The sequence below is a fragment of the Amblyomma mixtum genome, chromosome 10, assembly GCF_055824585.1.
Source record: "Amblyomma mixtum isolate Tamu chromosome 10, ASM5582458v1, whole genome shotgun sequence".
NCBI lineage: Eukaryota > Metazoa > Arthropoda > Arachnida > Ixodida > Ixodidae > Amblyomma > Amblyomma mixtum.
Window position 1 is genome coordinate 161,171,180 of NC_143021.1, and position 72,089 is coordinate 161,243,268.

Genomic DNA, 72,089 nt, shown 5'->3' on the forward strand with positions numbered 1-72,089 from the left:
GCGTTCAATGGTTCACGCCTCGTAGCATTCATTGGTGCCAGGACCCATTGATAAGGCATCAAACTGTGCATTCTCGTCATGGACGGGAGGCGGCCGCTTGTAGCAGCGACGCTGCGCGGTCGAGAATACTGAGGCACTCGGTGTGCAGCAGAGCCCGTTGCGTTGATTGAAAACCTCTCTGTCGGCCACTGCACAGAAGTGAACGTGTGGTCACAAGGCGATGCCTGCCAGCAGGAAAATTTCTCTCGAACTAACTAGCGGATAGTGGAGACAAGATCCATCGCGGTAGGAGTATCAGTTGCAGCGACTGCTGTGACTGTGTCAAAGCGCCCGAAATTCTGTGCTATTTGCCGCATCTTGAAGTTCTAAAATGTTCGGCAGAGCTGTGCATTATCGGCGAGAGAGTTCAGGCTGTATTTTCCTGTAAAAAATACATAGGAGTCTTCAGCGAAGCCCTAAGCAAATGGTCAAATTTATCCGCGTCGTGCATACGAGGCGAGGCTACTTTGCAGACTTGGAGTATTGCTTCAATATACCGTGTGCAAATCTCACCGGGAAACTCGACCCGTTGAGCCAGTGTCTTCTCGGCCCTCTTTTTCTTCGCGGAAGAATCATCAAAGCACTTAGTGAGTTCTTCCATAGAGCGTGGACAGGATGTCAAGTTCTTCATGATTTTTGTACTATAGAAGGGCCATCATGTCCGTGAGCGAGAAAACGACGTTCGTTAGCTGGTCGTTTGCATCCCACTTGTTACAGCTACTCACTCGCTGGTAATGCGTGAGCCACTAGTCCACGTCATCACCGGCTGCGCCCGCGAAGGTGCCGGGTTAACAGTAATACTGCCGGGAGCTGCTAGCTACAGGTCTGGGGGTGGCTTCTCCATCTAAGGACATCTCGGGCACGGGAGGCGGCTGGCCGTCAAGTCGTCGACTTCGGCGAGGCTCAGGCGGATGTGCGTTGTTAGTTAGGGCTTACCCAGCAAGACTCCACCAAGTTTTTACAGGCGTAAAAGCTTTGCTCAAGGTCGGCTCACGCCAGGCGTATTAGGCGTATAAAGTCAGTTCCTGATCGCGTCCAACCTACCTCGTATCCTCCACTTTCGCACTTCTGCTCCTTCGTCTTCGCTCGTCCGTGGCAAGATGTTATCTGGGCATTGCTGGACGACAACGATAGCCATGTAAATACGACCTAGAAAAGTAATATTGGTACAACATTCCAGCAGAAGTTTTTACTAAGTCACACAGAAAGAATCAATGGCCTGAGAAACAGCTCTCGGGTTCCACGTGCTTCGGCGCGTATAGCTAGAAGTGCAATCACAACAGCTGGTCCGCCGCCAGGTAAAGGCGTGAAAAGGACTTACAGCTCGTCCGGGTATCCTGAAGAGGTCGCATCAGCTGGGCAGGTCCCCTGGTTTCTGTGTGATACAGGGGCCGGTATCTGCAGGCCAAGGGTGTAAGGTAAGGAATTAGTTATCCAGTCGGCACAGTGCCCCTAAGGCGGCAAGATAAAGCCACTGCCCATACCCGAGTTGTGCCAGGCAAATGGAGGCCATAGGCTGCGCTGCAAAAGTATTCCCTTTTTCGCCCGCCCCTCAAGCTGTCCGGAAGGGTCAGCTGCGGACGAAATCTATGCGGACGATTTATTCACACTGCATCCTGTAGTTTTAAATCATCTTTCATGTCAAAGAAACTATACAGCTGTCAATGCATTCCACAGACAGACGGCCGATAGATGAGTTGCGAATACAATTAAACACACACAAAAAATATCCATAACATTAACTGAAACGCTTAAAGGCTGTCTTCAAAGAAAAAAAAGTTTTAAGAGATAAAGGTACACAAAATTAACTCCCTTGATAACGGAAGATACGCCTAGAGGAGAGCCTGAGAGCTTCATCTAGCGGACAAAGACGGTACACCGACCATCAACATTCCATTTTTTCTTTCTCTTCCGATTGTGCACTTCAAAATTATGCTCCTGTATGGCGAAACTTAAGCCCAGCAAACGCCCGTCGTTCAGGCGCACGTTCCGGAGCCATGTCAATGGACATGTGATGGCCCTCCATGACGAATCGTGAGCCAGCCTAGCAGTATCAATATTTTTAAATAGCCCGCCGTAAACCAAAACAATTTTTCCTCGGGGCATTGTACAGTCGCTATTAAAAATTATTAGCGCAGTGACGCCACCGCAGCGGTGAAAATTGCACCGCGCGCTGGCCCGGCGCTCCGCTTTGCAAACACACCTAACACTCATCGTATCGGCGTCTTCGCAACCGCAGCGCCGAGCGTTGCTATCTGCCGCTGCGGTGGTAATGTACCAGTGCTAATCATTTTTAGTCGCGAATATACACTTAGGCGTCGTGAATTTCTTGCTTATGTGCTTCTCTTCACTCTTGTCGCGCTGGCCTAGAAAAGAGTTCACAATCATCTTTTTTTTGCATAAAAACCTTCAAAGCACCAGCAACCACTTCTCCTCTAAACTATGCGGCTTTTTTTTTCCATTCGTGTCCATGACTGAATCCACGATCGGCTATTGCAACAATATGACAATAAATCCGAATGAACAACTCAATCTGTTTTGAGGAAAAAATGATCCCACTTAACATGACCACGCAATGAAACTTCACACCTAGATAGGGCGAGAATCTCTGCGGCAGAGTTGAAGAAAAACTTGGATTTAAGGCAGAAATCTGGGCTAGTTGGTGTTTGGATTGAGAGGAAATAGTAGTAGCGCTAAAAAACAGAGACGACAGGTTAGAAGAAGAGAACACAGGCGCTAGACATCAACTCACTTTATTCCCGAAAAAATACCACGAATATATAGCTGACAATAAGGAGCAAAAAAAAATTCAGCAATGAAATCGCATGCGTGACGGCAGTTCCTGAAACAGGAACTTGAATTCTTTAGTACAAAGATAAAAATCTTCTTTCCTCGCACACGATTGCCTTTCCATGTGAATAAGAAAGGCTTCCAATACCTCCCACTCCTTCTGGTCTGCACTTAGATATATCACACGGGAAAATGCTACATCGGCCAAACTGGCCGCTGTATCAACGTTCGCCTCATGGAGCACAAGAATCTGGCAGCTGCTATATCAGGCCCTGGAGACTTGGCGGCACATTGCAAACGATGTAAACATAATGAAAAAACTTGTACCCCTTTTTTTGAGCGCACACGAGTGATATATGTAAGTGCAGACCAGAAGGAGCGGGAGGTATTGGAAGCCTTTCTTATTCCCATGGAAAGGAAATCGTGCTTGAGCAAACCAAACAATCTTTGTACTAAAGAATTGAAGTTCCTGTATCGGGAAGTGCCGTCACGCATGCGATTTCATAGTTGGTTTTTATTTTTGCTCGTGATTGTCACCAATAAATTCGTTGTATCTTTTCAGGAATAAAGTCCGTTGATGTCTAGCGCCTTTGTTGCCTTCTTCTACCCTGTCGTCCCTGTTTTATAGCGCTACTACTATGTCCTCTCAAGAAAAACTGGGAAGCTTAGCCTCATTTATATTCTTTCAGCACCTTTGCATAATCCCAGACTAACAACACAAAACCGAAATGCACTCCTTACTTTGCTTTGACCTGTAAACAGCAAATACAAATGCAAGACCGGATGATCTTAACTGCCCTGCTACTTTGACCGTCTCTCACAGTAAGCATTGCAACCCTCGTGGACTTCGCCGCACACTTAATAAGCCTTAGCATTCTTTGAGCCTCACCCGTTCGGGTCGCGACCTGACTGTTTCTGCTGCGGTACTTAGGCGGCAAAAGGCAGCAGAGGCAATCCTGCCTCGGCCATTGTTCGCTCCTTTACGCCCAGCCGAAATGATGCGACAGCCAAGGCGGGGATAGCGCGGAGAGCTTCTGTCACCTGAGAATGAGCCGTGACTAAACTATTCAGTGGCTTTCAGCACTGGCACCATACGCGTGGTTTTGCCAGCCTTCCGCAGCGAGCGCTTCCCGCAAGGGAACTTCGACAGTGGCAGGCGCACCTTTCTTATCCGGAGCCTGTGACAAATACGCCTATATGGCGGGTCTTTACTGGAGCCCGGTGCATGCGCACGTGAAGTGCCGGGTGATCATGCATGTGATCTCCGGCGCATCCGTGCCCTTTTTCTTTCCGATATTGTGAGAGGACGGCGTTGTCTGACCCTTACCTCAAGCCGATATTCTTTTGAGCACTTCGTATTTATTTTCTTGCAGAGTGGATTTTTTCGTGCGCTCAATAGATTAGTCATCTGCGTCCTTCCCTATATCATAAATTGCATTCTAAGGTTTTCGCACTGCTCCGCGTCAAGAATTTACTTTAGGCGCCAAATTCGCGTTCTGTGAGTTCCGTTCAAACAACCTCGGCTCTTTATCATTGGCTGGCTGAAATTCGGTATCTGCCGACTCAGTCACCGCAAGAGTTTGGCGCTTATCCTCAAGCGTTTCTATTAGAGCATCTTTTGCTTCAATTGGTTGCTATGGCTCGTGTCGGTCTATGGCCCGTGGATTAATGCTTTCCGCATCCGCACAGTTCAGAAGCAACGCGCAGTTACCTCTTCTTCCTCGGCAGCCTCACTACGCGTCGTTTCGGCTACTTCGGCTGTTATCTCATCAGTGCCTCAGCACTCCCGAATCGACCGATTTAGCTTCTGACGACTCACTTCGGAGACTGTGCCCATACATGATATAAGTGAAACAGCGCAAGGCTCCAGGCCTAAGGAGAGAGGGCAGAGACCATAGGCCTTGGGCCTCGCGCTGTTTCACTTATATCATGCATAACCAAATTGCCGATCAGTTTGTGCTTTGATGCCCATACATGTTCTCAGCCGTTTACGACCGGTCTTATTCCTTCATAATACATTGCTCCAGTTAGGGTTGACCAGTAGTTTCTGCGCCCGTGTGGCTCAGAAACAACGCGCCATTAGTGTCTATATCATTAACAGTCTCACATACTGCATCGCTACAGACAACAAAGCGACAGACTCTCGTGCCTTTTTGGCATCTCTTTCCACGATTAGATTTTCTCTTTCTCCTCCGTACCAGTGAGGTGCCCTCTTTGAGGCCTTCACGGCGTTACGATATTCCAACTCTCCCACGATCTTTTTATCATGTCAGGTTCTCCTTCTGGGGTTAGCTGGGTCCCTTTTTCCCAAGCACCGCTTCTTAAATTGACTACTGCTTCTAGCAACTCAAGCTGGAGTCGCTTTTCTCTAACTTCTTTTCCGCTTTTCTCAAGCATTTCTCCTTTCCACTTCCCTAAGGCGTTCCTTCACTTCAGCTTTCCTAAGGCTTTCTTTCTCTTCAGCATTCCTCGTTATGTCCTCCCAACTGTCCACTGTCTCCTCGTCCTCAAAGCCACTGTCCTCGATCGTGTTCACAACTCTCCGTTTCTTCATCATTTTCCCTATATCACTCCCCAATTCTTGAGATATAAAGGTTAGGTCTCTCTTGCGCAGATTTCACGAGTTCATTACTGCCCACAATTGTGACAGCTAGTCTCTAATGGATGTTGGTGCAAAAGCAAGGTTGATTTCAAACAAGCTACTGCAATCATCCTTCACCACCAGGAAGCACAGCACACATTATGCTCAGTCTGCCAATACTCAAGGAAAGAAAGCGATGCACTCGCCAAAACTGGGGCCAGGACACCGCGCAGACCAACTCACAGCTGCCAACCAGCTGCTGTCGCCCAGGTTGCGTGTCGTGCTTAGTCTTGCGTGGAGGATGTCGGTAAAGAACGAGGCCACCGATAATGGACTAGAGAGAGCCGAGAGCGCCAAAGAGGACATTATGCACGTTTATTTTACATAATTACAGTTCTCAGAGAAGCATCGCACCGCATAGTTATGCGGCGGGTTTTATACCCTTCTATGTCCCTAGCTCCCCAATTATGGAACCTTGGCACTGGGATAGTGTTCAATCAAGCCCCGGCCGGCACCTTAGGAAGCACAACAGTGGGCCGCACAACTTTCGATACATACATTTTAAACAATACCACACACGATCGCGACTGGTGTTTGCCGTAAAAAAAGATAAAATCACAAACATGAAGCGAACAAGCCAAATGATATATTTAATTTTTCTTTTGAAACGCAATGAAGAGTCAGTAAAAAGTTTTCTAACAAATTCTTGTACTATGTGGTTATGAGAGGAACACTTAAAACAAAGGGCATTTGGCAGACGATCAAGTATTTTGTAGGGTTTGAAGGTGATATGTCGCTCTGTATGTTTTAATATGTCACTGATCGACGTTTCTTGCGCAGTGTACTTGCATATTGGCTGAGTGCTAGCCAGTTCATGCAGAAATGACGTCATTGCTAATTTCACGTTTTAAAATGTGGCAGAAGCGATAACGATACAGCATGGTGTTCGGAAGTACTTTCTATTTAGGAAAAGGTGCTTGCATGTGGAATTTTCTAGGAACTTATTCCAGCTATTCTTAAAGAGGTTTTTGCAAGATGTGCAATTTTGTTTTGTTTTCTTCTGATGTCTTACACGATACTAAATTACTGTAATTGAGGCGAGAGCTAAAAAACGAATGCTGTGCTGCTGAGATGTGTTTTGGTGGCGATAGCTGACGATTTCGATGAATGAGACCAATAATTTGCGACACTTTATTGGAAATAAATTGGACATGATTGTCCCGCTAATGAACACTATGAAGCAAGCGCTTCATAGTGTTGGTGTAACTTTGCTTTTTTATTTACAATTAAGCGCTTTTGAATTCGCCACAATAGTCTCTGAGCCATTTTTGCGACCATTCGTATAAATCAGAAACCGCGGAATTCAATGTATCAGATGATAACTTATTTATCTCGGCTCCTGAGAAAAAGTCACTCGTATTGTCAGCATATATTATGTACATTGCAGGGTAAACATGTGCACTATATCATTAATAAAAATGTTAAGAAGAAAAGGGCCCAGTATGCTTCCCTGAGGAACACCTTTTCAAAGCAGTTTCATTTCTCGTAAATACCCTTTGTTACTGACAGCTTGTCTCCGATTAATCAAATAAGATAGTATGAGAGATCCTTCGCAACTGCGAAAACCAACAATCAAGCTTTCGGATTAGTAGATCATGATTCAATTCGTAGATTAGTAGACTATGAATAGTAGGTCATGAATCAGCATAAGACGAGGCATTTGTAAAATCTGTGAAAATGCCGGTAACTATTTCATACTGATCAAGGCGCTGCATGCAAGTTCAGGCATTGCAAGTTCAGGCATTGCAAATTCAGGCATTGCAAGACCTTGTAAGTTCAGACTTTCAGCCCTGAACGTGTTCAGGCGTTCTGTCAGTTCGTTGGCCTGCGGATGGCATACAGTTGCCCTGGTGGGAATCCTGGCTTTCCGCCGTTGCCTTTGCGTGGCTGTTGCCGGTTTCCCGCCTTGTTCTTCTCTTTCCCTTGCTCCCGCCTCAGGCGGCGGTGAGGCGGCTAAGCGACTAATCACTGTCATTTGGCCACAGCTCAGCCCCGGCTCCCCAAGGGCCTTTGCCATTGGCGCCTTTTGGCGGAATCTCGGGACCCACTTGGGCGGCCACGCGCCGCGCGACCGTCCGAGCGGAGCCCAGAGAGAGATCTCTCCGAGAGACTTTATATACTCTGCGTCGGAGTGGGTGGCCGCCAGTGCAATCGCCACTTCCTCCAACATTAGCGCGTCGCTACTTTCGCCTCGCAAAATATGATGTTTTTGTGCCTACCAATGGTAGCACATTTTAAACGGGTTTATGGCGGATTTCATTGCTTTATTTTTGTAAAGCTTCTACAACTGCGACAAATTTTTTCTTTCAGCACCCGGAGGAGCTTTCTGTACAGTGCTTCGAATTCCCATGATTATCAGCTGCATTTATTAGGTTTTAATGCCTTTTGTAATTACTAGAACAGGTTATGCACAAAAATGTAAAGGGTGCCCTGCGCACTTTCGTTGTGTCATCTATTGAGAGTATCTGCAAAGATAAATCAAAGCTCAAGAGTGTCATCTACTAACGAGCCCTGTTTATAGCCTTAATAATGAAAGGGTGTCCCGTCGCATCTTTCTCCTGCGTTGTTTCCCGCGCTATGATTACGCTGTCGCAATGGAAAGGGTGTCGGCCGGCTTAAGCATTTCAAACGTAATTTTGTACTAGTGTTAATATAATCTTGAGATTGCTGCTTGTATGTCAATCACTGGTGGTCATCCACACATGTATAATGATTTCCCACGATGCATATGCAAATTCAGACGCTTATCAGTCACTCGCAATTCCACAGGACTTCAGAACAAAGAAGGAATGTCTCTTTGAGCTACTGCTAGCTAAGCCCTTCTTTCGCCCCCTTCCACCCCCCCCCCCCCCCTGATCCCAGCTGACTAATACTGGCAGTCATATTCAAACTGCAATAGCCGCTTTGTCATAAGAAAGTATCTTAATAAGCTTCTTACAGTGTAGATGCGCAAGCAAAGAGCTAAATAGGTTTGTAAAGGCCGCAAGTCCATTCTACATTCCTTGGCCAGGATCCGTCATCTTAGGGCAGCGTTTTCGTGCGGGCAAGGTCCTTTCTTTTCTTTCGCCCGGGGGCGCCACGCTCCGAGCATTTTTTACCTCATTGCAAGGTACACATTACTCATCAAAAATCGGAAATGCCGTGGCGCTGTATATTGTCACGTTGTAGTGACCGCAGTCCAGCGGTAAGGAACACACCAACAAGACTTGGAAACGAAGCTGTTTATTTGGGCTGACTTGCGCCCGCAAAAGAACTGGATCACTCGGCGAAGGCGTAAGCAACAAACATGCTGTTCAGTCGTCGAACTACGAATGCCCGCCGCTCGCGGAAACGCACAATTTAAAGCCAGCAAGGAAAATTCGTGATAACAGGACAAGATCATCCACAGTAATCTGGAAAAACGTAGGTGCAGCTCTTCATGGCTGCGATCAATCGAGATTAGTCAGGTCGCTTCTCGAGTCACGAACAGAAATGATAACACCCCTTTTCTGCGGCCTTGAGCGCGAACGAACGGACACTACAATGATACGTGGCATTACCCCCTTCCCAAAGAAGCACCGCCTCGATGCTTAAAAAAAAATGAAAATCAACCCAGAGAATGCGAACTTCGAGTCCTTCAGCGTTCATAATATAGTTTAAGCCGTACGGTGTGTACGACTTCCGGGCGTGTGCGTCGTCGTTGACATGATGTCGTGCCGGCGGGGAAGACTTCATAGTCGAGGTCACAGATGCGACGGAAAACCCTGTCTGCGGCGGAATGCTTGCGGCCAGATTTGTAGCCTACAGTTATGTCGAATTCTTCAAGGCGCAGGCTCCTACGAGCAAGGCGGCCGGAGGGATCTTTCAAATTGGCTAGCCAGCACAGAGCATGGTGATTGCTCACAACCTTGAATGGTCGTCTGTACAGGTAAGGGAGAAATTTCGACGTCGCCCAAATAATGGCGAGACATTCTTTCTCAATAGTCGAATAGTTGACGGCTTTCGACTGTGAACGGCTAGCGGACGCGATAACTTTCTCCTGTCTTCCATTTTTCTGAACGAGGACCGCTCCTAAGCCGACACTGCTTGCATCTGTATAGATTTCGGTTTCGGCGTTTTCATCAAAGTGCCCGAGTGCAGGATGGGGACTGTAAGCGGCGCTTCAGCTCTTTTAAAGCTTCCTCTTGCGGCCTTTTCCATTTTAAAGGCACATCAGCCTTGGTAAGTGTGTCATAGGTTCAGCGATACGCGAAACGTTCTTGACGAATCGCCCGTAATAAGAGCACAATCCAAGGAATCTGCGTATAGCTTTCTTATCATTAGGCTGTGGAAACTCTGCGATAGCAGCCGTCTTCTCAGGGTCTGGGCGAACTCCATCCTTGCTTACGACGTGACCAAGGAACAGCAGCTCCTCGTAGGCGAAGTGGCACTTCTCTGGTTTCAGTGTTAGGCCGAAGAATTTATAGTTTCAAGCACTATCCGGAGAATTCTGAGGTGGCCTTCAAAGCTTCAGGCAAATTTGCCACTTGAAGCAAGCGAGCACCGTATCGGTTACTCGTTGGAATGTCGCTGAGGCAGAGCAGTGGCCGAATGGCATCACCTTGAACTCGAAGAGTCCATCTGGTGTGATGAATGCTGTCTTTTCGCGATCTCTTTCCTCGGCTTCAATTTGCCAGTAGCCGCTCTTCAGGTCCATCGATGAGAAGTACTTAGCTTTGCACAGCCGATCCAATGTGTCATTGATGCGGGGGAGGGGGTTGACATCCTTCTTCGGAACGCTGTTCAGGCGGCGGTAATCAACGCAGAAGCGAAGGGTGGTTTCTTTCTTTTTCACTGGGACGACTGGTGCGGCCCACGGGTACCTCGATGGTTGGATGACGCCGTCACGTAGCATTTCCTCTACTTGCTTGCGGATAGCATGGCGTTCCAGCGCCGATACGCGGTAGGGGCGCTGCCGAAGTCGTCGGGCGTGTTCGTCTGTTACAATGCGGTGCTTGGCAAGCTGGGTTCCTCGCACATTCGACGCCGATGAGAAGCAATCGCGGTACCTTTGAAGAAGACTGTATTTGGTCTTGTGTGCTCCGGGGTGATGCTCGGTTGATATCAAACGTGGGTTGCTGGCCTTGGTCCGATGGTTCTATGGGTTGGTCGGGGAGGGCAAATATGTATCTGATGTCTGCCAGCTCGTCGAGAAAAGCCATCGTCATACCTTCGTTTAGATGCCGGTATTCTTCGGTAAAGTTAGCAGCACCTGGTCGTGGCCATTCCGGATTTGGGCGACTCCCCTTGCGACGCCCAGTCCTCGATGCAGGAGTATAACTGGGTATTCCCCTCGACGACGCCTTCGGCAGTTTCGATGTCTCCAGTACCTATGCAGGCGACGACACTTGATCGGGGCGGCACGCTCACTGCTGCGTCGAGGACGATTAAGGCAACGTGATGAGCCGCTGTCGTCGCTGCAGTAATGGCTTTGTCCGTGTAAAGCTTGACCGACTTGGATCGAAGGTCGATTATTGCCCGATGTTCATTCAGGAAGTGCATTCCCAAAATCACGTCTCGCGAAAATTTCTGTAGGACCAGGAAGGTTTTAGCATAGGTTCGCCCATTTACTGTAACTCTCGCGGTGCAGCGTCCTCACGGCGTAGTAAGGTTACCGCCTGCGATACGGATCAGCGGGGCATCCCAAGTTGTCACTTTCCTGAGTCGGACAGCGAGTGGCCCGCTCATGACGGAGTAGTCAGCTCTTGTGCGGACCAATGCAGTAACCACGCGGCCGTCGATCGTTACTTCAAGGTCCCTTGTTCGCGTTTTCGTATTACACATTGTCTTCGGTGTACGATCTCGGCTTCATCGAGTAGTGAGGCTGCGGTGGGCGCACTCCAAAGTTACTTCTCTGGGCGGTGGTAAAAGCTCCAAGTCCGGCCGCGTCGTCGTCGTCGTCGATGTTGTCGTTGTTGAGGCATGATCTTGCGTTTTCGTCGATGGAGGATCTTTGTTCTTTTGCTCAGAAGCAACCTCACCTCCAGAGGCTGCTTTATTCATTTAACCTTCGGGTGCTGGGGGAGCTCGACGCACGGCGTAGCCTCGGGTAGGAGATACAAAGCGCGGTGACGATGGCGACGGGGAACATGATAGGTGGCCTGTCGATGAGTATTCTTACCGACGCAAAAACTCCTCTATTTCGGCTGGTCGCTGGCCGGGTCGGGTCCTGGGGCGTCGTAGGAAATCCCTCGGATGCCCATTCTCCTTTATGGGCAGTACCGGAGAATGTGACCGGCTTCGCCGCAGTGCAAGCATAGTGGGCGGCTCTGGTCGGGTGCTCTCCACTCGTCGTATTTCCTCGGCCCTGTGCGGCGCTCGGAGGACGGGCGGGTTGGGGCGAGAGGGCGGCGGTCCAGCGCAGCTGGCTAAGGGCGATAGGGGCTTGGGTCCCGTCGTCGAGGTGCAGGGACGGCGCATTGCTGCAGCGTAAGTCATGACTGGGGGCTCCATGGGCTGCTTGGTGGTTGGTGTCACACCCAAGGCCTGTTGAACTTCGCCCCGGATGACGTCAGTGAGCGATGTAAGCTGCGGCTGCGTTCCCGTTGGCAGAAATCGTCGGAGCTCTTTTCGCACAACTTACGTATAACCTCCCGCAGGTCATTGTTGTTAGCGGTGTCCAGGCAGCTCGCAGAGAAAACGCGCTGCTGGTGGTCATACTGGCGGGCTCGGGCATCAAGAGTTCTTTCCATCGTGGATGCCTCTTCTACGAATTCCGCGACGGTTTTCGGTGGTTTGCGGACGAGGCCGGCAAAGAGTTGCTCTTTAACTACTCGCACAAGCAACTTCACCTGCTCTTCTACCTTCATGTTCGTGTCGGCACGCCGGAAGAGGCGCTTCATCTCTTCAGTATACACTGCAACGGTCTCGTTTTGGTGTTGTATGCGAGACTGTAGCAGCTTCTGGGCTCTCTCCTTCCTCACGACGTTTCTAAAAGTGGCTCCTTGGAGTTTTCCCAGTTCGCAATGCTGGATTCCTCATTCTCAAACCAGATTCTTTCTGGTCCCTCCAGGGCGAAGAAGACGTACAGCGTTGGTCAAAAGTTCCAAGGCCACATGGTCCGGTCTTCATTGATATATCCTGGCACTTAAGATTCCGATAAAGCTACAGAGGTTCTCAAATGGTAGAACGGTCCTTCTTCAATTCTTGACAGACATTTTGAGCTTCGAGGATATCTCAACTTCCCGACTATGCTGCTCAAAAGCAAACCCTGTGGTCTTGGACCTTTTGACTGACCCTGTACCTAAATTTCATGGCATCGTTCCAGTTGTTGAAGACAGCCACGCGGTCAAACTGTTCCAGTCATTCATCGGGGTCGGCGCCAGGCGAAGCGTCGAAGGTTGGTGGCACCCGGGGCTCCTGCAGAATGAATAGAGTCGTCGTCTGGGGCAAGCTCATGGTGGACATTGCTACTTGCTTTCGCTTCCGGGTAGGGTCCGGCAGAGTCCCAAACTCAGGTGCGCTCCCTAGCAGACGTCGGCTTGCGCGGTGGACTGGACTCAGGTCCTGCGGTGGATGACTCAGAGGGCTGGAGGCACGACTTATAGGGTGTGTCCGGTACATGGAAGACTACCGAGCACCTCCATCAGATGTCACGTTGTAGTGACGGAAGTCCAGCGGTCGGGAAGACACCAACAAAACTTGGAAACGAAGCTCTTTATTTGGGCTGACTTGCGCCCGCAAAAGAACTGAATCACTCGGTAGCAGCTTAAGCAACAAACCTGATCGTCATTCGTCGAGCTACGAATGCACCCCGCTCGCGGCATCGCAACATTTAAAGCCGGCAAGGAAACTTCGAGATAACAGGTCAAGATCGTCTTCAGTAATCTGGAAACATGTAGATGCCGCTCTCCATGGGTGCGATCAGTCGAGAGTAGTCGTGTCGCTTCTCACGTCATGAACAAAAACGATAACACCCCTTTTCTGCGGCATTGAGCGCGAACGAACGGACACTACAATGATACGTGGCAATATGATAAGTGAAAACAACCCTTGAGGCCGGAGGGCGTTCTATATTTATTCGGCAATTAACAGCCCCTTTCGGAGAACTACCAGAATTGAATGCCGCGGGGGAGGAATTTCGATGAAGGCCAAATTCCAGAGCACGATGTACAGCGCGACGTGAGTGCACATTCAAGAACCCCAGATGTTTCGAATTTCCGGAGCCCTTCAGTATGTCGTCCTTCATAACCTTAGTCGCTTTGGCACATCAAACCACCATGAACCATAAAGAAGCACTAATGAATTAACCAGGATGGCACGGCGAATTCATAATGCATCAAAACGCGCTTGATGTCAGCGCACCAGCGCTCTGATTTTACGTGCAAGAGCAAACAGTGTCAGCCGAAGGAGTCATTAACTACAGCTAAAATCCGAGACGAAAACCTTTATAACTGCCTCCGCAAAATTATCAGCCCGGTTACCCAGCTATTAGTGGATGTGTCATCATCATCATCAGCCTGTCTACGCCCACTGCAAGGCAAAGGGCTCTCCATACCCTTACAAAAATGGATATCAACTTTCTTTAGCATTTCTATTAACATTCTATTGACTCTACTAACCTTGTAGTAACTTTTACATTTCATCAACAATTGTTCATACAACGTTGGTAGACGTTACTTCCTTGTATGTACTCCTGTCAATAGAAAGTTACTAGAAAATAATTTTTACATTCTATGCACCTTTGACAATACAAAGTTGGTAGACTGTTACTTCTTTGTATTTACTCTTGTCAATAGAAAGTTACTAGAAAATCTGGGTGCAGTTTGACACGTTGAGAGACATAAATGAACAAACTGCATGGTGTTCGAGGTGATTAACACTATCTTGTTCGCATAATCGTGACGACATCTTACCTGATTGCATGGTGGAATGTGTTGCAGCTAGTCAACAACTTCACTATATCGAAAAGCGACCAACATTATTCGCAGCAAATGCGTTTGAATGTAATCAGGATATGGGAAAACGTTTTAAAACAGAAGATATATTCCATTTTAATACTTTATGTACTTTACGTACTGTTGTGAGCAGAAATACTCTAGAAAGTGACAAAACATTTTTGGTCATGCGAATAGATGCCTCAAATCATGCTCTGTAGGCGAACACTTCAAAGCTATTAAAACAACCTTAAACACGAAACAAACATTACGCTCACATTCTCTTAGCCGAACATATTCTATTAACATTCGTTGATAGGAAGTTCATACAATTTCCTTACTGCTTTCTATGTAGTGCTGTCATTAGAAACATACTAGACACCGACAGAACGTTTTATAATGAGATAAATGCCTAAATTAATTAAGTACTCTAGCCTAACACGTCAATGCAACTAAAGCAACCTTGAACACGAAACAAACATTTGCAGTCACATTTTCTTAGGGCATATTTTATCAACATTTGTTTATAGAAAGTTCGTACAATTTTCTTACTGCTTATATACTGCTGTCAATAGAAATATACTACGAACCGGGAAATCATTTTGGTGATGCGAATAAACAAATAAAAGCCTAAAATAATCAAGTACTGTAGCCGACAACTTCAAAGCGGCAACTTAACTAACCTTGAAGACGAAACAAAAATTTGCAATCACATTCCCATAGCCGAGCACACTGTGGTTTTTTAGAAATTTCAGTTCAGTTTTCTCAATGCTAGCTTTACTGCTTTCGCATTTTCGAGTGCGGGGAAAAGGGCAAAGTTAATAACAGAACATTTATCCCGAAATTCAGAAACGTGCCTTGAATTGAAGACATTTAGTGACAATTTTTGATTGTATGAAGTGTACGAAAAAAGTTACCAGCAAACGAAATAATTTTGGTACAAAGTGAATGAATCCATAGAATACTCAAGTTATATAGCCTCGCACTTCAAGGAAATTAAAAAAACTTTCTAAGAAAAAATAGGAGTTAGTGACATATTGTGTTAAATAAGTGCAATGATGACTTCGTTACAGCGAATCAGTTTCACTGATGACTCATTCTACACGAAAACAATGCTTTCTGCTGCGTATTCGGCCTTAAATTCTGTACTCGGGCAGTCATTAAACAGATTTAACATTTCAGAACTAACAAAGAATTTCAGCAGAGCTGTACAACAACTCTGCCAATTCGAAACACGTTGGTGTTGCTTGTTGTAATTCTTGATAGGTCATATTTTAACGTGCAGTTGAACAGTGATGTACCGTACGACGGTGCTAAAACACACTAGCGTTAAGAGCGTTTCGCTCTGAGGTTTCAGAGGGATTATTGTTACGAGCTACAAAAAAATTCAAGTTTAGCATTGCACCGATGTGTTTCCACACTCATTGAATGACATGTTCTCGCTAGCTCAAAAGGCGCCCAAATTATATCACCAGCTTCCTGAACCTCCACCGCAAGCACACTTTCCCTGCACACTGCCCGCCATGCAAAAGTGCCCGGTACACTTTATGCCACTCCACGTGGGAGCGCCCAATTTAAACCCTCGCACTACCCTCCTCCTCGAGCGACCAGCAATGGCTGATAGCACGGGACTGAAAACCCCGCGCGAAAAGGGCCGCACCGCTTCGCGCTCTGAGTAAATTCTGTGTAACGTGTGCAGGCTTACAGCTTCGAGAACTCAAGTTGCTTGGTTCCTCAGCGACTGTACATGCGAAATTTCAGGCAAGGCAATATTAATTTTTATTCATGTTCGGCGGCCGATACTATAAAGAGAAGTATAGAAAAAGAAAACAGGTAACAGCGGCCCGCTGTACTCAACTGCGGTAACAAGGGCTTTGCATGAGGAAGGTGCACGCCAATAGACGATATGCGAAATTGCTTTGCGGTCTGGCAACACCGCGCCCACAACTTCCGGTTTCCATCTTGGCGCTGTCGAGCTCGTCGAGCTGGTGCATCGTTTGCTATGCGTACTTTCTTCTTGCGAGTGGAATTTCAACAGGCAAGCTTCAGCTGCTGCGTTGTTTTCACAGCTGATCTTCGACCAAATGTAGGTGCTTTCAATAAGCGCCAGCTTACTCCTGCCGCATCCTTAGCTTCGCTTGAAGTCTGGCGCTGATGATCGCAATAATCCGCACTCGAAAGTGGGTTGGAAAGTCGAACCGTGACCGTGTGCTGTTGTCGTTTTAATGCTCGCATTAAAGCACCAGTTCAAGCATCACGCATTATCATGGCTATTTTATTCCCAAGTGGACGCGAATTCATCTGGTAGGGTAGCGAGCGGTTATTTTGCGGTGAGTGCGCACGTGTGTTGACAAACTTCTGTGACAGTGCGAACTTTCGTTCGCGCCGATGCCAGGAGCTTCGTGCATTGCAGTATAATCACACAAGACCCTCGACCAGCTGCGTAATTCGATTCCTTTACTGTAATGTGCAATGCGCATCCGCGGTTTTCAACGTCACCGTTTCAGAGCCCGGCGTCGGTTGATTTTCGCCACAATTCGTTGAAACCGCGTCCTGCTCGCAGTCAGTCGACATTAACAAGAGGAAAGTGGGCATGTACATATAATTCAAAATATTGTAAGCAAAGACGCAGCTTTTTTTTTTTTCAGATAAGCACTGAGCCACCGCGGCGGCTTGATTAGAGAAAGATGTCACAGCTGTAGGTGCATGCACGGACTCGATACGCTGGTCAGGCTGTGTGTGCAGGGGCGAAATTAGCATGTTCGGTTGCTTCCGAAACTTAATTAGCTTACTCCCAAACTTGGACAAATGGCTTTGTTGCGAAGCAAGCTGTTGGAGCTTGCCACAATGATAATAAAATCTGATGGCCTGAAGCGTTTTCAGAACACTGTTGCATTTACGTTCTAGCTTTGACATGCGTCCCTCCTTCATAATAAAGTAGCTATATTATTCGCTCCTTTTTTTTAGATTTTGGTCGCCGCAGATATCGAAGGTATAGGAATCCTCAAGAAATAAACCATTCGCACCTCAGTTTTTATACGTAGGGTGTATTGCTTCACAAAGACTCCTTAACGCGCATAACATATGCGTATATGGTCCAGAGAGTTTGCTCGCCCTTCTAAAACTAACTGAACACGGGAAAAACTTAACTGAACACGTAGCAAACTAAGCAGTAATGGGCATATGGTTCTTCGAGTGAACTTATTTCGCCACGGCACAAGCGATTGGCCCGCTCAAAAAAATTACCTTCTCTATAGACCTTTGCAGTATGGGCTCCCTGGGCGCTGCCATATTGTTCACTGGACTGTCGTGAGCACCCCTCGCTAGCACGGTGGAAGCGGCGGCGGAACCGGTTTCCGACAGTCCAGAGAGGAGGCTTTTCGACAACTCCCTCGCCCGATGCAAAGGTCTATTACGTTGTTCAAGTATGCGTCTATATATATTCACGCCCGACCGGAGAGTTGATAAATGCACGAAATCGGCTTCTAATTTTGATCAGAGACAACAAAGGCTGTGGTCCTTATCTTAATTTAAACGCAAATCACCTCGAGAGATTTGTCAAAAATCAGCGCAGAAAGCGAAAGCTGCGCACTGATCCGCGTGCTGACACATGATACCTCGCATGGCGTTTTGTGTTACTAAAACGTTGGGACTGATATATTTGTCGATGCTAGAAGCGTATCCCACCAGGCATCGGGTCCAGGAGCACCGCCGCAGTGCCGAAGGAGGAAGGAAACGTGGGCCGGAGACGGGGAGTAGGGGAAGTGAAGGAAAAACTGTATTTACATTATTTACATAGAGCGGGACTGAGAATGGCTCTCAGTGGAAGGGGAACGTCTTCGTCAACCGTAGTCGACTGGAGCTAGCAGGCTTCTCGGCCACACTCACGGCCGAGTTAAATATCGTCCGGTTTCCCCAGATTCCTGGCTGGGGAATAATGGTCGACGAGCACTGTCCAATCCGATGGACCGAAGGGGACGTTCTTGTTACCACCCACGGCTGGGCAGGTGCGGGTTTTTCCACTCTAACGCAGCTGGGTCGATGAGAGGGGGAGAATGCTGACTCAACCAGCCCAGCGGGAAAGGAACCTCCCGAAGTCTTCCAGCAGGGGAATGAACTTGCCTCCCCGCCGATTTCCCAGAACGCGAGTCGGGGACACAGAATTCTTCAATTATCCGCCAGCGTGACCGGCGCCGCCAAGTCGCCTCCGCATTCACGGTGGTTGCTCGGACAAAAGCTCCTGGGCCTCGCCTGCCTTCGTCGCCGCTATAGTGGTCATCTCCGCTGTGGTCGCTGGGGTTTCTGCTGACAATGGCCCTCAACATTCTTGCTACACTAATCCGCTGAGGCTCGGAGGGGCATTCCAAACATCCCACTTCCCATGGTCGTCGCGGGGTTGTCGACCTTGGTGATTGTTCACGGTAGCTGTTTGATCGGGCCACGTGGTCCGAAGTACGGCTACAACAGCAGGCCTCGATAAATGTTCACGATAGCGGCTTGATCGGGCCCACGTGGTCCGAATTACGGTTACAACAGCAGGCCTCGATGAATGTTCACGGTAGCGGCTTGATCGGGCCCACGTGGTCCGAAGTACGGTTACAACAGCACGTCCGCCGCCCGAAGAGGTCTCGTAGTGGTTGCAGCCAACGCTGCTGCGCGCAGAGACCTGGAGTTGTGTCCGTTCGGCTTTTGGTCACAGCTGAGCCCATAGGTTCTTCTTGCTTCGTTGACAGCTGTAACGAGCTCAACCAGCAAAGTCCAAAGCCCAACAAGCAGAAAGCGCCAAACCGACTTCAAGAACTGCCAAGCTGTTTTCGGTCAACAAAACCTCTTTAGAGAAAATGAGCTGTAGCGTGAAATTTACGTCCTCCTCCGAAAGTTGACATGTTTGACCAAACCAGAATACACAGAGCTTGATTAGTCAAAAGGGAAAAATTTCCTAAAATTTTGGGGGGGCGCCGTAGCACGGTTTATGTCACAGAAAGCCACCGCCCGTGAGAGCACAAAGGGAAGGTGGAGCTGCTGAACATACATACAAAACAGAGAAAAAAAAAATGATTCCCGCTAAAGCAAAAACAAAATACAAATTTGCATAGCGGAATAACGTCTGGGGAGTCAGGAAAGGGCATTACACGGGAAAGCTTCGGCTGAGGCCATCAGCGTTTCCATTACCTCGCACTTTACTGCAACGCATGTAAACTGAGTCCGGCAATGCCAATCTCCAAATTTTCGCTCTCATTTCGCATAGGAGAGTGATATGAACAAAAGACAAAAAAACAAGCATTAAACTCAATATGAGATTATGCGTCATATCTGCTCCTTGCGCGGCCGCGATCCGACAGCTGCTTTAGCAGATGAGACATTGCATAATGCTAGGAATTTCAGCTTGCATTTCTGTACAGGAGAGTTAAATGAACAAAAAGAAACAAGCAATAAACTGAACAAGATTATTCCTCGAAACCGTCCAGAAACAGCGTTACGATTAGGGGAATTTACTGGTTCCTATTCTTCAGCCGCCCTCTGCGCGGCCGCGATCCGATAGCTACTCTAGCAGGTGCAAAATTACACAAGGCTAGAAACTTCCGCTTGGGACCCTGCACTGTTCTTCGTCCAAGTCTCGCGGTTCTGAAGTTTAGCTGACGCTCAGAAAGCAGAATGCGAGAAGGGAGCGAACGAGTGCGAATGCCGTGCCAGCGAATCTGCCTTTCTCGGATTGGGTTCGCGCGTTGCGTCCCCTTAGCTTGTGTTCCCTTCAAGCGGCGCGTGCGAACTCTGGAGCGCTGAGGTGCCAAATTGGGGCGGGTAACCGGTTGTCCGGTTTTCTGTGCAGCAGTCAACATGAGGCGCACTTTCCCCTTAATTAACTCTTCCCGTTTGGCCCCCTCTTTACGCTGCCGCTCCGTGGAAACCCTCGCTGTTGGTTTGCGGGGCGCGTCACTAGCCATCGCGGAACCGTCACAGGTTAAGTCGTCGGCGTTCGCCTCATTTCCAATTTGTGATCCAGCCTGTTTTGGCTCACTACCGTGAGAATTTATAAGGCTTACAGGGCCAAGTTTGCCCTCTTCACCCGCGTGCTCTGCTGGCGCTGCGAATTCTGGAGCCCCCGAACTGGTGAGGACCTGCGCAGCGTTATCTCCAAAACTAAGGCCCTTTTCTTTCGGCAGCATATCCAAGCGATTTGATAAAATCGAGGGATACTGCATAGGCAGGTTTTGGGAGACGGCTGCCTTGGTCAGACGCAGCTCGAGCGGGCTCTCGATCGCGACGCGGGCAGTAAGTTGGTCGTGTTGGATACCTTTCCTATCCTTATACTGGCGGTACAGCAGGCCAGAACGGAGCTGGAAAGGTATGTTCTTCCGTAACACACCTATGTCACTTTGGTGACTCAAGTTGCGTAGAGATTGGTCTTTCTCTTGCTCAGCGGTGAACGTTTCTCTGTCCACACGAAGGAGTTCGAGAAAGCCATCTGAGTGGGGCAGCACTAGATTCGTATTCAGTTCCTCACCTAGCCCCAGCTCATCACTTGCGCCTGCTTCGGAAGACTCACTATAGCTTGCACTACTATCGGTGCTCTTTACCCCTGTGCTACTAGTGAGTAAGTCCTGGGCTGGCTCGTCATGTGGTAACGCGGAGCCGTCACAGCTTAAGTCGCCGGTGTTCGTCTCATCCACAGTTTGCAATAAAGCCTGCTCTAGCTCATCACCGCGAGAATTTACAGGCCTCGGGCTTACAGGTTGAGGTTTGCCCTCTTCAACCACGTGCTCTGCTAGCGCCGCGACCTCACGAGCCTTCGAAATGGTAAGGACCTGCGCAGCGCTATCTCCAAAACAAAGGCCTTTTTCTTGGGGCAGCATATCCAAGCGATTCGAGAAAATCGAGGGATGCTGCTTAGGCAGGTTTTGGGAGACGGCTGCCTCGGTCAGACGCACCTCGAGCGGGCTCTCGATCGTGACGCAGGCAATGGGCAAAGATACGCAGTTTTCATTGCCGACTTTAATCTCTTTTCGCGCCGAAACCTCCTGATTTAATGTCGAATTCCTCTCGGCGCGCTTCGCCAGTAAAATTTGCAACTCCAAACGCATTAAAGCAAGTTGCTTTTCATCGGCTTCCTTAAGACGAAGACGTTCTTTTTCTATCCTGACGGCCTTCTCCTTGCGTTCCCTTTCAACCCTGTCGGCCTCCTCCTTAGCGTTCCTGATTCCCTCCTGAATGAGTTCCCAGGTCTCCCAAATTTTGTCACCCTCCTTAGCACCACATTCCCTAATAGCCTCAATCAGCTGCGGCTTTCTGTGACTCTTCCTGGCCTCAATACCCAGCTTTTCACACAGCAACATCAACTCTGGCTTCTTTAGCTTGCTCAAATCCATGGCAACTTCCGAACGAGGACTTTCATAAAATAAGCTGCTACGTGAAATGCTTAAGCGAGCACGTGCAGAAAAACAATCTACAGGAAGTGATAAATTTCCAGAGTTATCAAGCCTGGTAGATTCTTAAAGAAAGTCAAGCGCTCACCACTGCTGAAGCCAGGACCAAGCGTGGAAGATCCCGCCGCTGCCAACCAGTTGATATATTTGTCGATGCTAGAAGCGCGTCCCACCAGGCATCGGGTCCAGGAGCACCGCCGCAATGCCGAAGGAGGAAGGAACGTGGGCCGGAGACGGGGAGTAGGGGAAGAGAAGGAAAACTGTATTCACATAATTACATTAGAGCGGGACTGAGAATGGCTCTCAGTGGAAGGGGAACGTCTTCGTCAACCGTAGTCGACTGGAGCTAGCAGGCTTCTCGGCCACACTCACGGCCGAGTTAAATATCGTCCGGTTTCCCCAGATTCCTGGCTGGGGAATAATGGTCGACGAGCACTGTCCAATCCGATGGACCGAAGGGGACGTTCTTGTTACCACCCACGGCTGGGCAGGTGCGGGTTTTTCCACTCTAACGCAGCTGGGTCGATGAGAGGGGGAGAATGCTGACTCAACCAGCCCAGCGGGAAAGGAACCTCCCGAAGTCTTCCAGCAGGGGAATGAACTTGCCTCCCCGCCGATTTCCCAGAACGCGAGTCGGGGACACAGAATTCTTCAATTATCCGCCAGCGTGACCGGCGCCGCCAAGTCGCCTCCGCATTCACGGTGGTTGCTCGGACAAAAGCTCCTGGGCCTCGCCTGCCTTCGTCGCCGCTATAGTGGTCATCTCCGCTGTGGTCGCTGGGGTTTCTGCTGACAATGGCCCTCGACATTCTTGCTACACTAATCCGCTGAGGCTCGGAGGGGCATTCCAAACATCCCACTTCCCATGGTCGTCGCGGGGTTGTCGACCTTGGTGATTGTTCACGGTAGCTGTTTGATCGGGCCACGTGGTCCGAAGTACGGCTACAACAGCAGGCCTCGATAAATGTTCACGATAGCGGCTTGATCGGGCCCACGTGGTCCGAATTACGGTTACAACAGCAGGCCTCGATGAATGTTCACGGTAGCGGCTTGATCGGGCCCACGTGGTCCGAAGTACGGTTACAACAGGACGGAGTAAAAAAATAGAAAAGTGAAAAGCTTGAACGCACCTAGTTCTGGCACGCATCGTAGTATCTTTTGACAGTGGAGAGGGTAGCGCAACACTGCATCGGCATTTTACTTTTCAAACGAAGCGGGTGTCCAATGACGTGATAAAAACACACACAAAACCACAAAACAGAGGCGATGCTGCAGCGCGGCCTTGAAAGTTTCGCGCGTCACGCTAGAGCGGCGTGCGAACGCTCGTGTTCCCTAGGTACACACACGTACACTAAATCGCATGAGCCAAGCTGTGTAGAGTACGCTAAGCCACAAAATATGCGAAAATAAAAACCGAAACCAGTAGCGTTTGGCAACATCATCATTATTCCTTATTCTGCGACGCAGTTACGGGGAGCTGAGTTATAGCCTTAGAACAAGGCAGACAGTGCAGCCGTGCAGCGGCTGCGGCTTTCCTGGCCCCAGATGCGTTCCCTGTAGCTGCCCGGTTTTCCAAGCTTTCGTTCGCAGCGCCGCCAGAAACAGATGGTTGTGAGTAGTCGCATTTTTTCACCTCAATCATTCCAATTTGCTGACTTTGTAATTGAAACGAAATATTTTGTCATTTAATGCAACAAGTTTGCGGCAAAAAGGGCTTTATCAATTCTTTTTTTAACGCGTGTAAAGTTAGGCGACATTAGCGCCATCTTTCCGTTCGCTGGCGGCGGATTGCGAGTCTCATGTTGGCCGCGCGCTACACTACCTACTTTAGGACGCTGAAACGACTCTTTGTTGACGGGGTTCGACGGTTGTGAAGTTGTGGGTGCGCTTCTTCAGTTTGTTTGTGTTAAATGTGCGGCCTCGTTAGTGTTGTGGTAGTGTGACTGAACTCGGAAGGTGACAGATGGCTCTAGTGCTGCGGAAGACGTTCTTACGCGCACGCAGTGCTCAAAAACTGCTCTGACGTACTGCACGCAACCACGCCGAGAGCGGCCGGCGCCCGATGCCCGATAGAAGAAACGGCTTGCCGTGAACGTTGACAAATGTAAGTACAGAACTGGAAAGTGACTTCTGCGATGTATCGGGGGTATGATTGAGGGCTGCGAATGCATTTCGCTTGGTCTTCACGTCTTGTTCGCAGTGAGGTGCAAAATGCGGGCACCACGCGATCGTTTTCAGAGAGAAGGTGTTCTGACACGCTCGCTTGCCAACTATGCAACTTTTTAACCCGCCGCCTCACACTCTTTGCGTCAGTTCCTCGGCGCAGGAGTTATGTGATAGAATTTGGTTGCACGCCGAGAACTATGGGGTGCTGCTTGATTCGTTATTCCGACTGAACAGGAGCAGCGCGTGAGAAGGAGACCATAAGAACGAAAAGTGCTTGTAGCGGCGTGCGTCTTTTGATTCTGCTGCCTGAGTGTTGACTGGATAAGGAGCATTGCCCGTTCTACGTCGCAGTCACATCAAGTGCTGTGTTTCTTGATAGTTCTGGTCAACGAAACGACGATTAAAAATAGCAGAACCATTCCATTGCAGTGCAGCTGAGGTAATCGCACAGGTTTGTTTTCATTTTATTTTCTTACGTTCACTACATTTATGTCATTCCCCCATTTTCAGTCTGAAGCGATAAAAGTATAACGTGATTCGCGAATAATAGCTTTAAGAAAAGTATGACAAGCTTTGTAAACCATTTTTTTGCTAACTATTGGAGGCATAGGTAATTAATCATTAGCCTCCACTCATGAACACATTGGACTAAACAGCTAGAGGTTGTAATGGGATGTGGCTTCTGTGATGATGTTTATGAAAGTATGGCTCTAATGCAGCCTTTCTTCAAATGCACCCGCAGTCAAGCCCTGTACAGCTGCTCCACCGGTATCATCACGCTACTTTTGCACCAGCTTTCATCTGTCATCGAGCCAATGCTACCTCAACCAGAGGCCAATGACATCAAGACCTGCTGGTTCAGCCTCTCAGCCATTGACACTGGATATCAAGCATGTGCCACTTGTAAAAGGATAGGTAGACAAGTGGGTATTTTTTCCTTGTCTTTTTAGCCTGCGAAAAATATTCTGGTCCAAGCTCCCTCTCTCTTTCGTTTTTTTTCTTTTAAAAGAGGACCAAGAGAAAGGGAAAAGATATTGCGGGCATCATGAAAGCACTCCCCTAGTCAAGTACATTGTGTTATAGTGTGAAATGCTTTTTATAGTTTTTTCCCTCATGCCTCTCGTGCTTGGAAATCTTGACCACAGTATAGACCAAATTAAAACAATTATCTGCTTCATGACCTTTATACAGCAGTCTAAAAGCAGCAAATAAATTTTATAGGTTTACTTCAGCAGTACCTACCTCTTACAAGGTATGGCATGCTTGAAGTGAACCAGTGATGCGATAGGCATGGCCTAACGGGCAATGCATAATTGAATATTGGCGTTCAAGTGGAGCACTGTGCTTTAGAAGCATAGGTGTTGCTAGCATCAATAATTGATACCTTACCAGGTTATCCTTGCATTACATGAAACCCTGTAAAGCTTATATTTTAGCTGTACAGAAGAAAGGTGCTTATTCGATGTCATGAGCATTGCTGAGGTTTTCTTTCACACTCCCTTTGTCACAACTGATTGCACTGTACAGTTGAAATGCATTTGGAATTGAGTATTGGTGCATTGTTATTTTTATTCATGCCGACGTTCAGTTACTGATTGCATTACACTAGCTGAGCCTAAGTCAACAAATATTGCTGTGACCTTAACAAGACCCCTGGCTTTACTTGAACCGATGCATTTGATGTTACATTTCTCCCGTGCCATCAAGGTTTGTAATAAGCCTTAAGTAACTTAATTTACTTTCTTGAGGTATTTATTGCTGCAATTAGTGACAGGTAATTTCCTAAACAACAACCTAAGTACACATTTTTGTCTTCTTTGGAACACTTGTTTGCTTGTTTCCCTTCTATTCTTAACTTAAACAGATATGAGCAGGCCTCAGCACTTGAGGGATGTGCTGCGGGACAAATAAAAAACTACCAGTCCAGCTGCTCCCTTAGGGGCACGTTTCTGAGGCTTTTATCGCTTGTAGTTCTATGCAGCTTTACTTACAAGTATTGTATCTGACGCAGTGTGTGCCTTAATATTTTGATTCAATTGCTTTAGAGTGTGCCACTCTTGCCCTGACGAACTTGCTCACCTTTGTACTCTTTGTTCATACATTTTCCCCTAACACCTGGTATAGCTCCAAATGATACATTATCTACAGCAACATGTGCATTATATTGCGATGTGTTTGTGCCATCACTTTTGAAAACAAAAGCTGCCTCAATTTTTGTGCAGACAAATCAGAAATATAAAATAATTTTCATATTTGCTGGCCTGCATGTTATGTTCATATGACTGGAATGGCAAAATATCTCTTTGTGGTAGCCTAATTAGGTGTAACACGTTAATGTCAGTTCCTGTGAATATTGTTGCATTAGGCTAGGCGGTGCATGCACTGATATGCGCATCAGGAAAGAGGAAGACGAAGCTCGTGAGTTTTGAAGAAGACGACGGTCGAGCAGTGTCGGCTGGTGCCTGCAGTAAACGCCTGTCGTTTGAAAGCCCTGTCTTTCGTGTCCACCCTGTCTGCAATCCCAAGCGGAACTACCCCGTAACATCTTGGTGGAGGTCCTTTCGATTCCTCTGGCCACAGCTCCTCGTATTCCGCGCCAGAAACCTGGATTTGCGCAGTGGACGCCATCTCCCCGAGCTCACCCCACCGACTGCCACAGTAAACTTGGCATCCCAGGATGCATCACCCGCTCCGGAAACTCCAGCTCCCCACATGGTCTTAACCAAAATCCGCCATCCTCCTATTTTTAACGGCGAAGACAACACGGATGTTGAAGATTGGCTCGATGAATATGAAAGGTGCAGCAAGAATAACCTGTGGGATGCTAGCATAATGCTAGCAAACATCATCTTCTATCTAGCGGGAACGGCGAAGACCTGGTTTACCAACCACGAACAGGAAATGCCTACTTGGGACATCTGCAAACAAAAACTTCAGGACTTGTTCGGCGAGCCAATTGGGCGAGCTCTAGCAGCCAAAAACGACCTGGCTACTCGCGCCCAATCGTCGACTGAATCATACCTTGCCTACATACAAGACATCCTCGCCCTTTGTCGGAAGGTGAACGCCTCCGTGACCGAAGCTGATAAAGTGGGCCATATACTTAAGGGTATCGCCGATGACGCCTTCAATATACTTCTCTGCAAAGATTGCTCTACGGTGGACACAGTCCTGCAAGTGTGTCGCCGTTTCGAACAGGCGAAGCAACGCCGTATCGTCCATCGATTTATGCGCCTTCCCAACACGGCAACTACATCCTCATGTGATGATCCGCCCACTTTGCAGCAGCCTTCAAGTCAGAACAACCTCACTACCATCGTCCGCAGGGAAATCGTGGCCTTAACTCCTGTTACCCTTCCATCCCCTCCTGCAGAGGCCACAATAGCTATGATACAGGCTGTTGTCCGCCAAGAATTCGCGAATGTGGGCCTCGTCTCCAATCCTACCACGCCACCCCCTGCACCACAGCCAATACCAGTGGTTGCTGCTGCTACCACAACCCCGTCCTACACACCGCGCTACCCTACCCGCAATCCTGCGGAGTGGCGCACATCTGACAACCGGCCTATTTGCTTCGTCTGCTGTCGGGCTGGCCATACGTCCCGCTATTGCCGCAGCCGCCCGGTTCCCCCCTCTAACCCCTACAACAGACCCCTCCGCCACGACTATTATGCACCACGGCCCGTTTCTGTGCCCCCGGCACAGCTTCGTACCGAGAACATTGCGCAAGTCCATCGTCCTAGCCGTTCGCCATCGCCCCAAGCCCACCGTTCTCGATCACCTACTCCTCGCCGCAGCTTCTCCCCAACGTACCAAGACCCCTACTCGGGAAACTAGGCGACGCAGCGCCCGGACGTGACGCTGCGTTATCCACCCGGACTGCCAACTGTGTTTCGACCATCGCACCACGCCGCAACCTGATCAATGTTCTCGTGGATAGAGTCCCTGTGCTCGCTCTCATTGACACTGGAGCCCATATTTCAGTTTTTAGTTCGTCGTTCCGCCAGCGCCTCAAGAAAGTTCTTACGCCCGCTGACACCTCGACAGTTCGTGTTGCTGATGGAAGCACTACTACCCTCATCGGAATGTGCACTGCGCGCGTTAGTATTGCCGGCCACCACGTCCCTGTGCTATTCGCCGTCCTTACTACTTGTCCTCAAGACGTCATTTTAGGGCTAGACTTTTTAACAGCCCATTCCGCTCTCATCGACTGTTCTTCCGGACTTCTGCGCCTAGCCCTGCCCCATTGTGTTCCCGACCCTAGTGCTGACCATTCCCAGCCTCGCCTCCGCTCCAGTACATTTACTCGCCTACCTCCCGAGGCGGCAGTATACGTGCCCATGTCACCTTTTCCCTCCCTCCCTGACGGCAACTACGTTGTCAACCCCCTCACCGACGTCACTCTACAACACAACATCGCCCTACCTCATAACATTGTACACCTCGAGAACAACCTCACCTACATCCCCGTACTCAACTTCAGCATATCTTCGCAAGTTCTCCCGGAGGGCATATTCCTTGCCGAGCTGTCACCTTTGTCCAGCTTTACTATTTCTGCAGTGCTGACCGACCGTCACGCCGAGGTACCTGCACAACCTGTCCCGTCACTTAGTCCGGAGGACCGCATCTCTGCCATGGTTGCCTCTGACCTGCGTCCAGATTATGCTAGTGCCCTTGCCGACCTTCTGCGGTCGTACAGCGACATTTTTGATTTCGGCCACGACTCCTGGGCCAAACGTCCGTCGTCACACATCGCATCGATGCTGGAGATGCCCGCCCCCTTCACCGACGGCCTTACAGAGTTGCTCTTTCAGAACGCCAGATCATTCAGGCAGAAGTGGACAAAATGTTGGCCAGCAACATTATTGAGCCGTCGAGCAGCCCCTGGGCGTCTCCGGTAGTACTTGTCAAAAAGAAAGACGACAGCTGGCGGTTTTGCGTAGATTATCGACACCTAAACAAGATCACAAAGAAAGACGTGTACCTTCTTCCTAGGATCGATGACGCCCTCGACTGTGTGCATGGTGCCAACTACTTCTCCTCCATAGATCTCCGTTCTGGATATTGGCAGATCTCTGTTGCCGAAAGAGATCGTGAGAAGACGGCTTTTGTCACCCGGGATGGACTCTACCCATTCAAGGTGATGCCTTTCGGCTTATGTAATGCCCCTGCGACCTTCGAGCGCATGATGGACTCCTTACTACGCGGGTTCAAATGGACCACATGTCTGTGCTACATCGATGACGTCATAGTATTTTCATCAACCTTTGAGGGCCACCTCCATCGTCTTTCGGCTATTCTTGGCGTCTTCCGACGAGCTGGCCTTCAGTTGAACTCCAAGAAGTGTAGCTTTGGTCGCCGGGAACTCAAGATCCTAGGGCATTTGGTCAACACCGATGGCATTCAGCCGGACCCCGACAAAATTCGCGCTGTAAGTGGTTTTCCTATACCGCAATCTAGCGGCGACGTGCGTAGCTTCCTCGGACTTTGCTCATACTTCCGGCGATTTGTCCCGAACTTCGCGGAAATCGCCCGTCCGCTCACGCAGCTTCTGAAAAAAGACGTCTCCTTTTCCTGGGGCCACGAACAATCAGCCGCCTTCGCCGCTCTTATTGCCCACCTCAGCCGTCCGCCACTGTTGGCTCACTTCAATCCATCCGCCCCCACAGAAGTACGTACCGACGCAAGTGGTCATGGCATTGGTGCCGTTCTCGCACAACGTCAGCTCGGCTCCCCTCGCGTCATCGCCTATGCCAGCTGACTCCTCTCTACGGCCGAACAGAATTATTCCATCACTGAACGTGAGTGCTTAGCCCTAGTTTGGGCCATTACGAAGTTCCGCCCCTACTTGTATGGGCGGCCATTCACCGTAGTCACTGACCACCACGCCTTGTGTTGGCTTTCTACACTCAAAGACCCTACTGGCCGCCTTGGACGTTGGGCCTTGCGCCTTCAGGAGTACAATTTTTCAGTAGTTTATAAGTCTGGCCAGTTGCATCGAGACGCCGATTGCCTGTCCCGTCATCCAGTCGACCCTCCAAGCCAACCTGAATGTGACAGTGAAGATTGCGTGTTCTCTATTTCTGACTTTTCCAACATTCGCCGAGAGCAACGCCAGGACCCTCAGCTTCGCGAAATTATCAATCGCCTCTGCGCCGATCGCCATCACCCTTCCCTTCATTTGTTTGTGCTCCACGACGGCACCTTATACCGACACAATATGCGACCTGATGGCACCGACCTTCTAGTCGTCCCTCAGCACCTACGCACAGCCGTCCTTGAACAGCTTCACGACGTTCCTACTGCGGTTCATCTCGGCGTCTCTCGCACATACGACAGTGTGCGCCGTCGGTTCTTTTGGCCAGGCCTATACCGCGCCGTCCGCCGCTACGTGGCTGCTTGTGACCGCTGTCAACGCCGGAAAAAGCCATCAGTTTTACCAGCTGGACTTCTGCAGCCGATCGATATCTCCATAGACCCATTTTCTCGTGTGGGTCTGGATCTTCTAGGGCCTTTTCCGCTGTCCGCATCGGGGAACAAATGGATTGCGGTGGCCACTGATTACACCACACGCTACGCGGTCACACGAGCAATACCAACCAGTTGTGCAACTGATGCTGCTGCTTTCCTCCTCAACGACGTTATACTCGTGCATGGAGCTCCCCGCCAACTGCTCACCGACCGTGGCCGTTGCTTTCTTGCGCGTATAGTCGACGAGATCCTGCGGTTGTGCAACGTTCGTCATTCTTTCACGACTGCCTACCATCCACAGACGAACGGGCTTACCGAACGCCTTAACCGGACATTGACTGACATGCTGTCCATGTACGTTTCTGATGACCACCGCGACTGGGACATCACGCTGCCATTTGTGACATTTGCATACAATTCTTCGCGTCAAACCACTACCGGCTACTCCCCCTTCTATCTTCTATACGGCCGTGACCCTCTGCTTCCTTTTGACAGCCTGCTCCCTTCAGTCGCCACTGCCAGCTCATATGCTCATGACGCCATAGCCCGAGCTGATGCTGCCCGCGTTGTTGCACGCAACCGACTCACAGCCTCCCAGCACTCCCAGAAACGTCGCTATGATTCCTGTCATCGCAACCCCCAGTATTCTTGCGGCTCTCTCGTGCTGCTTTGGACCCCAGCTCGCCGCGTGGGCCTCTCGGAAAAGCTTTTGCCCCGTTATACAGGACCCTACCGTATTCTACGACAAGTGACTCCAGTGACATACGAAATTGCACCCTTGAATCCCGCACGCCATACCTCTACACCTCGCACCGAGACAGTCCATGTTGCACGCCTCAAGCCGTACTACACGGACCCTGGTTTGGGCTAGTTCGCACCGGGACGGTGCTTTTCAGCCGGCGGGGTAGTGTTGCATTAGGCGGTGCATGCACTGATATGCGCATCAGGAAAGACGAAGACGAAGCTCGTGAGTTTTGAAGAAGACGACGGTCGAGCAGTGTCGGCTGGTGCCTGCAGTAAACGCCTGTCGTTTGAAAGCCCTGTCTTTCGTGTCCACCCTGTCTGCAATCCCAAGCGGAACTACCCCGTAACAATATCATTCAGTCTTCGAATGTGGGGGCAGAATTGAACACAACAGCATGTTATAGCTTTTTCTTGTTCAAGGATGCATTACATTTAGTTGTAGTCTTGTGACTGCTGCTTATGCTATTACTCAGCAGCCTTATCAAACTCACTCGGAGTGCTGCATTTTAGTGCACATTTAACTGATTGTTGCTTCTCCGTGTTTGATTCTATTAGAAGTTACTATAACTGTATACTTTGAATGTTATCTTGTGCAGTTCTCTTGCTGCTGCATTCTGCCATGGAGGAGGCTACCTGTTCGTGCACACGTCTCATCACTAGGACGCTACCTCTTCCGCTGGTGATGCAGACAAGTAACGACCGGGTTAATTGGAGAGGCATTGGAGAGGCCTTTGCCCTGCAGTGGGCATAGTCAGGCTGATGATGATGATGATGGACAACAAGCAGGCTGCCTGATATTGAGGACAAGTGTCAGGATAGTGCACCAACAAAGTCGCTTAAGCATTTCTGTGCTGATGTATGTTTATTAAAATCAGCTCATAGCTTGATATCTACATCCATGCGGACATTTAGCATATGTTTGGAATCTGTTTGAATTTTAATTCGTGAGTGTTTGCAGGCTTTAATGTTGGTCTTAAGACAGTGTAAGCATTGTTTCACTGTGTGGAATTTTTTAGCTGTTTTGGAGAGATGTGTGTGTATGCATGCAGTTTTTTTTCCACGGGTTTGTTATGTGGCTCATGGAACCTTCATGTTACAGAAGAAATTATTTCATTTCTGTGTTGTACAGGAAAGTGAGCAGTATTTATATGCACCAGGTGTTTCAGGGAAGAATAAGTAGTTTTCAAAAATATGGCTTTTGCTGCATAATATAACCAGTGTTAGCAGACACCAGAAAGCTGGTGAGGTGCATTTAGTAAGCTGGTTAACTAATTTCTGATAATTAACTTTTTAACTAACGCAGGTTTGCAACTGGTTGCAGTTAGAGACTTTTAGCCAGTTGTTCGTAGTAGCCATATCAGTTTTTAGAATGTACAAAACATGACTACTTTCGCCGCTGTGGCTCGACAAAATTTGGCTGCATCGTGCGAAAATACATGCGCTTATGAAAGCACACAGGGAAAGAAACCCCTCCAGTGCATGTAACTGCTACAAATCTCTAATGGCAACTAGACGCCTAACTCTGATAGTGAAGGAGTCATATTCTTAGCAGTAAGAAACACACATAACACCAAGACTCACACACACAGGACACCCGCTAGACTTCAGCTATCTTTACTGGACACTTGTACGACATAAATATGTATCACTGAGCACACGCAGGTGCCTCGTCATCCGCAACAGGTCTAACTACGCCCTGCCCTCTCCTGCAAGGCATACGGTTGCTCCGATAAACAATCTCTTTTTCTGCCTCTTGAATACGAAAGACTTCGATAATTTCTCTTTCTTTTTTCTCGGCTCCCAGGCCTTTCATATTCAACAGGCGGGTGACATGTGTGTAAGCACTCCCTCCCTGGCATTGGCAGAAAAAGAGATTGTTTATCGGCGCAACCGTATGCCTTGGAGGAGAGGGGAGGGCGTAGTTAGACCTGTTGCGGATGACGAGGCACCTGCGTGTGCTCAGTGATACATATTTATGTCGTACAAGTGTCCAGTAAAGATAGTTGAAGTCTAGCGGGTGTCCTGTGTGTGTGTGTTCTTACCGCTAAGAATATGATTCCTTCAAGCCGTTACCAACTAGCCCAACTTAATGTTTTAACGAAGTTTCTGATAGTGAAAAGGTTCATTAATAAAAATTAGCTAACCAGCTTATTACGTAAGACTCTTCACAAGTTTTCTGGTGCCTGCCAACACTGGTAATACTATGCTGAAAAAGCCATACATTCATCTCAAAATACCTGTTTTTTGAAAATTACTTATGCAACTTAATCATTCAAAAACTAAATTGATGTCTTTTACTAACCGAATGTCTCGAATTCAAACAGCATACTGCTTAAATAATACCTCACTCGAGCTAGTCACCACCTATAAGTACTTAGGACTTCACCTTCATTCAGACTTAGCATGGAACCACCATATTAACCTTATGCTTGCATCTGCTAATCGGTCATTAGGTCTCTTAAAACATAACCTAAAGCATGCTCCTCTTCACCTCCGTGCTCATGCCTATACCACTCTAATTCGACCTAAAATTGAATATGCCTCGGCTATCTGGGACCCTTACCAATCTTACCTAATAAATAACATTGAATCATTGCAGAACCGCGCCGTTCGTTTTATTTACTCCGATTATTCACGTAACCTCAGCGTCACATCCTTAAAGAAACGCGCAGGTCTCCAGGATTTATGTCTCCGCCGTAAAATTGCACGACTGTCACTTTTTCATAAACTTTATCATCATCCATCACTTCATAACGACTTTTTTTCTTTGCCTACTTCGATTTTTGACCGCCGCGATCATCCATTTAAAGTTAGACGTTTCACGTGCAGAACATTTATCTATGCGCATTCATTCTTACCACGCACAATATCTGACTGGAACACTCTGCCTTCACATATCGCAACCACCACTGATCCTGATAAATATTTTAAACTTATATCTTCAATAACTACTGCTTAACCCTTCGCATACATTGTTATTTTATTTGTTCATGGCTTCCTTTTTTGCAGGGTTTGTGACTAAAAAGATTCATTGTATTAGTGTTCTGTTTGTATAATTTTAATAATGCAGTAATCTTCGTTCTTTGCCGCGCTGCCATTCTTTTGATTCTTTTGCTTACTTATATGTCATGCAAAGTGTCTTATTTGTGCTTTTGATTGATTCTTTTGCTTACTTATTTCATCCAGTGTGTCTTATTTGTGCTTTTGTTGTTTGTTTTATATTTGTGGTTTTTCTTTTATTCTGTTCAATTGCCTGTGCCCCCCCCCCCCATGTAATACCCTCTCGAGGGCCTTTAGGGGTATTCTGGATAAATAAATATAAATAAAATACTTAGTCTTCTCTGAAACACCTCGTATATATGTAAGAAAAACCTAACGGGATTAAATTGACGACATTTTGGTTGGAGGGCCAGCCGTTTTCAAGTGTACTACAGCATTTGAAGCACACAGCTTTTGTTTCGAATGCTATACTATACTCGAAAAAGGCTGGCCCTCCAGCCGAAACATCGTGAATTAAAACCTGTTTTTTTTTAATTCTGTGTGTCAGTCATTGTTACTTAGGGGGAACTGAGGGGAAGTGTGCCGAAGGCAATATTCTGTTCCTCTATTGTTCTCCATAAAATATTTTGATGCATCATGCATGTGTTGTAGCGCGTATGTACACTTGTGCACAATAAATGTAATAATTTGCATTTTGCTTCTATTATTCTTTAAGCACTCCAGGATAGTGTTCACAAAATGATTTTGAAGTGATAAAACTGTTAGTAAAAGTGTTGTACTTTGTAGTTAACACACACTTTTCCAAAAGTTGATGTAGGAATTATACTTTCTTCGTACTTGAGTGTTTTGAATAACGGTGGCCAATTGTGTCAAAATACCTGTTTTTTGAAAATTACTTAGTCTTCCCTGAAACACCTCGTATATATGTAAGAAAAACCTAACGGGATTTAATTGACGACGTTTTGGTTGGAGGACCAGCCGTTTTCAAGTGTACTACAGCATTTGAAGCACACAGCTTTTGTTTCGAATGCCATACTATACTCGAAAAAGGCTGGCCCTCCAGCCGAAACATCGTGAATTAAAACCTGTTTATTTTTTAATTCTGTGTGTCAGTCATTGTTACTTAGAGGGAACTGAGGGGAAGTGTGCCGAAGGCAATATTCTGTTCCTCTATTGTTCTCCATAAAATATTTTGATGCATCATGCATGTGTTGTAGCGCGTATGTACACTTGTGCACAATAAATGTAATAATTTGCATTTTGCTTCTATTATATTTAAGCACTCTAGGATAGTGTTCACAAAATGATTTTGAAGTGATAAAACTGTTAGTAAAAGTGTTGTACTTTGTAGTTAACACACACTTTTCCAAAAGTTGATGTAGGAATTATACTTTCTTCGTACTTGAGTCTTTTGAATAACGGTGGCCAATTGTCGGAAGACCGTTGATAGGGTGTTGGTAGACATTGTCGGTATGTGGTTGATAAGAAGTGTAAAGACTTTCTATGTACTTGAGTCTTTTGGATAACGGTGGCCAATTGTTGGAAGACCGTTGATAGGGTGTTGGTAGACATTGTCGGTATGTGGTTGATAAGAAGTGTAAAGACTTTCTATGTACTTGAGTCTTTTGGATAATGGTGGCCAATTGTCGGAAGACCGTTAATAGGGTGTTGGTAGACATTGTCGGTAAGGGGTCAGTATGAAATGTATAGGAACTCGATAAGGGGATGATAGGAAGTATAAAGACTTTCTTTGAACTTGAGTCTTTTGGATATCGGTGGCCAATTGTCGGAAGACGGTTGATAGGTTGTTACTACAATGTACAAAGGCGTTTAAAAGACTTTCTATTCAGTGTTGATAGGTTCTATTAACAATTGTCGAAAGACTTTCTAAAGAATGTTACTAAATATTTTTGTAAGGGATCTCTCCAATTGACCCTGTACTTCGCCAGTTGCGGCCACAGTATCCCCGCAAAGTTCTTAATCTCATCCGCTCCCCTAAATTTCTGCCGCCCCTTCCTACGCTTGCCTTCTCTTGGAATCCACTCCGTTACCCTTGTGGACCAGCGGTTATCTTGACTCCTCATTGCATGCCCTGCTCAAGCCCATTTCTTCCTCTTGATTACGACTAGAATGTCATTAATGCGTGTTTGTTCTCTCAGCCACTCCGCCCGCTTTCGATGTCTTAACTTTACACCGATCATTATTCTTTCCATAGGTCGCTGCGTAGTGCCTTAATTTAAGTTGAATTGTCTTTGTTTGCCTCCACGTTCTTCCCCCATAGCTGAATACCGGTAAGATACAACAGTTGCATACTTTTCTCTTGAGTGATATTGGTAAACTGCCGTTCATGATCTGAGAGAACCTGCCATATGCGCTCCCCCTCATTCTCATTCTAGTTATTTCCCTCTCATGATCCGGATGAGCGATCACTAACTGCGCTAAATAAAAAAAAAATTTCTTACTACTTCCAGCAGCTCGCTACCAATTGCGAACTGCTGTTCTCTTGCTAGACTGTTGAATATTACTTTGGTTTTCTGCATGTTAATTTTTAGTGCCACCGTTCTGCTCTGCCTGTCTAACCGATTGATCCTGCTTTTCAGTTCATGTCCTGAGTGCCTTAGCAAGGCAATGTCATCAGCGAATCGCAGACTACTCAGGTATTCTCCATTGACTCTTATTCCCAACTGTTGCCTTTGCAGGCCCCGGAATACCTGCTGTAAACAGGCAGTGAATAGCATACGCAAGATCGTGTCTCCCTGCCTGACACCTTTCCTTATTAGAATTTTAGTGTTGACTTTATGGAGAACTGGGGTGTACTCTGGGAAGAATCGAGTGTTTTTGTTTTTTCACTGCCGTGCGTGAACACATGTACCGGTACGCTGCAAGCCACAGACCAGTTCCCTTGCTTCGCTCCATCACCTGATGCCACACTCACTCGCGACTCTTCGCTCCGCTCGACCTATAAAACACATTATTTAGCCTTTCCTAGCCACGTTTTTCTCGGCGCCGAAGCTGCTCCAGCTTCTACAGAAACGCTGAGTTCTGTCACCTTGCTGGGCTCGCCGGCGAGCTAACAAGGCTTGTTCTTTCTAGGCTCCACTAAGAAACGTAGGCCAATTAGCCCGTGAACGGAAAACGCCACCTGTAGGCTTCCGTCAGTAAGCATAGCAGAGGGAATGCCTCCTATGGAGGTGAATCGGATCCATGCACTGCACTTCGAAAGTCGGGAAGGGGGGGGGGGGGGGGGCTTATGGTGGTAATAAAATGCCGGGAATTCGGTGGGGGCGGGGCAGAAGGGACGAAGTGCTGTTCGGGACAGTGTCGGCCCTTTACGGGGGGTCTAAAAATTCAGGTGTGGGCTTACTTTCGTGCTCCTTTCTTGGAGTGATTGCGAATGTTTACAGTGTTCGATTCCATATGCTTTTTTTGTCCGGTTGGCTTGCTGTAAAGCATTAAGAGAGCTTTTCTCCTGCCTTCGCAGCACCCTATCTCCTCCAAGCCAGCAGGCGGTCGCGAACACACACCCACAAATAGAAGGATCACTCAGTATGTGCGCTTTACCTATATCTGGGATGAAACGCCGAACCATGGCAAGGAGCAAGAAGACAAAATGGACAGGAACTACTGAAAAATCAAATTTTTGCTTAAAAAGACATGAATGCAGGTGTAGGGAGCCACGCGCTGCAGAGGACGCCTCTTACCGAAGAAACTAAAAGGAACACAATAATCAAAACCAATCCTAGCGTGCACTGCGAGGGTCAAATGAGAAAATAAGAAAGACCGCCTACTTCATGGTTTTGATTCACTGGCTAAAACATGGCAAATACCGCTGAAAAACACAAGGGACAACGAGCACATACCGACGGCACTCGCTAGCTTCTGTCCAGTCGGTATTTTGTCAGTATCTTTTTGTTGTCCCTTGTGTTTTTCAGCGGTATTTACAATGTTTCAGCCAGCGAAGGAAATCAGGCGAAATCTATAAATGCGATGTGACCACTCGTGACAGCAACCGACCGGCTATTAGTCCAGTCGATAACCTGAATCGCTTTGGGATGTTTGGGACCGATAAACAAAACCATTAAGTGTCAAAGGTGCCTGCTTTTTAATAAAGAACTAAATTTTTTTCTTTAAGTGTAGTATTTCTTTACAAACTTTAATCTTTTTAAGCACGTCAAAACGTAGGGAACGTCAAGGGCATTTCCTCCGACGAGTAAGTTTAGACAGAAAGGTATGCGACGGTCCTAAACCTATTAAATGCTTCTTTCTCGAGTATTGTTCGTGAAAATAAAACGTATTTTGTAGCGACCAGTTGTCCTCAGAGCTGACATGCACGTTTCCCTCCATTCTGAAAAGGGTACATTCTGTGGTTTCATCACATGGCGAAAAGCGCTTGTCAGGTCGTTCAGTGCTGTCCTGTCATTTGTGCTATTTGCTTTGACATACCTACCGATTCTTGTGAAACGCCCTTAAATTGAAAGAAAGCTGACATCGGACTGGCCGCTGTTTTAATTAGCAGCTGTTATCTGAAAACGCATAAAAACGAAACATGAAAACGGGCAGTACTTGGTCATTGGGCACAGTGGGCCTGGCGAGAGCCTGCGTTAATCAACCTCTTCTCTTACTTCGTGCAGCTTGGTTCGTTTTCTAGTTCTGTTAAAAGTGACTGCCGTTTTTTGCTTGTGCTGCCGTGCCCACTACGGTGTCTGAAGAGTGCATATGAGTGCTGCCATGTTCTCGAGCTCTTTCTATGTGGGGAGGTTGATTTAAACCTCGGCCCCATTTCTAACGAATTACTGCAAAGGCTACTTGAATATCAAAATTCACTGCGGGAAGAAATTCTTCAGCTAAAATCAATAACATATGGCATGATTGCCACACTCAAACTCAATTTACCACTATTGAAGCCCACATCTCCGAACTTATGTCTAAGACCCTGAAATTTGAAGATCTTGAAAACGCGCTCCGTACATATCAAGCTTCTGTGGACAATCAAGCTCGTAAGCTCACAAATCTAGAAGACGCCAAGCAGGCGCTCGAACCTTATCGCTTATGGCATAACCGAAGAAGCAAATGAAACTGAATCCAATCTTAAGCGCACAGTAATCACAGAAACCTTTGAAGAAAAACTTGGCGTAACATGTGTGTCAGTTGGTCGCATTCACAGGCTTTGAAAGGGGACGTCACGAAGACCAGTTATCGTCTTCTTCTGGGAATTCAATAATTCAATGAAAAAGCATCTCTCTTCAAAACTTGCACCAAACTGAAAGGCTCTAACATTTCTATCCAGAACGATTACTCGCTGGCTACTTTAAAAAAACGGAAGATGTTGTGGCAGAGTGCAAAATCCGAGAAATTGCAAGGCCGGAAAGTGTTTCTTGTTCATGACAAGTTCCATATCGACAGCGATGTGTTTATCTGGGAGGAGACAAAACAAGAACGCTAGATAATTTCAAACCTCCCCGCCTCCCCCCCCCCAAGCACCTTCCACATGACCCCTTCAGGATAAAAATGTCAGGCTTCATAACATAAATGCCCGGAGTGCTGTAAATAAGACTAGCCAAACTGAAGGAGTTCTTTTATCCCATAACCCACGCATCACCGTCATTACTGAAACTTGGTTGCACAGTACAGTCATCTACGACGATCTTGTTCCTCCAGCATTCAAAAGTTATCCTAAAGACAGGCCCACCAGGGGTGGTGGAGTAGCTGTAGTAATGAAATCGGATATAGAAACCGTTCGTCTTCTTGACCTAGATGACATGGAATGTTTATTCTTGAAGGTGAAGCTATTTGGGCATGTCCTCTTATTGTATGCACTATATAGACCACCAGAGTCGACGCTTTAGCTTCTAATACAACTAAGGGATCATATGGCGCATTACAGCAAATATAAGATGATAGTGGTAGGAGACTTCAATTTTCCATGCATTGACTGGGACCCTTTGCTTTCCTGTGCCGACTCTGCAATTGATTCCAATCCTATGTTTCATATCATGTTTGAGAATATTCTCGTTCAAATTTTCACTAAGCCTACACCTGTAGGCAATAAGTCTAGTTCTCTTCTTGATCTAGTTTCTCTTCACCGTGCTTTTGATAACAATGAAGTGTCTATGTATTCCGTCTTATTCAATCATAAAATGCTATCTGTTTGCCTAGCAAGTGCTCCCAAATCGTGAAAAATTATCTGGTGGTTAAAGTAGTGAAATATTTTGAGAGTGCTGACGATGACGCCATTTTAGATTACTAGATTCTCAGTCTACTGAATTCTCAGATGATGATGGTGCTGCTTTTTGGAACTAATTTAAGAATTTATGATACTTTCGTTTCAGTAATTTTGTGCCCGACCAAATAAAGAAAAGGCCAAACATACGCCATGGATCAACAGGCATATAATACATTTAAAACGGAAGGCCAAACGCCTACGTCAGAAAAGTACAGCATCGAATGCTTTCAACGAAACTTGCGAAGCTCTATTCGACGCCATTATATGAGAAAAGTCTTTTTATTTTAATACTACTCTCCCGAACTTCATTTCTGAGGATCATCAAGGCTTCCTGAACTTTATGAAGGAAAGCGACAGACATGTGCATCAAATATCTCATAACGGTGTTGTAATCACAATTCCCAAGATTATTGCAACATTTTAAATATTGTTTTCAGTGTTTTCTCCATGCCCGTTGAGCCTTCATTTTCAACATTCCCGTCACATTTCCCGAATGTCACTGATTTGATTTCGCATGGAGGAGTACTGAACATGCTGCTCAGACTTAAAGTTAAATCTTCACCGGGAGCTGATGGTATACCTGGTGCATTCCTTCGCCATTTCGCTGAAACACAGAGCAAGTTCCTCGTAGTTATATTTCAAGCTTCCATTAGAACTGCGTCGACACCTGATGATTGGAAGACTACACTTGTGGTGGCCGTCCTGAAGAAGGGTGAACCACTTTCTTTATGCAACTACCGCCCCATATCCAAATTATGCTCTTCGTGTAAGGTCATGGAGCACATCGTGGCTCACCTCATTTCAAGATTTCTTCAAGAAAATAACATTCTGTCGCAACACCAGCATGGCTTTAGGAAAGGGTTTTCTACGATTACTCATTTAGTCACCAGATTCACTTTCTTGCTTTCGGCGTGGATAGGGCCGGCCAGGTAGACTTAATTTTCTTGAATTTCAGCAAAGCTTTCGACCAAGTACCCCAAAATGAATTAATTGAGAAACTTCAACTGATAGTACTGCCAGATTTCTTCATTGCTTGGTACCAAGGTGTTTCATAGAACGCAAACAGTATATGACTATTAGCGGAGATGATTCTCGCGCTCTTCCGGTCGCAACTGATGTCCCTCATGGCAGTGTGCTTGAGCCGCTGTTGTTTTTGATATATTGCAACGATTGTAGATGTAGTTGATGAACCTGTACAGATTCGCATGTAGGCTGATGACTATTATTTTCCATGAGGTCCGCGCTCAGCTGACGATCAGGCAATACTAAACACGTCCCTTAATAATATCAACGCATGATGTAATCGATGGAGCATGAAACTTAACTTTGAAGAGACTGTCCTACTAGGTGTTTTAAGAAAACTCAATCCATTTAAATGCTGTTCTCTTTTGTGTTCAGGAGAAATTAATTAATATGAATATCTCGGTGTTACATTAACAAACAACTTAAGCTTGAACACTCACATTTCTAACACTTGCTCGTCTACCTTACGAAAACTTTGTTTGTTGCGGCATAAACTAAAAGATACAGCACTGCAGGTTAAGAGTCTAGCATATGAAACCTTTATAAGGACGAAATTGGAATATGGGTGTATTGCATGGGACCCGTAGACTGTCACTAACATAAAAAGACTTGAGCGCACCCAAAGGAAAGCTGTGCGATTCATGTTTCCGCAATACAATCGAACTGCTTCAGTCTCTGCATTATTGAAGTCGAATTCATTGCCAACCCTTCAGACCCGGCGCAAGTTTCTTCGGTTGAAATTATAATTTATTGTTATTTAACCGTAAACATGGAATAAATTCTTCAACGTATCTTATACTACAAAACACCAGATGAAACCGACACTCCCACCTGCTTTCTCTGGCCGCCTACTTTGCAAAGACTAACTTATTTCAGCACTCTTTCTTTCCGCAAACCATCAGTGATTGGAACAGCTTACCAGCTTCGTGTGTACGGCCTCGTTACCTGATAATTGACTATTGTTATCTTTTTTCTAGCTTGTTTTGCTTGATTGTTTTTGTATTTTTATGTCATTTCCCACTGGTTTTGTTCTGTTAGCATATTGGTATAATTGCTCAATTTGTGATCTGCTTCTGTAATCCACTCCTGCTTGGGCCTCACGGCCTGCAGTAGGTCGTAAATAAAATATATAAATAAATAAATAAATAAAATAATTCCCGAAATATGTGGCATAGAGGACATATATATATTGGTCACTTTACGCATTAACTGATCACGCCATGACAGTGGCTCCTTTATTCAGTGTCACAACGCCAGCGCAGCGCCGGTAAGAAAGGGGGCGTGCGAAAATCCGATTGCAAAGTGTGGGTACAAAAGAGCCTTCTCAAGCACTCTTGTGTTTGCACAGAATTCTCGGTTTGCTCATCGTGTTGCTGTAGTGCATTTTATTCAAGATAAGCATGGCGAGGCAAGTCGCATCTTGCGAGATCGGATGTGTCTACTCTTCCAAAACAGAGTTGCACAGGTCTCTCGTGTACTCCGGAATCCTCACTTCGCAGGTGTCCTCGTACTGGTCCAGGCAATCTTGGGGAATCCTTTCCACCACTTCTTTTTCTACCCACAGCATGCAAACTGAAATAGAATGCAAGATAAACAATGTTAAATGTCCGGTTTAACGGCGGGAAGCAACGCATGAGTTATGACGATTAATGTAGACCAACTGGACTTCCTAAAGGTGCGCTGACATCGCAGAACACACCTGGGTTTCCATTTCGCCTTCATCAAGAAGATAAAAAAGAATAAAAAAGGTCACTGAAACAACATGTGGCAGTCATGTTCTTTGTGAAGACGAATTTGATTTTCTAAACACTTAGATGAAGCTTAAAAAGCACGATTAAAGAAATAATGTTTTCCACTGCCATAACTAGCTCACGCAACTTGATAGCTGCGTCACTGTTGCCAAACCTTCCATAAGTGCTTGAGGTCTGAAACATATCCGGCAGTAAACGTGTTATGGAGGCTTTATTGTTACAAAAGCTGTTAGATTATCAAACATTACTAATGATGCGGAAATTCTTTTGTGGCTACTTCCACTTCGTTTGAGGAGGCAGCATGTCGTCGCTTGTTTAAAGGCATTATAAACTGCGGCTTGGGCCACAACAAATATCAGTATCACATAACATTCACCCCAATGAATTGATTCATTTTCTCTCACTAAAACTGCCGCGCATATTTTAACACGAATACGTAATTATTTACGTAATTATTTACGTTGATAATTACTGAATGCAGCTGATAGTTGCGTAGTTGAAGCTAACTGGTAACTTATGAAGGTTAAGCCTCCCTAATTACTTTTAACCAATGACGCCACCATCTCTGCCAATGCTAAATGGAGCATGCGACTACGTCCTTGCGCGAAACACTTGAAAGCATAAATGGACAAAACCGGCACTGCCTGCAAGGCGTTTTATTCGGTTCCCAAATGGGCAAGTGTTCTTGCTTTTGTGACCATATTAGCTGGTATTATTGCCCGAAAATCGCGAACAGCTTTGAAGGTTCTAAATTCGAGTCACCGCACTGCAATAACACCATACCTTAACTGCAGTTCCCATATTCGTTATCAAGAGCTTACCACGATTATTACTGTTTTTCTCCAAGTATTGTCATGGCAAATTAAGCGAACTTGTTTTTGAGAGTTTCTGCCAAAGGCTAGATATCGTAGAACCATAACCGTTTTGTCAAGGCACAATATCTAGTTTAATATGCTAGGCGCCGACGGAAGTAGTCTGACCATACTAATAAATCGTTTTAAGCGGCATAAATCTTCAACTATTTTGTTCTATCGTACTGCAAGATTATAACCTAGGCTGGAAAGGGAAAGAGAATTTCTGTGCCACAAACATGTTTTTGGCATTCACGCAGCAAGAACTGGATTTATCAAGGACCCTCATTTGTAAAAACAAAGCACATCTTTCACGGTTTTCCCTTTTTGTGCAAGGCAACAACAGTGTAAAAGATATCCGGTGTGAGATAAAAATCAGCTGTGTTTGCTGAACTGCAAACTCCAATCTGACGCCTCATCTGAGGCCATGTAACAACTAAATAACGTCTACCTACAAAAGGCTCTTGCTATTATTCTTACGTGAAAATTTAAAAGTGCTGTTCTTTTACCGAAACTCGGGTTTCTCCAACAAGCAGCTCTCTACGTTCTCAGGAATGCGCTTTACGAAGATTTTAAAATTATGACAACCAAACTCTAAGTAGTTTTTTATTCATTATGCGTTTGTTCCGCAACGCTTGGTTGATGTATCACATCATCGCTGCCATCAGTGGCACCCACAGTTTATATCGCAATTTGTGCCTAGTATTTTATAGCGTAACACACTCATTAAGTCTTTTGTTGTCAAGATGGAAAGTTTCTATCGTTCCTGTCAAGCCTTAAAAGGTGCCAAAATTTTTTTTGCGCGGACATCAGAAATACTCTGACGTGACATATAAATGTATTTGTCTTTCTTGTAACCAGCGGAATTTCTCAAGTTGCATAATTCGTCAAAATTTATTGGGTGGCTTATTTGAGTAAAGAAGATAATTATGCTGCCGATTTATTGACATTAACAATGATCGAACTGGTGGCGCTTAATAACAGATAGCACGATGTTGTACGGGACTTAGGCAGTGGCAAGGATACCTTGTGGTGATATTTTTTAACACTTTTTGTGCCCCGGCTGGAAAACATACACCCATTGGCTATCCTCGCCTAGCTACCGTTTTCAAGCACACTGGAATCAGTCCTGATTCATTAAGCAGATTTGAGCGGCTATTTGATTTTTCATCCATCTTGCTTTTCTATGCGTCAAAGCACTGCAAGCCTGATCCGAACACACTGCAAGACTGAACCGAACTGTGTTGCATCACGTTAGATGATAGCTGAGTGCTCAAGAACCGAAAATTGTCGTTAATCATCCCGTCGAAGTAACCAAACTTGTCCAGCGCCACTTACAAATTTTAAAGAAAACAGTGCACCATAATCTATCTTCACTTCATATTACTCCATCATGTCAATTCATTGTATAAAGAGCAAATATCTAGCCCACTCTGCTTTCAGATTTGTTCATTACTCTTGACCGTTCGATCTGAAGACCGCCAGAGAACCAACCCTGAAACTATTCTGTAATACCCTATCTAATAGGTACTTGAGGGGATTATAAATCTCTACAGGGCAGCAAAAGGGTTCTTTAGCAGAAATATCACAAGAGTGAAATATTCACTTCGTATCTATAACTTATAAGGCAAGCAAATAAATTTTCTTAAAGAGTTGAAGCACGCCTACACCTTGCTGTGCTGTGTCGCACATTTAAAGTTTCTATTGAAATCATGCGTGAGTGCCTTACGATCGTCCCCTCCGTATGGAATTATGGCAACTAGGCAGTTGTGGTAGTCACTATAGTTGTAATAGGCCGTGTACAATTGACTGTCGTCTGCAAAAAAGCGAGTGAACAGGTTTGAATGACATGGACAGGCAGCAGAATAAATCCAGTGGACCAATAAACTGAGAAGTTATTTCTAAAAGCACTGAAATATTCCGTTGAATGACTTCATGAGGCCACTAAAGCTTTTCATGCATAGTGTAACTACGCACACAACGCTAGGCCTAATTTTGCCTCAGCAGTGGTAAAAACAAAGGGCACCGCAGGAGTATTCCAACTTGGTTGCGAATGATAGTCGGGCATGCGCCGTATTATAAAGGGCGTTTAACCGAAGACTTTACACAGTTTTTAAAAATACGCTTTTTGAGTTAGAAGTTTGTTTTTTGATGCATAGCATTGTCGCCAGTGTAGTACATGAGAATACCGCTAAAACGTGTTAACTAGAGGCTGGTTAACTAATAATGAATAGTTAACTTTTTACTTTTACTATGGGCTCCTTATTTTTTGATAGCGTGTAGTCCACCGTAAATAATATCCATATAAGTTTTTAGAATTTCGACTTCGCGGTCACCCTCGGCGCTGAGGCTCAGCAAATCCTAGGCTACATCGCGCCAAAATACACGAGCTTTCGAGAAGCTTGTAGGCAAAGAAACCTGTCCAATGCTTGTGACTCGTAGAAATAGCCAGAATTTGTTGGGCCACAATGCCGAGGGTAACCCCGTTTTCGAAGCTCTAAAAACTGATAGGGATTTTAGTTACAGTGGGTTACATGTCTCTCAATAATTAAGAAGGCTAAAAGTTAGAGTTAGGAGGTTAACTATTCAATAATTGGTGATCAGCCTGCTAGTTAGTACGCCTTAGCAATATTCTGATGCACTACACAGCAGACAAAGCTATGCCGACAAAAGCGGTCTCAAAAAGCCTATTTTTTAAAAAATTGTGTCAAGTCTTAGGTGAAGCACCCTATATACGGTTTTAACGCATGCTGTTGAAAGAAACGGCAGAAATGTGTCCTACATAGTGCTCTCCTAAGTTATATTATAAAGGCAGTGCTCAGGTGTGGTTGGGAGGAAAGCTGCATAGAATCATCTTGGCGAGAAATTGCAGATGCATGTTGTAATTTTGGTAATGACAGGAGCGGCCATGTGGTCAATGGCATATCGAAGGCTATTGTCCTGACGACGATGATGCGTCTTTAAGGGATATTTCGGCACGGGCTATTCGGCAAAGGACGGGGTCAGTTGGAGAGACATGGGAGAGGCCTTTGCCCTGCAGTGGGTGTAGTCAATCTGATGATGATGATGATGCCAGGGGCCGTACCTGCCTCCTACCAAGAGAAGCCTCGCGTGACTTTTACACAGGAACACGACCGTTTGTTTCACACCGGGCCCAGTGAATCGCACTAGCGTCACCCACGGCGAGAGGACTATGGGTGTCGGGTAGCCTGTTACACGTGTGCCCGTTTCGGCCGTGGGTCGTGTTTAACAGCAGCGCACGGGTGAAGGAGGAGCCTTTGTGAACCGGCAGGGAGACGTTCCCAGTAGGATGTTGGTGTAGAGGGTGATATTTCGAACCATTGATTATCCAATTCTGGCCACAAATAAAGTGGTCGCGTCTATAGCGAAGCGACGGAGGGCAAAACGTTGCGCATGTTGGTGTAGATTCATACTGGATACTAACGCGCAAAAAGACGAGCACTTGGAAGAAAGACCACACACAACAAGGCTTTCTTCCATGTGTTCGTCTTTTTGCGCTTTACTATTCATTATGAATCTATAGCGAAGTGTCGAGACGAACTTATTCACTACTTCAGCGACTTTGAAAACAACACATGAATACAAGATGAGCGCGAAACAATGAATTTTGTTGAAAAAATTCTGTATAAAGAAAAGCTCCTCTTCTAGCACAGTTCAGTCAAGAGCTATCATAGGTAAACGCTTAATTACGCGATGCGACATGAATAAAAAATCGAGAAACTTGGTCACCGCTATCCGCTGTGTGTTATGCATCACAACAGACAGTGAATATTAATTTCTTTCGCGTACCTCGCGGACATCGCGCGTTTGCCACGTAAGCTGGCTTCCGTGTGCGTTAGTCGGGGTGCTCCGACCGCCTTCACTATGGTACCACCGCCTGAGTTCATCTGTTTTATTGTCGGCGTCCGGCTCGCCATTGCCGGTCGTCGAACGGCATGGGAGCATTGCTTGGCCTGGGCATATCTGGCACAAACTATGAGCACCGTTGCCCAAAGCTGTAAACTCCTCAAAGCTATCGCAGCTGCTGGTCAGTGAGCGGCGAGATAGGAGAGACAAGGGCGCGTCACCAGAGAACAATCGCCACGCAATAGAGATGACGGCAAAAAATAACGACCAAGAATTCAGCTGCGAAGACAAAGAATGAAGTTAATCTATACTGCTCCCTGAGCCTCCTGCCACTCATTTTTTTTTCTTCCGCGGAAGCGCAATTTACTGGAGCTTACGGATGAGGTGGTGCGAGCTCGGGGTCGTCATTCTTCATCGGAACGTTGCACTAACAGCCACCTCTTAGAACAATAAACAAGACGGAGGAATGCTATCAGACGCGTGTGGACCGCCACACGCAAAAACAGACACACGATGTACGCTACGCTAGGGTATAGATCACAGATAGCGTTTTTAAGAATGGCCAGTCCTACCAGTTAACGCTCTGTGAATAAGGTCGCCACTGCCGACGTTTGCTTTTGGTCAGTATGAGGATTGGGCCTTCTGGTGAGCAGGACCATAGGCTTAGGTGAAAACCCCTCGTACCACTATCACTTAAATGTTCTAATTGCCTGTACACGCTGTTCCAAATGGAATGAACGGCCCAGAGCTACCTAAATGCCGCAGGTTGAGCAGATTGCAAGTCTCCCACTGGGAGGACGAAGAGGTTAAGCAAATGTGCATGACGACAAAATAAATTGCAGTGAACCTGGGGGAAAGCTTAACAGCCAACGACCAATCAAAATTTACATGCACATTTTCCAAGGAACAATCCGTGGTGAGATGCAATGCGTACAGAGGGTCCGATACAATTTAGGTCCCTTGAGATTCTCGAACGTGCGTAGAAATATCATTGATCGGGCGGTTTAGGTGCTGGTTGTGAACCTAGTGTGGGTGCTAGAAAACTGAACTCTATTGCCACTGAGGCATCATCGCGGAAGAGGAGGCGGAGAAGGTACACTTTGTGCTTGCAAAATTGTATTTTACATTAAAAGATATTTGTTGATACCCCAAAGAACACGATGTGCGACATTACTCGTGGCTACTGCTTGCGGACACATCTGCTTGGCGTATCTAACTAATGGAGTGTAGTGCTTTCAGTTGCCTCAAGTATTAAGGCGGAAAAAGCGTCTAGTAAAGTGACCGGCTAATTCCTAAGATGAGGTCTTTGCATTCAGTGCGGAAGACTCTATAGGTCACAGCCAGTTCTTAGAGAGGGAAGACTGTCACGTTAGTACCTGTAATTGCGCGCACTTAGATGGACCGCTGGATTCATATCTCATAACATTGGTTTGGTGCAGGATACGGCGACGTGGATTGAAAGCCTTAGTGGCGAGGAACGCATGTGGAGAACAAGATACGCACGAGTGAAAACTGATGAGCTAACGTCTGCCAGGCAAAGCCGCTTTCTTGCGTGGTTGGAGAGCTTTCTTTGTACAGAACCTCTCAAATCTCATGCCCTGCTTCTCGAGCGGCGCTGCAAGGTACGTTCATAAAGCGCGTCCGGAACATCATCAGAGTGCCGTTGCCTATGCTGACCCACTTGTGTGCATAATAGCTCCAGCAAAACCCACTGTGACCACTGCTTTGGCAGGCGAGTAATTTTATTTATTAAGGGTCTCTAAGGGCAACACAATGCAAATTTTTTTCACATTAAATGTCCCTTTCTGTGTGTAGTCACATTTGTCGCGGTCTAAAAGGCGCATTTATTGCTGAGAAATCGGCTTTAGAAATATGAAGCCACTTTAGAAATATGAAGCTTGCTTCATTAGAGTTTGATATCCTGCAGTTCCAGGCCAAATTTAGCTTGTTTTGGGGTGCTTTTAATGTCCATCGTCTGGACATTTCTTAGTCGATTACAAACTACGGCTTTCGGCCGCTCACTCAAAGGTGGCGAGTTGCACATCTGCTAAAGCCACTGCTTTTACATGGAATCAAAACAGCCGCACCGTGCTTTTTCATTCCGATGGAGTCGAATAAGTTAGAAATAAAAATAAAACTAAATTAATCCGCTGCCATCCTTTGCTTGCTTTATCATGTGATGCATTGCATACAATTATTATCGACTAGTGAAAAATTGTTCATTACCTGAAATTATTCTGAAGACCTCAAAACAAGCACTCATAAAGTTTGTAGATTTTTACTACCGGCATGCATATTGGTGCTTTATTCGCTTCTGCCTTTCGAAAGTCATTTTCGTCAAAATTGCTCCAAAGCACGAATGAACAGCTTCAAAACAAAGATACTTTACAAAATTTCAAATACATATTTTATTTTTACAAGAGCAGCGCTCTAATTGTTTTAAAGTACGCCTTATCGGTCAAGATCCGTTTTTGACTTTATAGTTAACATTACACCTTTAGCGTACATAAGCACACGTTTTTTCTAATGCCAGAATGTAACGTCTACGCGTTAAGTAAGAAGATTCAAGCGTAGACAAGTAGTACTCACCATCGTCAAGAGTGAAAAAAACCTGATCAACGGTACTACCAGGAGTTATGTGAAAAGCTGAATCTTTCCTGCTCCGACAAAAAAGAAAAAATGCGACAGAGAATTTAATAAAAGACAAAGGACATTTGCACAGGCATGCGCTTGAACGAGATCTGCGGTGCGTAGTAATCCATTGGTGCCTAAACCTTCATTGCCACTCAAATGATTGTCCTTCTGGTGTGTACTGAACAACAACTCAGTCCTCTGAAGTCATGTGGCGAAAATTTTCTCGAAAGGACTATAGCAGCTGGGTGAGTTCGCGCATTTGTGCTATCAAAGTTGATTGATATTTTTAATAACCTTCCACCCATTGCTACTGGCCCCGTTCTGTCTAATCAGGTGGTGAGAAAGCTTCCCATTATCGCTATATATATATTTCACAAAAAAGCGTAAATGCTACAAAAGTTATGCTGGCACTAATCCTTCAGGAACAAAATACCGCGAAAAACGTGGAGGTAATAGCACACGTTTTTGCTCCGAAAGCATAGCCAATATCAGGCACTACCGCTTCAACTAGCACGGACGAGTCACGTGCATTATACTGGATTAACTTGTGATTTTTGTCATTTCCATAAGACAATGAAATGACTGACCTCTTGCCGCCCAGTCCTTTTAGGTGCCAGACGTAGGTTGCCACCATTTTGTTGAGGTCATAGAGCGTCCGAGTGGCAGTAAGGCACCTGAAAGAGGGATCTTCGCTCGACGTGTACATGGCGACTAAATGGGGGAGAGAGCCAATCATCTGCAATAAAAAAAGACACTTCATAAGGAAGAGTAGACATTGCGTCTACAGGAGCGTAGCTGCGGCGTTGAGTTCTGAAAAATCATCTTGCTTCACGTTCCCTTCGGGTTCAGGTAGCCGTTGGCACTTTTTGGCATGCAGAGTTTGCGCAAAGCGCAATAGAGAGCGCCCTGAATAGGCTTTTACAAACAGTCAGTGAAATGGATTTCCTTGAAAATGTCTCCGCAATTTTACGCTCCGAGAAATCATGCTTGGCTGACAAAAATGCTTTTCCTGTCGCAGGCAGTTGCTGCATCCAGTGTTAAAGAGACACAGTTCGGCTACATGCTGTAGTTGTCGGTGCTGCGAGTCTCGATCTGACATGTAGATAATGTTGGGCTATACGTTTGACCGCCTACTTACAGATTAAACCTGTCCTCAAAGCATAATATCTCAGACAGAATACTAAGATCCTGCATTAAAATACTACGCTCAGTATATTCTGCTATATTATGTTTTATGTCTCAAATAGCCTTCGGCTATATTATGTCTGAAATAGAAGCTGAAGGCTGTTGATGACGGCTCGATGCTGCGATGTCCATAGGATGCAAAATCGATAGAAATTAAGGGAATTGTAACACCGCTCGAGTGTGATGTGCACACTTGACTGTTCAGAGATTTTCGGAACGCGGCGTGTCGGCTGTGGTGCGTCGGACAGCGGAGCGCCGTGCGTGCCAGCCCCGCGTTGCGCGTGTGCGCGTGCGTACGGTGTGCGCGAGGCTGGCACGAGGAGCGGATAGCTGACGTGTCAGCTAGCCGAGGTGTTGAGGAAGACACCGCAGCACGTCTGGTCGTTCAAGCGTGGAAGGGGCAGCGGTCGGCCGTTGGGTTCCAGCTGCCAGTGGCTTCCCTTGGATCACCGACGCAAGACCATTAAGCCTCATTCAAGCGTGGAGGTGGCAGCCGTCAGACTTCGGGTCTGTGCTGCCGTGGACCTCCCTGAATCAACAACGCAGGCCTACTGCATTCATTTCGAGGTCGGAAGAGGCAGCAGCCAAGGCTTCCTGGGATAGGCTGCACAAGCCTACGGTGTTTGCGGAACGCCGTCGACAGAACCTGGCTACAGTTTTCCTGCTGCAGCTGCTCAGTTCTTGGGGGCGGCTGACACGAGTTCGTCAGCGTCTCCCGTGTCCATCTCCGTTCCTCATCTCCTGGCTCTCTACCACCGCCTTCCTGAACGCAACGCCAGCGACGCATCGCAACTCGCCAACCCGCGTCTGTGCTACCTGCAAGGCATTCCCGCACCACCTGGGTCGCTTTGTAGCCGGTGAACTCTCTCCTTTTTACCTGTTGTGTTTTACGCGTGCCTAGTGTGTGTTTTCTTTAGTGTTTTCGCTTCTTCTATTGGCTCCCTTTCCTTTAAAATATAAACACAGCTTCGTTTTGTTTTGTTTGATTTCTTGGTTCCTTTCTTCGAACCTGCACGCGAAAGCGTTCCCCTTCACCAGTCGGGGACGCGTCCACTCGATTCGCGACATCGAGATACTTCGCAATTGAAGGTAGATTGATCTACAGATGTTTGGTTTCAAAAGCTGTGCTTTCATACATACGGCGGGTCGTAGCGGATGGTTGCGTATTGTGTATATGTCTTATTGTGGTTTGTTGATGTCAGCATTATCCCAGCACCCAGGTCTGATTTTTGAATACAAGCCGATGTAGCCGGGACTGAAATCCTGAACTGGCGTTTACTAGCATAAGCCAGAGCCTCTAAATTACGGCGGCCATAAGGAAAGAAAAGCAAGAATAAATATTACAACCCAGAACGTAGTGTGGTTAGCGTAAATGGGGTATATTGGTTAGACCCAACAAGGTCGTTTCATAAAACAGCAGTGTCGGCAATAGCGCCTGTAATCAGGAACTTATCTAAGTGTACTCAATGAACGCCAGCGTTGTTCACATCTACAGCAAGTGTCTTGGCTTGAATAACTAGAAACTTATTTACCTGCACTCTTGAAAATGAAACAAATATATATTGCCTCGAGAGTTAGATCCCACATCAACTGCCATAATTTAAAGATCAAACACGCATAGATGCAGTAATAAGGGCAACTGTCATAGAATACAAAACCTAACACTGATTTAGGCAATAGCATCCTGTGGTTAACGTAAATAGCTCACCTTAAAGCCATCAGTCCGTTCGTGCTGATGATTAGCTGTAAACTCCGAGGCCCATAAGACCAGTAACAGCACCCACGTTTTTACCATGCACACTCCAAGTTCCATTTTCAAGTTCGAGCGCACACAAGGCTCTGCACCTTTCTAAGAACGACGACCATTTTATTGAGAACGAAGGAATGTGAAATCTGCGGTTGTTCAACCGTCATCTGCCAAGCTGAATGACAAACATGCTCCTCTCGCATTTACGAAATTTATTTCCGATATGGAATGTTCCAATTACGTCTACAAAACACATACCGAAGAAAAGCCCTTGGAATGATTCACCACTGTGACACAGCTACAGATATGAAACAGGCTTTGTGGTGCACTGCAGAAGCCATTACGGTAAATTAGATAGGCCGGTTACGGTCAATAACGGGACGTCGCCTTTCTGTTCTGTGCTTCTCATTCGGACCGACTGCAACCCCGTGCACTTTGTACAGAGATTGCATCGTACTTTGCAGAAAACATTAAAGCATAGTCTTAAGGAGACAACGACGCACTATGCTTAGCGTGGCCTGCCTTGTAATTGAGAGACGGGATACTGATTGCTTGGAAACATGAAAAAAAAATAAAAACAGGCCGGTGAGATGGCATATGAAGACTCACAAAATGTCACTCAGTGTCATTCGGCTCTGATCTCCTCTAACTGCGCTGTTCTGAAAACATGAATTGACACCGACTGGCTCAAATCCCAGCTGTCAGTTCATTGGTAGAAGCGCACAGCGGGCGGGCTTCCAAGCCTAATTGTCTCTGTGTCTCATGACAAAGCTGTTCATGCGAAAGTTGGCAGATGTCCATTTTGTATTGAATAAGAAATACGTAAGGGCAACCTACACAAGTTTTTAACATGCATTAGAGAGATAAAAACTTAGGCTATTCGAGCGCAGCACCGCTGCTGGGAATAAACTTTCTCGGCTTGCTAATTGCAATTTCACAAATAAATGGAGAGAAGAGACGCACATGACAGGCGTTCTAAAGCAAAATTTTTCAGTTCTTAATTGATATGGGTTTTGTATGATGTTTATCCACAATACCATGCTGTTTATTCCAAGATGTAGTCATCGTTCAATTAATAGCTGTGTTTTTCTGGCTGCTGCTACAAATTATTATAAATTTCCGACCCAACCCAGCAAACCACAAACCTCCCATAGATGTCCAGATTAAGTCTGAACGTCTATGTACCAAAGCAAAATCTCTCAGACGTCTTATCTACCAACCTTTTTTCGTGGAAAAGCTGGAGACGTACCCACGACATTATATCTGCCTTAACCTAGACTCCTCGTAGATATTATTTGTCACGTCCTGGGTATGTAAGTGAGATATATAATTTAAGAATTCCATATTTTTCAATCGTTCGATATTTCGTGTTGCCTTACTGCATTTAAAGTTGGAAATCGCTGTTGACTACAAATTGGAGGCATGACCAGCGCTGCCTGTGTTTTTGTGTTTTTTCGTGCTCGCTTCACGGCAACATTATCCTACCTAGAAAGAAGAAAAATACGGGAAATAGTAAAGAGAAATCTGAACGCACACGCATCAGGTTTCTGACTCAACTATACGCAGTTGGTTTGAAATGCCGGTCACTTTGGTCAGGATTCGCATTGTTATTTCATTACTATTCTTACAATGAATTTATACCTTGTGCTACAGCCTGCAAGCTATCTCAACCACACTGAAAAGTGAGGACACACTAAAAACATTTTTGTTATTTAGCAGCCAGGACTATATAATAACCATTTTTCTGATTAAGCATGTTTTATTCAACTATTTAAAGTACAAAAATTGGTTCAGTTCAATTTTTGGGAGTTATTTTTGCTCAAAAATGTCTTAAATCTGCTAATCGCGCTAGCAATGATAACTAACTATTGGAATGATGAACTGAGGAAAGCTTAGGCATTTGTGTAGCTGAATGTGTGACCTCATATTTCTAGAGAATAAACTTCTTGAGTACCGCTTTTTATCATCATGTCAACACTGTAATCATGTCCAGTGCAGGCCAAAAATTTCTCCAGTTAACCCTGGGCCAGTGGCGGCCCCCTTATCCCAGCAAACTTCCGAACCTCATCTGCCCACCTGCCCTGATCCTCTCTGCTGTGCTTGCATTCTCTCTGAATCCAGCCCGTTACCCTAACGATAATTGGTTATCTTGCCTTCATGCTACATGCGCTGCCCATATGCCTGATCTGTGCCGCGGACAGGCGGCGGCGGGGAAAGCGCGGTGAATTGTCTACGCCGCCATCGCGTTGTAGTTCGTATCGTATTTTATCAATAATAGCGCAAACTGGGCATGGCGATTGCAGCTGTGAAAAAAGTAATATGCTACAATTTAAAAATTATTAACTTATTTTTCGTGCCACAGCAAGCCTGCTACTAAGTACAAAAAAGAGACGATACAAAATATGTGACAGTTTCGCACATCCGCACGAGGCTAGGTTCAGCCATGGCGGCAGTGGTAGAGCGCAAGGCGTGTGCGATTTCTCATCGTGTTCCGTGGGAACGTTGTGTTTGAAGAACATCGACACAGAATTAATTATTCCCTTATTATTGCTGGCGAGATTATTCAACCGTTCTTTCCTTGATGGAGCTGAAGGAAGACAGTTTGCTTGCTTTTACTACTCGGCGAAGTGGACCCGTCAGTACGAATTAGGACTACAAGTCGTTTTCACCGGCTGGAATCGTGACCTTTCCTGGTGCGTACTCAGTCTCAGTTTACTCATTGAAGTGTATTTTATGCTATTTTTGCGTTCGCAATGAAAAAATTCCAACGCATTTATCGGCACGTTATATTTTTACGCTCACTCGTTTGGCTGTTTTGCCAAACTCGCTGTGTATTTTTGAAACAAAGGCTGGTGATGTATGCAACCGAAATGTGGGCATGCGTTCGGATGGTGTGCCGAAGTGTGTGTGCAAGCACACTCCGCTCAGCACGACTGCCTTTTAGTGCTGCAAGCGCAACCTTTGATGCTTCATAGACTTGCGTCGGTAAAAGTGGCGTAAATTACTGGGTTTGTTTGTTGTGGTTGCTGTGCCATTCTCTTGTCACCTGTAAAAGTGAACAATTATGCTTTCTTTTGCAGCAACCCTGGCTTATTGGGCTCGGCAGAAGAGTATTGATGCCACCGCAGCTGTAAACGATTATGCTCAACGAGAAGATTCAGTGAAAGCGCCGAGCGCAATAAAATACTGACGCACTCGGAAGTAATCTGCAGTGTTTTGGGTTCCCGTGATGGTCATGTACTCGCTTACTCAACTGTATTTGAGCTAGCTGGAGTGCTTGGACGTCCCGACGACTCCATAGGGAAGTCTGTGGCTGGGATGCAGTATGTCTCCGTTCCATCTGGAATTGTAACAGGTGTCAGCTGCATCTCGTATTGCAGCTGGTTCCAGTCGCAACTGGTTTAAGGAACAAATTTCCAGTTGCAACAACTGGAAATGTGTCCCTTAAAACAGTTGGACTGGAACCAGTTAGAAATTTTCTCCTGGGTATTGATCTATGTATGGTCATATTCTGATGTCTGCAGTACGTACTTACAACGTGAACTGGACCCCAATTTTCATGTTGTAGGTACGTAGATTCTTCGTAAACGGTACTAAAATGGATGTCTAATGGAGGTGTCTAATGTCCAGCGTAAATATCTCGCTGATGTCTATGGTACGTTTTATGGTTTACTGGGAAGAGAGTCATACACACTTTCAGGGAAGGCTAGCAGAATAATCTCCCCCGAATGCGTCTAAGCGCTGTCGTTATCACTTCCTGGCGTCATTTTTTTATTTCCCCCAAGGACTAATATTTTTTCGCTGCAATGTTTTAATCAGATCTTAATACCGAAAATTTGTGAGCTTTTGAACGCAAAATACTAATGGTTAATTTTTTCCATGGATCTCCAAATTTTGTACTAAGTGTAACGGTAGCTAGAAGTAGTAACATTGATTTTCGAAGATATGTTAGGACAACACCACATATATCGTTGGATAATTTTCTGTTTTGAAAATGAACATAGATACATAAACCGAGGGAAAAAGTTTCATTTATTGGCAGTGACAAAATCAGTTTCCATAAAAATACGGACGACGTGCTGCTACACAGCTCACTGTTTATTGCGATCACTCTGTAGAATAAAAGCTGATAAATTTGCGACAAGAATGAATGATCTTAAATTAACCTGAAACGACAAAATCACTGCCAGGTACCATCATCATCAACCTGACTAGGCCCACTGCAGGGCAAAGGTCTCTTCCATGTCTCTCCAATTAACCCTGTCCATCGCCAGTTGCGACCACCGCATTCCCGCAAATTTCTTAATCTCATCCGCCCACCTAACCTTCTGCCGCCCCCTGCTATCCTTGCCTTCTCTTGGAATCAACTCCGTTACCCTTAAGGGCCAGCGGTTATCTTTCCTTCGCATTACATGCCCTGCCCAAGCACACTTCTTCCTCTTGATTTCAACTAGGATGTCATTAGCCCGCGTTTGTTCTCTCACCCACTCCGCCCACTTCCGATCTCTTAACGTTACAGCTATCATTTTTCCCTCCATAGCTCGCTGCGTAGTCAACTTAAGCTGAACCCTCTTTGTTAGCCTCCACGTTTCTGCCCCATAGGTGAGTACCGGTAAGATACAGCTGTTGTGTACTTTTGTCTCGAGCTCCTGTAAAAAGGCAGTGGATAGCATAGGCTAGATTGTTTCTCCTTTCCTTGTTGGAATTTTATTGCTGACTTTATGGATAACCATAGTAGCTGTGCAATCGTTATAAACATCTTCCAATATTTCCCCATAACACTGTTCTACTCCCTGATTCCATAATGCCTGCATGAATGCTGAGTTTTCTACTGAGTCGAATGGTTTCTTGTAATCAATGAACGCTATATATAGGGGTTGGTTGCATTCTGCGCATTTCTCTATCACCTGATTGATAGCGTGAGTATAGTCTATTGTCGAGTATTCTTTACGAAAAACTGCCTGATCATTTGGTTGCTTGAAGTCTAAGGTTGTCCTGACCCTGTTAGCGATTACCTAAGTAAATACCTCCTAGGCAACAGACAGTAAGCTGAGGTCTGTAATGCTTCAAGTCCTTGACGTCTCCTTTCTTATGAATTCAGATAATGTTAGCGTTTTTTCCACGCTCTTCGTACGCTCGACGTCACAGGGCATTGCGCATACAGGGTGGATAGTTTTTCGAGCATAATCTCTCCTCCATGCTTCAACAAATCTGCTTTTATCTGATCCTCACCAGCTGTTTCTCCCTTTTGCAGTTTTCCTAAGCACTTCTTTACTTCCTCCTTCGTTACTGGCGGGATGTCCCATTGCTGTGCTCTACTGCCTCTCTCCGTAACATTCCAATTGCAATCGCTACTGCATAGATTTGTGAAAAACTCTTCGGCTCCTTTAACTATCTTATTCATATTGCTAATGAGATTGCCATCTTTGTCTCTTAGCGCATACATCTGGTTTTTACCCATGCCTAGTTTTCTGTTCACTGCTTTTAGGCTACCTCCGCTCCGAGTTCGCTCTGTACACGACTCTGTAAAAAGCGCATTAAAGGGTTATACCGGGTGTTTTCTTAAATTGTTTAGAGGTATATTTTTAAACCTCGCAAGAGATGTGTCGGTGCGGTCTTTGCACTTGGATTGCACAGCAAGACGACATTATGTGCATGATAAGAGCTCAACCATTACACGAGAAACAAAAATTGTGTAATCAACTTTTTTAGTTTTGATTTCAAGAGCCGACATTATATCAAGAAATAGAAGGCTGTTGAAATAAAAGCTGAGTACGGTTTTAATTTTTCTTTATTGGCTATGTATTTCGGAATATTTAGCGTCGAAAACACGCATTTTTTTACTTATAAAGATGGCTTCTCGCAATTCACATATTTAAAATGGCGTCGTTGGGCATAATATTGTTGCAGAAATCCAGTAAACTGCTCCTAGGGCATAAATAAACGCCTTCCATTTTTGCTGTATTAGAAATGGCAGCGACGCACTAAAAGTTCCGTAACTTTGACGTTAAGTATTTCGAAATACATCGCCGATCAAGAAAGTTTTTAAAGTGCACTCAGCTTGACGGCCCTCAATTTCTTAATATTGTCGCGTGGTGGTGACTGCAGTCCGGCGAGCAGGAAAACAAGGAGAATGGCTTCTGAACGAAACTCTTTATTTGGGCTGACTTGCGCCCGTAAAGAAATGAATTACTAGTCCGCGGCGTAGCAACAGATGACTGCGGCGGTCGTCGAACAGAATGCCCGCCGTTCTCGGCCGTCACGAATTTAAAGCTGATAGCGAACTTTCGAAATATAGCGCTCAAAGTTGCTAGAACATTCTGTAAGAACGTACAAGCGGCTCCGCCTGGATGCAATCAGTGGAGATAAATCAGGTGAGTTCTTGCATCACAAAAAAGTGATAAAGTGGCGTGCTGGCAGCATTGAAGAATGAACAAAAAAAACACTAAAAAGATTTGCGGCATTACTCTCTTCTGAAAGAAGCGTCGATCCGATGCTTAAAAACATAAGACAACTACATCAACTAAACTTATTCTGGAAAAATACGAGGTCTGTTAGAAAAGTAGCCGACTTTATTTTTTTTACGAGCACCTGATGGATTTGAAACAAGCGCGCTTGCACCAGCCTACCTCGAACCTTCGTGCGCATGCACAGATTTTTTCCCGCCTTCCGATAGCGTCAGTCGCTGGGACGCAGCGTTTAAATGAGGCAGTGCGCAGTGCTCTCGTCGGTTTTTTTATTGCAAGGAAAATGGCGCAGCTACAGGAGCAGTGCTACTGCATCAAATTTTTCCAGAAACTGAGCGACAGCGAAGTGGAAACCATTCGGAATATTCAGACGGCTTTCGGTGATGATGCTATGAGCAGCACACAGATTAAGCAGTGGTGCAACTGGTTTAAAGACGGCCGCACATCCGTGGAGAGAGAGCCACGCTCCGGTCGGCCATCAATATGCCGAAATGACCAGCTCATTGCCGAAGTGAACGCTGTGGTGACGCGGGACCGTTGTGTGACTATCCGAGAAATTGTGGAAGAGGTGGACATCACCAATTTTTCTGCACATTTCATTATCACCGAAGATTTGGCCATGGAGAGAGATGCGGCGAAATTCGTGCCGAAGCTGCTCACGGTGGAGCAAAAGCAGCTTGTTGAAGTCTCACAGGATATGCTCGATTCCACAAACAGTGACCCCGACTACATCAACACCATAATCGCTGGTGATGAGTCTTGGGTGTACAGGTACGACCCGGAAACCAAATTCCAGTCGTCACAATGGCAGCATTCCACGTCACCAAGACCAAAGAAGGCCCGCCAAGTGCGCAGCAATGTCAGAGTGATGCTGACTGCTTTTTTTGACTCTCTCTGTGTGGCACACCACGCGTACGCACTGCACAGGTTAAACATTGATCAAAAGAATACTACATGGATGTCCTCCGTCGCCTGCGTGGTGCTGTGCGACGCAAGAGGCCGAAGTTGAGGTCACCAGAGAATTGGCGGATCCATCACGACAATGCTCCTGCACATTCCTCTCACTAAATTCGCACTTTTTTCGCGAAAAACTAGACTGCTGTTGTTCAACAGACTCCTTACGCTCCTGATATGGCCTCCTGTGACTTCTGGCTGTTTCCCAAAATCAAGAGGCCATTGAAAGGAGCGCGATTTCAGACAAGAGAGGACATAAGGCTGCAACGACAGCTGAGCTCAACTCCATTCCGAAAGGGGCCTTTTCGGAATACTTCTAACAATGGCAGCACCGCTGGGAAAAGTATGTGGAGTCCCAAGAAGACTACGTTCAAGGTGATTAGGTTTCCAACGCTCCAGTTACGCCAGTTTTTTTTCCTCGGGAAAAGGTCGGATACTTTTCTAACAGACCTCGTATACTAAGTAGTGCGGAAACAGAGCGTCCTTTATCGCGCATAATAGGGCTTTAGGCGGACGACATGAACACCTTCTGGTCGCATGCGGCGTCGCTTAAATGCAGTCATTTTGTCAGGAATGGCTTCCTAGTCCATCTCACCTCCCCTATGAAGAATCTTGTACGGGGTCGAAATAACGGAGCAAAAGCTTTTCACTCAATCCACAGCGGCGAATGGGTGTCCAAACCTAGACTCTGTCTCCTGGCTTGTATTCCGCGTTGCGTCTTCGTACATTGTAGCGTCTGGCGACGGGCCGCTGCTGGTCTTTGATCCGTAGTCGGGCAATTCTTCGAGCTTCTTCTGCGCCTTGAAGGTAGGCGGCGACGTCGACGTTATCTTCCTCGGTAATACTGGGCAGCATGGCGTCTAGCGTGGTAATGGCCTCCCTGCCATGGACGAGCCTAAAAGGCGTCATCTGGGTGGTCTCCTGCACTGCGGTGTTGTAGGCGAAGACGGTGTAAGGTAGGATGATGTTTTTGTTTGCGGCATTGACATACATGGCGAACATATCGGCGATCGTTTTTTTCAGGCGCTCGGTCAGTCCGTTGGTCTGCGGTTGGTATGCAGTTGTCCTCCAGTGGCTTGTGTGGCTCAATCGGAGGATGGCTTGCTTGAGTTCCGCCGTCAACGCTGTTCCTCTGTCAGTGATAGAACGTCGGGAGCGCCGTGTCGCAGAAGAATGAACTCTACGAAAAATTTGGCGACTTTGCCGCTGTTGCGTTCGGCAGAGCTTTTGCCTCGGCGTAGCGGGGCCAAGAACGTCCATGCCGATCTAGGGCCTTGAGGGGGGTTCAATGGGGCTCTGAAATCCTCCTGGGCTGGTGGGAGGGGTCCTTCGTCGCTGATAATCTCGGCACGCTTTCACATACTGTGCAACGTCGGCAGACAGTCGAGGCTAGTAACACTCGTCTTAAATTTATTTTCTTTATTTCCACAATACTGCGGACCCTCATTTGGGTCCAGGCAGGGAAGACAGCAAAATACATTCACGCAGTAGAGCTGCATCTTAAAACACAAAGAACAATAAACATGTCTAATGTAGAACATATACAATCTAAAATAGCTCATAAAGTGGCACGTCAAAATCAACAGCCGGTATCACTTGTAGAGGCAGGGTGTTCCATTCATCAATCGTTCTCGGGAAAAAAAAGCAAATTTAAGCGCGTTAGTATGCGCGATATATGGTGCTGTGTGATTACGATGACGATGACGACCTCTCTACGCGTTTCTGAAAACTGCACGTAGGGGGCTGGAGAGATGCCTAGTTTTTCATGAATTAGTTGGTGAAGGAAGGATAGGCGCGCTATCATGCGTCTGAAGTGGAGAGGTTTAATATCATTTGCTCTCACCAACGAAGATGGGAAATCAGTTCGATTGCAGTTATTAAATATAAAACGTGCTGCGCGTCTCTGTATTTTTTTCTAATTCTCTTACGTCTGCGGCAGAGGTTGCGAGAAAAACCGACTCGTCGTGTGAAGCATGAAGAACTTCTTCGCGCAGACTTGCAAGCTAAAAAAAAATCGGCTGTGGTTTAGTTCTGGCTAAACCTGGAGTAACGCGATAGATACGGCTGGCCGAGTGGAACTCGCCGAGTCTGATTGCAAAGTCAGTCTTACGCCACTGCGTTTCGCTGGGCGTTCCTTCTTCATGTTCGCCCTGGATGTGGATTCACAGTTACTGTGTAATTTTCTTTCCTCAAATTCATTTTATTCATTACGGCTCCTCTTTCTCTTTCTTCTTTCACTCCCACTTCCCCCCTTCCTTTACGGTGGGGTTCGGGTATCCACCGCGGCGGTTGATAGGCAACAGCTCAAGTAGGTGCGACCATGGCCAAGGTGCAACAACGGCGAAAGTGCGACCATGCTGAAGAGGCGAAGTGTCTGGCGTAGCTACACGAGTGTAGCTATCACTATAAAAACAGCGCCGCGCGGACGCCTCTCAACAGCCCGCGTCGTAAAACAGACAAGCGGGAAACCCCGGTGAGCGACTTGCCTTGTGTGTGTGGCTGCCCCCTCCACCACCACTCACCGGCGCTTCGCCAAGGGGATTGCGTCTGCCATGACGTCGAACCTTCTGGAATCTCGGAGACGTTTCTATTCGATGCCGGCGGAGAGCGCCTAGCCTTGTGCGTGCTAAGAAATGCCCTCCCCCTCTCCACTCGCACGTCGGCGGCGGCGCAGGACCAGAAAACTTAGGAAGCAACTCGAAGCCACTCCTGGCGTTTGACCAATGGGGACGCGCGCCAGGCGGGAGAAAGAGAAGGAGACTGCACAGCAGATACTGTGCGTATGTGCACGCCTGCCTTGGCGCGAAGAACAGACAGACGTGGAGCAAGCCTATATAATAAGGGCGTTGACCACTGTCGACTAGCCCGAGCCGTCGTTTAAGCTTCAGAGAAGCGCGCCTCGACTCCCGGGACAGCACCACTCGCCCAGCCACGGTCCAACGAGGCAACGCGCGCCAGTCTGCGGGCGGCACTGTGAACCTCTGGTCGTCGAACTGTCGCAGTGCCCGGGGAACAAATTGGGTTTTGTTTGTTTGCCTCTCTCTCTTGTGTTAGTGCGCTTTAGGTGCAGTGATTCTTTTAAATTGCAATCTCTCGAGAGAGCAACTTTTTACGAATTGCATTGTTTTGTTAATCACTTCGTATGTGCTTGTACTGGTGATTGTGAAATCCTCTGTATCGTCTCAGTGCTGTATAAACGTTGTTTTGTTTCTAAACCTTTGGCTGCGACCCATTCTCTGGCTTGCGACCAGAGAAAAGTGGTGCACCAAACGACCAAAAACCTCTTGTCGCTCGGTAGCTGGTCTCCGCTGAGCTTGCTACGCTGAGTCGAGAGCATCTCCTTTGAGTCCGAGACCGCTACCTCCACAAGTTCTAAGGGTGTCTGGGAACGCCCGCTAAATTGCGCGAAATAGTGATATAGACACAACAAAGTGACTGTCAACAAGAGTTGACGGCGCTGAAGTTCCTTGAAGGCTTCTGCTTGCGGCACTTCCCATTTAAATGGCATGTCTGCCTTTGTCGCGTGGTCCACAGGCTCGGCGATGCGTGAAAAGTTCTGGAAAAATCGGCGGTAATACACTACAGTACAAATATTCGCGCCAAGTTGGCTCATGAAATCAAAGCTAAAAAGTTGATTAGTTAATTTTAGTTAAATATTCGCTTAATCACTGAGCTGTATTACCTACATAATATTCGTCTTGCTGTAAAATCTACCTTCACACACCGCACCTTCCCACACCGCAGCGTTTAAAATAAAGATCTGCAAACAGTTAAAACAAACACCCGGTATAAATGTCTGAGTTCTACGCACTGTTGTTTTAATATACAGGAATTCAGGTTCAGCGCGTCTGAGCGCATCGAAGAGTACATACAGTGAAAAATCAGGCACATAAAGCACAGTATGCAGAGTACTGTGGGTCATTGCTGCTGGATTTGTGTTGTGCCTTTTTTATGTTCTAATGACTCGTCGGTAAACTTCAGCAACCAATTCGCCTCCATTTCTATGATAAGCAGATCCGGATTTCTCCCTGAAGCTTTAGAGCGAGAGATTTTTCGTCTCTGTGATTAATCGCAGATGAAATACCACGCTTCACATCCGACATCTCATGAACTTGCTTGAACCCTGGTTCATTCTTTCTTCAAATGAAGACATTTACTTTTGGCAACAAAATGAGATGAGCCTTTTCTAAAATTGACGCAACAGCTTTCAAAAGATAAGCATAGTAACTGACGGCACGTCGAAGGGACTCTTTACTTTGAGTCCCCTGCATTTCCAAGAGAAACTGATTCTCAGACTCTTCCACGCACAGAATTTATAAGAGGGGCTTTTCCCTAATTCAGCATATTGCACAGATCGACTATAAGTGAAGTTCAGCGGTAATTTTAAGATGGCCTATAAACCAGATTTCATTTGATAAACTGTCCAAATTCCATGGCCCATTTAAATACTAATCAAAACATACCTCGTAAAAGCTTAACTGCAATTAACAGCTTTCCTGCAAATAAAAGAAGTTCCGTGTTTTCCTCGCTCTCCGTCGTGGTGGATTTGCCTCAGAAGGGTAGAAGCTCGGGTTTGTTGGTTGATATTACAAGCTTAAAAACGTAGCTCAAAAAGAAAACGTTAGTTTAAAAAAAAAACTCCCCACATTCTCAGTTACCCACAGTCGGTAATTGCTTCCTTCGATCACTATAGTCAGTGAATAACGCATGAAAGTTGCTCATCAAAAGATTACCCGACTTTAGAGCTCCGTACATATCTAAGCACAGCATTAATTTCCAAGGTCCAGCAACATCCAACATGCTTCCAAGCGCGACAGTCATTTAAAGTACGGGTAAAGCTCGAGCTCACGATACGTACACATCGCAACTACCAGGTACAGTCTGTAACTCAGGCTGTGCGCTAAGCATGTCCAGTTTTACGCATATGACATGCTTATGCGTCGGTGGCCCAGAGACGGTGTCTTGCGCATGTAATTTATGAGCTCATTTCGAGAGCGCCTGTAAACACAGTGAAAAAAAATTCAGGGGGCACTTCGGCTCTCTAAAGTGCTGCCAGGCGAAAGCCTTTCCGGGCGCACTATTTGGCCTTAACTACGGGACTGTTTCTCCGGTACTAGTGCTTTATTTGACTACACACTTTGACTACACATTAGAACTACATACTTTGACTGACGACTTTGAGTGCTTCTTTAGCACGACTCTCTCTCTGCTTCGATGAGTTCGATTGTATCCATGGCTCTGTTCGCAGTAGAGAGGTATGTAATGTGGTCACCCACGGATGACTTACGCCCCCTGTCAGAGTCGACGACAAGTATTTTATTAGTTGTCGTCTGCTCCAAAACGTGGCGTCAGCCATCCGTGGATGACCTCATTTTGGCGAATCCGCGCACTCTGCCGTGAAAACCATTTAGACCAACCGAAAAGCGTGGCAGCTCTGCTGACAACCTTCGTAGGCAAGGATGAGGCATTAAAGGCTTTCGCCTTAAAACCATTGATTACTATGTAAACAGCCCTCCGAAGCTCTGCCGCCATGCTTAACTACGCCGCAGTTGTATTTACATGCGGTACCACGTCTATTTAAGGTGTTGTCCGATTCGATTTGCCACCGTATTTGCGTCATGATTTCTGCGTCTATATGTTACATTGCTGCCAGCCGGACAGTGCGGCCATTGAACGGTCTCGACGTCGCGTGGGTGCCAAGACGTCTGCTGGTCCGCCGTACGACGGATCATACAGGCGACATACCCTACGACGCCTCCAGCCGGCTGGGGATGCCTCTCGCTTCGACGATCATACTCTTTTCACACGCATAGTTGCGAAACCTAGCACTGTTAAAAAGCAGTATTCCATCTTTAGGCCACTAATGCTCAGCCATTTTTGCAATCACCTGTAGCGCACACATGTTACCCTGCTTTAAAAAACCGAGCCTATTTAAGATTTGTCCGCACGAGCGGATAACAGTAGGGAAAAGAAAGGCTCCTAAGGCATACTAGTGGCATTGCAGCATTTTTAATCTACTTTCTATAGACTCAGTGGTACCTCAGGTAAAAATGGTCATGCATATTTTCTACTGATCAACATCTTGTAGTGCCCGGCGACGCTATAAAGCGCAGGCGCTGAGATCGGCGTTCCCGCGACAGAAGAAAATAAAAAACGACAGTGCGTGCTCGGAGCGCACGCCCGGCACACGCACTTCGGAACTAGAAGCCTGACGCGCTGGCGTTGTCGCCAGAGCCTCCTGCAGCCAAGGACGACTCTGCGGCAGCAGCCGTGCCGAGGCTTCCGGCATCTCCATCTACCTCGTCACTACCGCCAACAGCTCTGCAGGCCTCTGCTGTGAGGCTGAAGCCGCCACCGCAGCATATGCCACATACCAGCTCCAGTACCCTGGCGACCACACCCCCTGCCCAAGAGGCCCCACCCCAAGCCCTAAGTACGGTCAACCGCTTCTCGGATTCTGACCCTGGCAGCTCGACACCGCCGCAGCAAGCGTCTGCTTTGGTGCCTGACTTGAGCCACCTTCGGCAATGAATGGTCGAGCTACCCACAATGAGTAGTGCGGCAGTTGTCCATCCAAAAGCTGTGTCTTTTGCTGCCAGCCAGCCATCTGATGTAGCAGTCTCAGCTGCACGGCCTGTCACTGCAACCACCTTTTTGCACCCACCTACCGCCGACCATGCTCCCACGCGCATCATCCCTGGCCAACCGCTCCGGACTGTCGATCCCGCTTCACCCAAGCACCTGACATCGAGCCCTGCAACTTCCTCCGCCATCGTCACGGCTCTCACCGTTGTGTCGACGGTCACACCTGTGCCAAATACTGCTACAGCTGCTGCTCTCGCAGCACAGCTGCTGTCAGTCCACGGAGCCATTTCGCCCACTCCAGCGCTTGTGACGACGTACTCGGCGCGCCAGATTCCCACCGACACCAGCTCCAACGTTCCAACACCGACGACACTTGTGTCCGCGGGCAGCACTACAGTCGGTGACGGCCCGACCATGGCCTCCCCTGCTCCCATGTCCGTTGTCAGCTCGGCACCCTGCATCATTCGCCCCTTGCGCAGCAGCCAGGCTCGTCCACCTGAGCCGGCGCACTCCACCCGATTGCTCTTCCCGGCCCCTGACCTGAACTTACCGGACCTTGTAGCGACCACGTGGGGACACTGCTACTCTAGCTGCCTGCTTGCCTGCCGTGGCTACTCCATCTCTGCCCCGTCGGCACGCACATTCCGACGTTCCGTCTAGGCGGGCGGCCCTGTAGCGCCCGGCGACGCTATAAAGCGCAGGCGCTGAGATCGGCGTTCCCGCGACAGAAGAAAATAAAGAACGACAGCGCGTGCTCGGAGCGCACGCCCGGCACACGCAGTTCGGAACTAGAAGCCTGCCACGCTGGTCGTCTCTCTCTGGTGCTCCGCTGCGACCCCGCAAATCCTCAACAATCTCAAGCTAAAAAGAAGTAAATTTATTTTGTTTTCCTTAGTTCCCGTGACTGTTGGCGTCCTTCATACTGAGTCTGGGGAGCGCTAGATTCTAGACAAGGGAACAACACAACGTAAGAACACCGCGAGACACGAGCACCAACTTTCAAACGGGTTTCTTTTCGACATGGCGCATATTTATACGCATCTAGTTATGGGACACGCAAACATGAAAGCGTTGAAACCAGCCAAGTTAGCCAAACAATCGTAAACCATGCGAGATAGAAACTATCCTCTTGCCTGGCTATCTTGGCAGGTTTTAACGCTTTTATAATTGCGCATCCCATGATTAGACATGTGTAAATATGCGCAATCTCGAAAATAAACCCAGTTCAATGTTTACGCTGGTGTCTCGTGGTGTTTTTATGTGGTGTTGTTTCCTTTTATACAATATAGCGCTCCCCAGTCTCAGCATGCACGAACAAATAGCCCTCTACATAGCTTTAATGTCCTGCATATGTTTGTCGACATGTTAACACGTTTATTTCAATCATGGTCGAGTGGCCAAGAATCACAGTCGTTCGATGCGAGACGACACATAAGATTTTAGAGGGGCTTGCGTCCGCAAGATAGCACCTACAAGCATCCAAAGGAGAGCTGTCATGACATGAACCTCCCTCTATGACCGGAAAGAGGTCAGCGGTAATCTTGAGCCAGCAATCAGCCACTTTATTCTTCCAGACGCGTTAGGATGGTCTGATTTCCTTGGTTACAGGCTTTAAAAAAAAATGAGTACCCCTATAATGCTGTTGAAACAATTGCACAGACCTTTGCTGAAGGCCAGAGCTACAGAGAGCCTTACTATGTGCCGCCGCGGTGGCTCAGCGGTTATGGTGCTCGGCTGCTGACCCGAAAGACGCGGGTTCGATCCCGGCCGCGGCGGTTGAATTTCATTGGAGGAGAAATTCCAGAGGCCCGTGTACTGTGCGATGTCAGTGCACGTTAAAGAACCCCAGGTGGTCGAAATTTCCGGAGCCCTCCACTACGGCGTCTCTCATAGCCTTAGTCGCTTTGGGACGTTAAACCCCATAAACCAAACCAAACCAACCTTGCTATGTAGTACGAACATATCATGTATATCGCACATGTGCCAGGTATTAGATAACCTGAAGCTTTTCGAAAAAGACTACCGAGTTCAGGATAACTGGCTCCTGCAATACGCAGATTCATAAAGATGCGCACTGAATACACATGTGCAAGCTTCAAGACTTTATCAAACAAAGTTAAAAACGAAAGAGAACTACAGTACGGACTGGAGCCAAAAACAAATAATGGTCCTTCAATTCCAAACAAAAAGAAACTACAGGTTGATACTATAGCCTACAGAAAATGCTCAATTCGTGCTTGCGTTAGCATTTGTGTCGTTTAACGTCGTGTTCTAGGCTTTCGCACGTATTAAAAAAAATATCTACAGTTAATTATATATTCTTGCTAAGCACATCTAACAACATTAGAGGCGCACGGAGTGGAAAATCAACGATGCGAAAACTAACGCTCGAAGTTGACTTCCTGCGGTATTCCTTTGTTTATGTGTTTATACAAGTGTCGCAGTTGCCGCCAGCTTTGTGTCGTATATCCGAATTAGGCTGCCCCGAAGTGTACAGATGGCCAGCAATTCTAGTCAAAAGCATTTTTATGAGCACAATTTTTTGATATATTGCAAGATTTCACTAAAGCTAGCAATATATCGGCAGTCTTGTATTCACTTGCTGTTTCCGTTCATGCTATCGTTTAAACCGTTTCTAATTGGTATCTATTGCAGTCTTGGATGCTCGATGTTTGCGAGGGAAAAAGCTTAAAAGAAATTTTTCCTACGCATTACATTCTATAATTTGATGACAGTATCTAACAATATTCCAGTATTCAAAATTTTTGACCAACAGCTTTGGACGTGGCTACGATGAGTCTGTTTTTATTGCGTTAATCTCTGAGGTTTGGCTAAGGCGCTATTGACCCTTAAACATTGATCATGGAGATCATTTTAGTCTTGACGTCACGGGCTTGAGTCGGGTGGCGGGAAATGTCAATCGAAATTTTTATCTAAAGAAATTCCAGCTTTTGGTGCCGGACAAGTATTTATAGCCAGTAAGAGATAGAAAAAGGTTTTTGTTGAGAACAGATACCGAGTCCAAGGCGCACCATCAACGCAAGTACAGCGCTTTCAGACCGAACGGGACGCAGGCATTCGAGACAGATCGGGTGTGTCTGAAATTAAGACCTTATTACAGTTCTCACAGCTCCAGAGTGTGGTCAGCAAATTAAAGAATAAAACGCTTTCCGTCTACACTTTGAAAAAAGCATGTGCGATAAATCTGGCGTGCTCGACACAGCCAATATGTTTCTTTTTTTCTTATGTCTGCTTTCTGTCATTGTTCACTTGGGATTTAATAGAAACCTCTTCCTTAATAATGGCCTCCGGGCAAGAAGAACACTTCAAGACAAGTAAATGAAACCAAAACAAAGCAATGCTTTCGCCCTTGTAATTACCAAAAATTACGTGATAAGAAAAACCTAACCTTACACAACCGGACACCACAGTGGCATTTGCACTAAGATCGGAAGTAAAGAAAGTAAACTGCGGGAATAAGCGAAATATAAAATCACATGGTACGAAGCTCAAACAGTTCAATCTTGCGCTTCGACGATATGAGGCTAACGGCGCCAACGCAAACCCCGAAAAAAAATATTGGTGGCACTCGATTTATCCAGCATTCTTTCCTAGGTTTCTGACAGGTCGCAATGTAAAGGCTGTGGCCAGAACTCTCAAATCGAATGACAAGCGCCAGACCCGGCGCTCGTAATACGCTCCTTGTTTGTGATTCCGTTTGTATCATCCACCTCGACTGCGTAACAGTGGAATTCAACAAGCTGGCTGCCTCAGTATCGGAATGCCCCTTCATAGGGGTGAGAGACACATGAAGCTCTCGTTTTAAACGCCAAAGCCAGATTTAAAAATTTAGAAACGAAGATAGTCAATTAAATAATACAGTCTGTTGTGACATCTTTCTAAAGCGAGATCAGGCAGACGCGTTGTTTGGCTTCATCGCCAGCGTCAGTGTACTCAGCCTTCCGGCATGGCTTCATGCAAAATGATTATAACCCATTACAATGACTCATGCAGTGATTCTTAAAAAGAAGAGTGTATTGATTTTTGAACGGCAATAACGCTTTCCATGAGCAGTGCTGCAGTTTGCTCCACTGTCTAATAGTCGGTGCGTAAATAAAATTGAAGTCTCACTTGTGTCGATGCTGAAACTTCAGCGACAATATCACCGCTCCAGAGAGCATATAATATTGCGTTGGAGCAACGCCATGCAGTGAAACATGAGCAAAAGAATGCTACTGGGTTTAGGAATCTGAAAGGTCGTTTGTTTGGCATGTTTTTTCAGCTCTGGTTCTACAAAACAATGCAGGCAAAGGTAGTTCCTGCCCATTACACTTTCCAACTCTCGTTTGATTACGTGTCGGCCTCACAAATTATGTTAAAGACGACACTCCATACCTAGCGACATACCAATACAATTGGAGTTGGGTGAAAAATGTTTACACCTTTATTTTCTGAGGATACAATATGCACATCAGCACTGAAAAACAATGCCAGCACCTGGCTTTATGATGTAAGCAATCCTTTTCCTGGGGTTGCTCGGCACGTCGGCGTCTCTCCAGAGATGTCCCACTGCGAAGCGAGGGTTGTGAATGCCACTGAAGCTTGCTTAGAAGGCGTTTTATGGGCGACTATG

The 72,089-nt window shown here is 46.5% G+C and overlaps 1 protein-coding gene and 1 long non-coding RNA gene across 2 annotated transcripts; one reads left to right on the top strand and one right to left on the bottom strand.

Annotated features, from left to right (window-relative positions):
- The first annotated feature begins 23,647 nt into the window (after positions 1 to 23,647).
- LOC149327533 (uncharacterized) lies at positions 23,648 to 32,782 on the top strand. Its single transcript, XR_016286255.1, has 3 exons — positions 23,648 to 23,892; positions 24,697 to 24,877; positions 31,766 to 32,782. It is a non-coding gene; the product is annotated as an uncharacterized LOC149327533 (long non-coding RNA).
- A 10,071-nt stretch (positions 32,783 to 42,853) lies between these two features.
- On the bottom strand, positions 42,854 to 51,254 carry LOC149327534 (uncharacterized). The gene is made up of 4 exons (XM_089564906.1): positions 51,106 to 51,254; positions 50,474 to 50,541; positions 45,747 to 45,833; positions 42,854 to 42,987 (listed from the first exon to the last, which is right to left on the bottom strand). The coding sequence occupies exons 1-4, from the start codon at positions 51,252 to 51,254 to the stop codon at positions 42,854 to 42,856; spliced, it is 438 nt and encodes a 145-aa protein (XP_089421032.1).
- Positions 51,255 to 72,089: the final 20,835 nt, after the last annotated feature.

Excerpts from the sequence above, each read along its gene's own strand:
- LOC149327534 (XM_089564906.1), bottom strand. The coding sequence starts at position 51,254 with ATGATTGGCTCTCTCCCCCATTTAGTCGCCATGTACACGTCGAGCGAA. Across the intron at positions 45,834-50,473 it reads TTTTTTCACTCTTGACGATG|ACGACAGTCAATTGTACACG; the intron begins GTGAGTACTACT and ends GCTTTTTTGCAG. Across the intron at positions 42,988-45,746 it reads TCCATACGGAGGGGACGATC|TTTGCATGCTGTGGGTAGAA; the intron begins GTAAGGCACTCA and ends ATTCTATTTCAG.